The 56626-nt window shown below is 36.8% G+C and overlaps 4 protein-coding genes and 1 pseudogene across 4 annotated transcripts; 3 read left to right on the forward strand and 2 right to left on the reverse strand.

Annotated features, from left to right (window-relative positions):
* Positions 1-20: 20 nt before the first annotated feature.
* On the reverse strand, positions 21-2993 carry LOC114537227. Its single transcript, XM_028558364.1, has one exon. The coding sequence runs from the start codon at positions 2913-2915 to the stop codon at positions 840-842; it is 2076 nt and encodes a 691-aa protein (XP_028414165.1). The 5' UTR covers positions 2916-2993; the 3' UTR covers positions 21-839.
* Positions 2994-18230: 15237 nt separating this feature from the next.
* LOC114537236 lies at positions 18231-30113 on the forward strand. The gene is made up of 4 exons (XM_028558373.1): positions 18231-18360; positions 27363-29402; positions 29685-29873; positions 30097-30113. The coding sequence occupies exons 2-4, from the start codon at positions 27371-27373 to the stop codon at positions 30111-30113; spliced, it is 2238 nt and encodes a 745-aa protein (XP_028414174.1). The 5' UTR covers positions 18231-18360; positions 27363-27370.
* LOC114537233 lies at positions 19351-21658 on the forward strand. Its single transcript, XM_028558372.1, has 3 exons — positions 19351-19763; positions 20119-20248; positions 20324-21658. Exons 1-3 carry the CDS (start codon positions 19351-19353, stop codon positions 21575-21577), a joined length of 1797 nt encoding a protein of 598 aa, XP_028414173.1. The 3' UTR covers positions 21578-21658.
* LOC114537234 lies at positions 21666-23602 on the reverse strand (annotated as a pseudogene).
* A 10303-nt stretch (positions 30114-40416) lies between the features above and the next one.
* LOC114537221 (serine/threonine-protein kinase tricorner-like) lies at positions 40417-53326 on the forward strand. Its single transcript, XM_028558356.1, has 15 exons — positions 40417-40644; positions 40747-40798; positions 42492-42614; positions 45185-45268; positions 46408-46531; positions 47327-47444; positions 48199-48235; positions 48669-48771; positions 49080-49141; positions 49786-49903; positions 50447-50479; positions 50839-50929; positions 51267-51362; positions 51771-51868; positions 52345-53326. Exons 1-15 carry the CDS (start codon positions 40505-40507, stop codon positions 52458-52460), a joined length of 1395 nt encoding a protein of 464 aa, XP_028414157.1. The 5' UTR covers positions 40417-40504; the 3' UTR covers positions 52461-53326.
* The last annotated feature ends 3300 nt before the right edge of the window (positions 53327-56626 follow it).

A 56626-nucleotide genomic window follows, 5' to 3' on the forward strand; every position in this document is an offset into this window, starting at 1 on the left:
CAGTTCAGATTTGAATTTAGAGATTGAGAGTTTGGAGTCGCGGAGATGTTCTGGTAATTCATTGAAAATTCTTGGGGTTCTGCAGTAGAAACTGTTCTGAAAGGTTGTCGTGTTTGCTTTATGTATATTAAACGTGGTGTAACGACCTGTGGTGTCTGATCGTCTTGTGATGCGTTCTGATTGTTTAGTGCAGATGTTGGGGTCACCTTGTGAATGTTGGAATAGGTACATGATGTCCAGATACTCGTGCCAGTAGGTTAGGGGCAGCAGACCGATCTTCAAAAGCCTGTCCTTGTACGTAATATTGGTCCGGAATGGCAGTGATAATATGAATTTGGTAGCTCGACGCTGAACTTTCTCAAGTTGTTGTATTAGGGTGACTGTTTGCGGAGCCCAAACTTCAGACGCGTAGGCGAAATGGCTACGTACAAGACTGGTGTAGAGTGCCTTACGCACGCGTACATCATGCATACCATGGCAAGACCTTTTCACGAATCCTAACATCTTGTTGGCTTTGCTCGACACAACAGACACATGATCATTCCACTTGAGGCTGTGCTGGACGAGAATTCCGAGATCTTTCTGGGTGGTTACGTTCCTAACTGCTGTCCCCATTAGACTGTAGGACGAATCAATCGGGTTTAAGTTCCTTGTGATGCGAAGGTGACTGCATTTCCCCCCGTTTAAATCCATTCTCCAAACATCACACCATTCACAAATGTTGTCGAGATCAGTTTGGAGATCATGCACGTCCTTGTGATGTTCGATGGTGTGGAAACACTTTGTGTCATCCGCAAACATTGCCGAAGATGAAGACGTGGCAACGTTGGGAAGGTCATTCACGTAAATGAGGAACAACAGTGGTCCAAGGATCGATCCTTGTGGACACAGCGTTCGAGAACTTTTGAAACAATTGGCAACAAGGATATGGGGCGATAGTTGGTGACTGATTTTCTGGATCCTCCTTTGGGAATTGGCACGATGTTTGATAGTTTCCAGGCAGTTGGAAATTCTCCCAAAGAGACGGATTTGTTAAACAAGTGGCACAAAGAAGGAGCGATATGTGGCGCACATGCACACAGTAGTAACGCTGGGATTTTATCAGGACCGGTGGCTTTCTCGATGTCAAGAGAAGTTAGTATTCTATGCACTTCTTGCGGAGTGAAACGGATGTTATCTAACGGCTCGCATAATAATGTATCATCAAGAGAATGAGGATGTTGTTCGTATTCTTCGTCAGTCAATGGTGGTTTAAACATAGAGTAGAAGTAGTTATTCAGAAGATCAGCGATGTCCTTGGGGTTTTCAGCAGTAGCTGTAGCATTGTCATTTGTCCACTCAAGTTTATTTGGAGCAGTGGATGTATTGGAAACTGTTTTGAATACTGACCAAAATTGTTTAGGGTTGGATCTCAATAAATTGGGCAAAGTCTGGAAAAATTCATTGCGCTTACGTGAGATTAATTGCTTAACTAGACGACGGAGTGCACGGTATTTCTCTAGATGACAAGTTCTCCCGCTTGATTTTGCTTTTCTTCTGGCCGTTTCTTTCTTTTTCAATAGATGTCTCACCTCGCTGTCAAACCACGGTGGAGTATTGCGCCTTCTGATTGTTTTAGTTGGTATATGGCGGGAAACTGTTTCTAAAAATCGTGCGCTCCAGTGTTGCCAAGTGACGTCAACGTCAATCATATTGGCAGTTGTGCTAGTGTCGACTGCAAACTGTGTATCAACGGTTACGCCACTGTCGTCAGCAAAACCGAGTTGCGCAAGCTCTTGAAACAAACCGTCCCAATTGGCCAAACGATAATTAAAAACAGTTCGATTATCACAAAATAACGATCTTGGATTTAAACAGATGTCGAAGAAAACCAAATCATGATCACTAAAGAGATTCAATTCTCTCGCCGCGACCTTTGATATGTCAGACACAGTTTCAGGACACTTGGTAAAAATTAGATCAATGAGATTGTTCATCCTTGTTGGAAACAAATTCACTTGTTGGAGATAAAGATCCCACATAAGTTCACGAAAATCATTAGAATTAGCCGAGACATTTCCATAACTGTTAGATTTGATATGAGAGTCCCATGTCAGATCTGGAAAGTTAAAATCTCCAGTAATAAATGCTCTGTCATAGTTCTCTGTAACTTGTAAGAACGACGAAAACAAGTCAAGCCATTCGTGAGCGTCACAGTTAGGTGGACGATAGCAGACTGAAACAAGGCTCTTTCTTGAATCATTTTCCACTATTTCAATCGCAATGATTTCCAATCTCTCGCACCATTGTCCTAATGTTATTCTGTTGTAAGTAATATCGCTGCGAAGTGCTAGTAAGACCCCACCGCCACGTTTAAACGACGCACGATCTTTTCGCAGAATATCGTACCCGTGCGGAAGTATTTCTTTATCAGCAATACTGTCTTTAAGCCATGTTTCGGTAACAGCCACAATGTCCAGGTTTTCCGCGTACACCATGTTTTGGAAAGAAGATAAATTGCTTACTAGTGTTCCGTCCACATGCTTGTTAATGCTACACAGACTGCGTGCATTAAATAACAAACATCGTTTCTTTTCGATGTAAGGTTTTGACGCCGTAATTGGACCAGGATTAGTGTGAACATCGCCAGATAATTGCAACAGTAAAGTAGCAAAAAACGCATGTAGCAGTAAACGAGTACCTTTGATAATGATCGTTTGGTTCGTTAACGGTCGCGTTTTGACCGTTGATCTTCGCCGTTTACCATAACACTTGATTGTCACAATATTGGCTTCTATTGTGGTTAATAAAACTGTTGAATTACATGATAAAGACTTACGGAAATATGTGTAAGTTGATAGGTTGCCAAGAATAAGATAAAAATACAGAACATGACAAAGTCTACGAGAGCTGAAAATGCCATGACCAACCGCCATGATATGGCGTGAGTGAGGCCAAATTAAGTTGCTTTAATTTGAAATTTTTTCTCGTACTTCCAGGAAAATTATATAAGATACAGCCATTATAATATAGCAACTCCTTAGCTCCATGGTGTAGCTCCATTAGTCGTCTCAATAGTTTGGTTTATTACCAGCTATTCAATTATAACCGCAACTACGTAATACAGTGCGAACCAAGACATTGGTTCTGTAAGAAATACATTATAAGCGGTCGTGTATACGTCAGCGATGGCTGGGGTATGGCATTGCCCATGTGTATATTATGCTGACGAGTCTCACAAGAATCAAAGTCAACAAGATGTCTGCAGAGAAGCGTGCTAAAATTAATGTGGCTTTATGTCAGTGGTAAAGAGTTGTTCAATCCAATGTCGTGTATCTGAAGACGTTGAGCTGATTTGCATTACGTAAATCGAATTTCTAAAGATATATTTATTTCAAAAACATAATATTTATGCTCGACAACACCCAACCTTTATAGTTGCTTGGCACTCGCCGGCATTTGAAGAAGATTGAGATTAAATCTGTGCGAATAAAAGACGTAAATATTAAACCTATAGTGAATATTGCTTGGAATTTTAGTACCTGGTTTCACAAACACATGTTGATAGATATTCACTTCAGGAGGGTTTAGAGCAATGTCTAAATAAGCAAAAAATTAGGACATCAACAATTAATCAGTGTTTTCAACTGATATAAGGATAAAATATATCATATATTCCTCTATACGTGTTCAATGGGTTTTTAAAATGATTATTGATTATATGTTATTGCGGGAGGACAGACAATTATACTTCAGTTTCAAATGTATATTATGAAACAGAGAGCTATAACAGTATTCAATAAATTTGTGTATAATGGAACGACGTCTTTTTTAATTTTTTCTAGTTGTACCACATTCTCAAAACAATTTTGCTCATCAGTAAAGGCCCTGTTACACGGTGCAATTTTTCTTGCAACTTGCAATGCAATTCTACTTTTGAGAGATGTATATTTGGGAACAGCGAAACTTTTGTGTTTATTACACTTCAAGCACTTTTGTTCTGCAAGACTCTTCACTAATTTCCATCTCTTAGAAGTAAAATTGCATTGCGAAGAAAAATTGCACAGTGTAACAGGGCCCTAAGTGCAATCATATTGCCAGGACATTCTCAATCCTTTTTATCCCAGCAAGGCAGAGCCACAAATGAAATGTGTTAAATTATAACGTTTGTTTCGAAACTCATTATTCCTGGTATGCATGGCTTCAGAGACCATGCAAATTAGCGGTCATAAAAGCGGAATTGTCATAGGATTGTTGAATTGTATCAAAGTAAGGCAACTTCATTCACTTTTGATCAGTTAAACATCTGCCATGACATAGAATTGAACAATTATGAACATCAGTGGAACTAAGTAGAGGGAACTACAAATTCGCTCGGTAAGTTTTTCAAAAGAACCAAAATTTTGCACATAGCAGTGCATTATGTCGACTGCCGATAATCAGCATGATACAAATAACATGTTGCAATTTAACCTTTTTTCTTTAGAACATGATTTAAAAGTGAAGAATATATCTTAAAGTTCCGAAGTAGCAGTAAGTACTTCATAGACTTATGTTATAGTACATTGACGCATGATTTGTCCAAATATAACACTCAGAAGCAACGTATATCCAAATATAAACTACCCACGCAACAGATGGCGTAAGCTGAAATTCACTCTTTCTATACCCGGCAACGAGCTCGTAAAGTTTTACTGTTTATTTAAATTGTGTTCGTACAACGAGAAATAACACACAAGGCACACTATCAATTTACGCTAAAGAGGTAATTTTCCGTAGTCACGGTATCTCGCAGCTCATGCAACGCTTTATATTCGTTAAAGAAGATCGTGCAAATATAAGGAAATTTGACTGGGGAAACCCCCGTGTCTTCTAGGATAATTCACGCACCTATACGCAAATGTCTTACAGCCCTATCAACCTTTCATCTGGATATACAAATATACATTTTAGAAGCCGAGTTGTCAGATGTTTTTTGAATTGTGTAAGTGTTTTTATTGAATTCGAATAAGTTTGATATACCGTTTTTAAAACGACCAAACTTGACATGCAATTTGCAGTCATCTGTGTAATCAAAAATTCCTGCCGATTTTCCCGCTTAGCTTTGAGAAAGACTTTATTAATATGTGAGGGTAAATCAATTATGAATTTTGGAACTTCACTCGATGCAGGTAAACTCTAGAGGTTTAAAGAGTTTTAATTTCGAGTGCAATTATACACACTTCAAATTCAAGCTAGGAACAGTCAATATAAAAAGAAATCGACATACACTTTTTTATTTAAAGAACTGATAGTTTCTTCCAAGTTCCCATTTAGCGCCATGGACGTGGGATATTACTCCCGTTAAATTTTCAAAACGTTCGCAGTTTGTTTATATCATTAAGATTCAATCTTCAAGTTTTGGCAACAAAACTAACAGTGCGAGTCAGGTTATGATGATTTGATTTCTAGTCGTCTGACATCGTCTAAACGATTTTTCTTTCAATAAGTGCGGTCAGATTGAGAAAATATTCTAAATGTTTTTAATCATATCAAACCGACGCGCAAAAAGCTTAAACGACGCCGTATATCGTTTGTTTTGAGTCTCGTTATTCGTGGAATGCATGGCTTCAGTGACCATGCAAATTAAATAAAAGCAGACTTGTTATAGCAATGTTTAATTGTATTAAAGTTAAGCAACTTCATTCACTTTTGATCAGTTAATAGACCTTTGAGGTGCTTACGTCATGTCGGTCTCGAACAATGAATCGCAATGCAATCTGGGAAACAAGTGGGACAAAATTGTATAGATAGAAAACTATGTGACCTAAGCACTTCAGAAGGCTATTCTCTTGTTATGATTCAAAATTGTTCTTGTGTTAATAATAAGTGGTGAGACGTGCAAATTTGCTGCACACGTTTTTCAAAACGAACAAAATTTCGCAAATAGTAGCGGTTAATAAACTGCCGATAGTCAGCATGATACAAATAACAATATCAATTCAACTTTTTCGTTTAGAACATGATTGAAAAGTGAATGATATATCTTCAACTTCCTAAGTAACTGTAAGTACTTCATAAAGCTATAAAAATCTATTATAGTACATCTGACGATGATATATTCAGAGATAACACTCAGAAGCAATGCCAAAGAAATCGAAATATCAACCACCCACGCAATAGATGGCGTAAGCTGAAATTCAGTCTTTCAAACCAAGGCATGATATTATAACCGAAAGGGAAGTTCCTAATGCTATCAGATTGCCAGGACATTCTCAATCCTTTTTATCCCAGCGAGGCAGAACCACAAATGAAATGTGTAAACGTTTGTTTCGAAACTCCGTTATTCCTGGAAAGCATGGCTTCAGTGACCATGCAAATTAGCCGTCATAAAAGCGGAATTGTCATAGGATTGTTGAATTGTATCAAAGTAAGGCAACTTCATTCACTTTTGATCAGTTAAACATCTGCCATGACTTAGAATCGAACAATTATGAACATCAGTTGAACTAAGTAGAGGGAACTACAAATTCGCTCGGTAAGTTTTTCAAACGAACCAAAATTTTGCACATAGCAGTGCATTATGTCGACTACCGATAATCAGCATGATACAAATAACATGTTGCAATTTAACCTTTTTTCTTTAGAACATGATTTAAAAGTGAAGAATATATCTTAAAGTTCCGAAGTAGCAGTAAGTACTTGATAGACTTATGTTATAGTACATTGACGCATGATTTGTTCAAATAGTGAACATGCACAATTCAACGAGAACGAACGAGTAGCCTCATTAACCGAGCAACTCAGTTGTCTGTAATCGTTTAAACTCGCGTGGCTACTGGTTGAGACCTTAAATATGAATTTTCGACAAGCACTTAGACGAATGTGATAATTTTATTCCGTTCCAAGCCGATTAGTATAAACAATTCACCAACAAGGAAGAAATAAAACTTCAAACCCAAACAATTTTAAGCAATGCACTATTGAGAGTTGTGTATATAGCCCTTTGCTTGCTATGTAATAAGATGCTTTTAAAATATTCTGGAAACAGCTTTGACTTTGCTACGGACAATGCCTCCTCGTCAAGTTGTAAGGTTAGGAAACAAAGAAAGGAGTATAATTTTAAGGCCGCAAGGGCTACCAATTTGTTGAAACTCTCAATTAACAAGGCGGATGATTGCAACAAAGGGTTTATCTCATCGATCAATATTATGTAGTTTTCTTCCGATATTTCAATACTTGCTCTAATCGCAGGTAAATTGAATAAAACTGCCAACAAGTCATCAAGTGCAAAGCAATCAAGGTTGCTTCTAAGTAATCCATCTCAGAAAACAATTGTGTTGTTTTAAAAACACTAAAACCGTATGAATGTATATAAGGATAAATCCCCAAAGAAAACAAAGCTATTCAAAAATTAAAATCTTTGTAATTATGAATTTATAAAGTGTACAAGCAGTTTGGTACAAATGTGTTTTGTTTTATATAGTCGTTCGTTCTCGTTGAATTGTGCATGTTCACTACTATAACACTCAGAAGCAACGTAATATCAAAATATAAACCACCCACGCAACAGATGGCGTAAGCTGAAATTCACTCTTTCTATACCCGGCAATGAGCTCGTAAAGTTTTACTGTTTATTTAAATTGTGTTCGCGCAATGAGAAATAACACACAAGGCACACTATCAATTTAGTGTGCGGTATCTCGCAGCTCATGCAACGCTTTATATTCGTTAAAGAAGATCGTGCAAATAAGGAAATTTGACTGGGGAAACCCCCGTGTCTTCTAGGATAATTCAGGCACCTATACGCAAATGTCTTGCAGCCCTATCAACCTTTCATCTGGATATACAAATACACATTTTAGAAGCCGAGTTGTCATATGTTTCTTGAATTGTGTAAGTGTTTTTATTGAATTTGAATAAGTTTGATATACCGCTTTAAGGCGCTTTTAAAACGACCAAACTTGGCATGCAATTTGCAGTCATCTGTGTAATCAAAAATTCCTGCAGATTTCCCCGCTTAGCTTTGAGAAAGACTTTATTAATATGTGAGGGTAAATCAAATATGATTTTTGGAACTTCACTCGATGCAGGTAAATTCCAGAGGTTCAAAGAGTCTTAATTTCGAGTGGAATTATACACACTTCAAATTCAAGCGAGGAACAGTCAATTAAAAAGAAATCGACATACAGTTTTTTTTTTGAAGATAGTTTCTTCCAAATTCCCAGTTAGCCCCATGGACGTTGGATATTATTCCCGTTAAGTTTTCAGAACGTTCGCGGTTTGTTTATATCATTAAGGTTCAATCTTCATCTTTTTTGCAACAAAACTAACAATGCGAGTCAGGTTATGATGATTTGATTTCTATCGTTTGACATCGTCAAAACGATTTTTCTTTCAATAAGTGCGATCAGGTTGAGAAAATAGTTTTCATTCATATCAAAACGACGCGCAAAAAGCTTAAACAACGCCGTATATATCATGGGATGCATGGCTTCAGTGACCATACATGGCTTCATGTTAAATAAAAGCAGACTTCTATTATAGAAGTGTTGAATTGTATCAAAGTAAAGCAACTTCATTCACTTTTGACCAGTTAATTATCTTGTCATGATTCAAAATCGTTCTTGTGTAAATAATAAGTTGTGAGAAGTGCAAATTTGCTTCAAACGTTTTTCAAAACGAACAAAATTTCGCACATAGCAGCGGTTAATCAACTGCCAATAATCAGCACGATACAAAATAAAAAACATCTTTCAATTCGACTTTTTCGTTTAGAACATGATTGAAAAGTGAATAATATATCTTCAAGTTCTTGAGTAACAGTAAGTACTTCATAAAGCTATAAAAATCTATTATAGTGAATCTGACGATGGTATAATAATGAAAGATAACACTGAGAAGCAACGTAAAAAATCCAAATATAAACCACCCACGCAACATATGGCGTAAGCTGATATTCACTCTTTCTATACCTGGCAACAAGCTCGTAAAGTTTTACTGTTTATTAAAATTGTGTTAGTACAATGAGAAATAACACACAATGCAGACCATCAACGCTAAAGAGGTTATTTTCCGTAGTCACGTTATTTCGCACCTCAACACTTTATATTCGCAAAAAAAGATGGTACAAATTGAAAATAAAGAAATTTGACTGCAAAAACCCCTACTTCTTCTACACAAATGCCTTACAGCCCTATCAACCTTTCATTTGGGTATACAAATATACATTTTAGAACTTGGCTTCGATATATATCAATTTGGCTTCGATATTTAGATAGAATCTTCGTTTTTTTAAGAGAAGATTTCCATGAAGACTGTCCCATTTTGCTCTTATAATATTTAGATTAAATTGTTATAAATTTCTAGGAACCAGAATGTCCGGATTGCCATGGGAAAGCGAGGAAAGCCAAAACTACATTCGAGCGGAATACATTGTCACTGGTGCTGTAAGGAAGGAATTGAGGGATTTCTTTATTCAGGAATGGAACAAACGTTACCAGGCTTCTCTCGGAGGGTGGGATGACACAAACGTAAGTGGTAGTCAGTTGTTTAATCTGGAGAAAAAACGAACAAGACCAAATAAGACCATGCTTCAGTCTAAATTTCAAAATGGAAATACAAATGAGTGGGATTGTACCGTACTTTTTGATGCAATTCTTTATTCCAACTCAATCGGTGGTAGTCTTAGTACAAAAGAAAAGACTGAAATCGATATTCTTCGAAAACAGCGAAATGAAATAACTCATAATATACCTGACAAAACGCTATCTAATAAAGACTTTCAAACCATGACAACAAAAGTTGAGAATGCATTGGGTGCATTGGGACTGTCAATCAACGAGGTCGTGCGAATAAAAAACCTGTTCGCATCATTTATAATTCTTCCCCCTGAACCAGCCCATGAAGTCGTTTACCGTTCTGACAAGATACATGAGATAAAAGAGGACCTTAAAAAGTTGCGCAGTGATAACGATGGCAAACTAACATATTTTTACATCTCTGGGAATCCAGGCAGTGGAAAATCTCAGCTCGCGAGACAAGTTTGTGAAGATATTTGCAAAGATGTTCATGTGAAGCACGAAGCAATGTTTGTAATGACATTGAACGGAAAAGATTTAGATTCTCTTTTTTCTTCATATGAAGATTTTTGTCGCCGGCTGAATTGTAACGAGAGCGCTTTGCAAAGTGTTTCAAGTTCATCTAAAGCCAAAGAAGAGAAAATCAAGGATTTAAGATCGCAAATATCTTGCAGAATTAAAAATTGGAAAAAGTGGTGGATCATCGTAGACAATGTGGAAAATCTAGAACTCATATCCCCACTACTGCCTCTGAAAGGAGACGAAGTTTGGAAGAACGGCCAAGTTATATTAACAACACAAAACACAAAGGCAGTTCCACAAGACAGCATCTCAACAAAACATATCTCACTTATGCATGGGATGAATGGCCAAGAGTGTCGCCAGCTGCTTCTCCTCTTATCGTGTACCGAACTCGATGACCCAATACTAAATGAGGTGGCGGAGAAGTTAGATCGTCAACCACTGGCAATGGCCGCGGCAGCCGTGTATATGAGAGAAGTAAGCAATAGTTGCCCAGATTTTTCTTGGCGAAATTATTTACGAAAGCTCGAAAAAGGTAAAAGGGGGTTAACGGAACAACGTCTTCAGCAGATAAATTCAGCAGCATATTCGTCCACCATGAGCACAGCAGTGCTGTTAGCTGTTGAAAAATGTGCAGAAAATAACACAATCCTTGAACACGCTTTCAACCTTTTCTCTTTGATATCGTTTGAACCACTACCACTTGATCTTGTTGTAAAATATGTTCAGCAGCAAGAAGATTTAGAGGCCGAGGATATTATTCTGACATTAAAACACTGCTCTTTGTTTGTTCAAGTTTGTAAGGATGGTGATATCCGCCTTCATCGTGTTGTTCATGAAGCTGTCAAAACACTTTTCGACAAAACTAAAGCAGCTAATATTTCCGAGACTGGTATTCAAAATAAGGACAGAAAAAACACACAAAACATTAGTAAAGTTATTTCCGACGCTGTAAAAACAATGAGTTACTTCAGTGATAGAGAAGATAAAAGCAAATTAATTCCGCATTTGAAAGCATTTAAGAAGGAAATGAATAATAACAGCACTTTACCTGATCAAGCATTATACGTCATGAGTTTCGATTTTGAAAAAACTGAAATTTGCAGAATATACGATTTTTTTGGGAAAACCCTGAACTTCTACAGTTCTGACTATAAATTTTCCACTGACTTCCATCTGCTCGCACTGAAAATACGGGTAGAACATTTTGGACATAACCACACGGACGTAGCTACTTCATACGCCAACTTGGGTTGGGCATGTATAACAGGATGTAATCTGGAATGCGCTGCAGATTATTATCAACGTGCGTTGGAAATTCAATTGCATCAACTAGGACCGAACCATACTAATGTTGCCATCACATACAGCAACCTGGGCAATGTGTGTGAAAGTAAAGGTGATCTTGATGGTGCTAATGATTATTATCAACGAGCGTTGGAAATTCAATTGGATCGACTAGGACCGAACCATACTAATGTTGCTATCTCTTACAGCAACCTGGGTAGTGTGTGTAAAAGTAAAGGTGAACTTGAACTTGCTAACGATTATTATCAACGTGCGTTGGAAATTGAATTGGATCGACGAGGCCCGAACCATACTGATGTTGCTATCTCAAAAAGCAACCTGGGTGATCTGTGTAAAAAAAAAGGTGATCTTGGTCTTGCAAATCATTATTATCAGCGTGCCTTGGAAATTGAATTGGATAGACTAGGACCGAAACACACTCATGTTGCTATCTCATACAGCAACCTGGGTGATGTGTGTAAAAGTAAAGGTGATCTTGATCTTGCTAATGATTACTATCAACGTGCGTTACAAATTCAGTTGGAACGATTAGAACCGAAGCATACTAATGTCGCTATCTCATACAGCAACCTGGGTGATGTGTGTAAAAATAAAGGTGATTTTGATCTTGCTAATGATTATTATCAACGTGCGTTAAAAATTGAATTGGATCGACTAGGACCGAACCATACTGATGTTGCTATCTCATACAGCAACCTGGGTGATGTGTGTAAAAGTAAAGGTGATCTTGATCGTGCTTATGATTATTATCAACGTGCGTTGGAAATTGAATTAAATCGACTAGGACCGAACCATACTAATGTTGCTACCTCATACAGCAACCTGGGTAGTGTGTGTAAAAGTAAAGGTGATCTTGATCGTGCTAATGTTTATTATCAACGTGCGTTGGAAATTGAATTGGATCGACTAGGACAGAAACATACTAATGTTGCTATCTCATACAACAACCTGGGCAGTGTGTGTGAAGGTAAAGGTGAACTTGATCTTGCTAATTATTATTATCAAACTGCGTTGGAAATTGAATTGGATCGACTAGGACCGAAGCATACTAATGTTGCTATTTCATACAGCAACCTGGGTGATGTGTGTCAAACTAAAGGTGACCTTGATCTTGCTAATGATTATTATCAACGTGCGTTGGAAATTGAATTGGATCGACTAGGACCGAAGCATACTAATGTTGCTATCTCATACAGCAACCTGGGTGATGTGTGTCAAAGTAAAGGTGATCTTGATCGTGCTAATGTTTATTATCAACGTGCGTTGGAAATTAAATTGGATCGACTAGGACTGAGACATACTAATGTTGCTATCTCATACAGCAACCTGGGTAGTGTGTGTGAAAGTAAAGGTGATCTTGATCTTGCTAATGATTATTATCAACGTGCGTTGGAAATTAAATTGGATCGACTAGGACCGAACCATACTAATGTTGCTACCTCATACAGCAACCTGGGTGAGTGTGTAAAAGTAAAGGTGATCTTGATCGCTAATGATTATTATCAACGTGCGTTGAAAATTGAATTGGATCGACTAGGACCGAACCATACTAATGTTGCTACCTCATACAGCAACCTGGGTGACGTGTGTAAAAGTAAAGGTGATCTTGATCAAGCTAATGATTATTATCAACGTGCGTTGAAAATTGAATTGGATCGACTAGGACCGAACCATACTAATGTTGCTATCTCATACAGCAACCTGGGTGAGTGTGTAAAAGTAAAGGTGATCTTGATCGCTAATGATTATTATCAACGTGCGTTGAAAATTGAATTGGATCGACTAGGACCGAACCATACTGATGTTGCTATCTCATACAGCAACCTTGGTGATGTGTGTAAAAGTAAAGGTGATCTTGATCTTGCTAATGATTATTATCAACGTGCGTTGGAAATTGAATTGGATCGACTAGAACCGAACTATACTGATGTTGCTATCTCATACAGCAACCTGGGTGATGTGTGTAAAACTAAAGGTGATCTTGATCTTGCTATTGATTATTATCAACGTGCGTTGGAAATTGAATTGGATCGACTAGGATTGAGGCATATTCATGTTGCTATCTCATACTGCAACCTGGGTGATGTGTTTAAAAGTAAAGGTGATCTTGATCGTGCTTACGATTATTATCAACGTGCGTTGGAAATTCAATTGGATCGACTAGGACCGAAACATACTAATGTTGCTACCTCATACAGAAAGCTGGGTGATGTGTGTAAAAGTAAAGGTGATTTTGATCTTGCTAATGATTATTATCAACGGGTTCTGAAAATTCAATTAGAGAAATTCGAACCGAATCATACTGACGTGGCCACTTCCTACAACAACCTGGAACAGGTGCGTAATCTGCTTGATTTAAATTCCACTATAGTAAAAATTGACGTATTTGTGGCGAGCAATAAATAATTATTGGATGTGGCTGAACGCCATAATTTTTATTAAGAATTATTAAGGCAGATGTTGGTCAGCGTTTGCTTTGAAATCGTGAACGTGAAATCCCGTCAACTGACGTTCTTGGATTCTAGCTTAGTCAGGGACTTTTGCCGAGAGAGTTTGGAATTTAATAATGAAGGCGTGACGCCCATGTTAAAAATCTCTCTATCACGCAAATCAAAACTGATTCAATAAAAATTATTGTATTTTAAAATCAAATCGATCTTCGACGTCAAACATTTGCAAAATCTAAGCTGTGTCGTAGGGTTAATTCATTGAAATATGTTGTAAAATATAAGGTTTTATAAACTGTGGCAAAACACGCCATTTTTTTATATTTCAAAACCCGGCTTTTTCTGGATTCAAGAATTCCACACAAACTATAATTTGTAGATAGGATTGATATTATGTATTTAGAAAATAAATGATGAAACAATTATTGAATGAGGTTTAATTTCACGATTCAGTCGCAAAAATTGCAAAATTTTATTTTTTCTGTACTTCATATGCTAACATGTAGAAAAGCTGCAGGAAACTAGGGGGATCATTTCTTCTGCAAACGTACAGTATATATACGAACAAAAAATCCGTCGGGCAAAACGAAAATATTAACATGTACCATTTATTGAGTAATTATTCTCCAAGCTTCTCCCAAAATGTCAACAAAAAATCCGAAAAGAAATATGAAAAATAAATCCGAAATTAAAGCTAATCTATGAACAGCTAGGTCAAATAACTTAAAATACTCGTATAAAAAATTGTCTTCTATATATTTTGCATTTGTGAAACATAGCTAACTGACAGAATTGGTGTCAACTCAGTCAATTTTGCATGGGTATGACATTTTTTGGCACGATAGAATGGTGCTACGACGATAGGGTTAAAATTAATGCACCAATACCTCGTTTATATCATGCTTAAAATCATTAAAAACAACAACTAATCGAGCTATTTTGTGCATGGGTAAAATTAGCATAATGCCGTAAAATTAACATAATGGAAGAAAGTCCCAAACTGTTTGAAAGTTTAGAATAATCAGGGCTGAATCATTCTGATGTTTTTAATTTTTAGAATAACCTGGCTATTGAGCGTAAAAAGAATAGTCAACAAACTGCTTCAGTTAGCACAAGAAGACGTCGCCGTAAAAACATTTGCAACATCGCATGAATACCGGGAAAAATATTATCCAAAGAGTTGAAGCAAACGTGTTGAAGGAAACGACCAAGTTGAAGATTTAGAAATGATATCCTGGCAGGAGATCGAAGGAATCGCGAAAAATTTCAATACTTAGTAAAAACTTTATTTAAGTACATTGGCCTTTGTCAGTAAAGCGCTGGTTTCCACGAGGAGCGTCATACAGCTTTTTACAACTTTGAAGTAAGCCAAATAGAATAGAATCAGGAAATTCAGCATATCAGTGGGCATATCAAGCCGCACCAAATCTACGACGTGCTTCTGCAGCCTCTATATCAGCAATAGGAATAAAATTTAAATTTTTTTGACCTGACGCTTTGGCATTCTTTATCAAATTGAATCTAAAATTTTGCATCTCTTTTCCTCCGCCTCGCAGATTTAGTTTATCCTAAGCTCGTGTTGCTGGCAAAAATATGTGCAATGTGCCCAAAATTATTTCTACAACGCTTTCTTTCGCTGCACTGATAGACGTTTCTATTCATGTTATAAGATTGACAAACTGCAGCATGCTGGCACTCTTTATCTTTAATCTTTACAGCGAATGAGAACCTTTTTGATTATTACAGATAGACTTAAAAATCTAATCAGAGAAACACATGAAACTAACGCGCGGAGGCGGAGTTGTCAGTAATATATATGACGCTATAAATGACCCGGTTGATAGTCATGAAAAATTTAAATCTTTGCCTTGAAACAGAGAAAGCTGGTCATTAATTATTTCTCTTCTTCTCCCATGTTTTTTGTCAAATGAAAAAATGTCACGATATACCGTCATACTATTGTCGGTGATTTCAACAAAATGCCTAATACAACATGTGACTTCCCACAATTGCTTGACTCAGAGAAGATTTGTGATTCGGTTTTTCTTTTTATACCATAATTAGATCGGTAAAAATTGATAGTAGTGAGTTGTAAAATTAACGAATCTCGAAAGAGAATTATAATAATTAAAATGCAATATAAAAATTGTAAACACTTCCGTCGTTATTATTGCAATCACGACTGATTTTCATATTTGTTTTATGAACAGTCTTAATCACTTCCATTTGGGGATAAAAATCAAACGATTTACAGAACGATTAAATATATAGAACTAATCACTCGCCCTGAAGTTTGAACATCCCAGTTTTCCGTACCTACACACGCACTCCGAAATTGTGTGAAAAATAAACCCATAATTTACGTATGTCAATAAAAACGTCTTCTTGACGCATGAGTGCTTCCACAGGCGACTTGTAATTTTTACAGTGTGTCAACAACGTGATAGATCAAAAATGATTGCCAATTAAGACTGAGGTAATTACCTAATGGGAACCGAAACGTTTAAATTTTGATGGCATAAATTTTGCTGTAAATCGATCCCAGTTCAGTATAGTAATTAATCTAGGTTTGGTTCTAGCACGATTGTTTCTTAAAATAAAGTTACATACCTCTAAAATTAGAATTTTAACTTCAATTCCGTTAGCACGTTTCGTGGCTTTTTAGCAAATAACAATCTAAATTTGAACTTGTGACTAACAAAAAAACGCCGCCGGAAATAGTGTGCGACGGTTCCTAATTGTTTTGATTGACTTGCCAATCAAAATTGCAACATTGCGTCACAATATTGCAGTGTTGTTCGTAAGAGAACATCCGGTTTGACTATAAAGTTCTGCATAATTTTACGGTCCATATAACATGATTATTTACTTTTGCGTTACTGGGGAAAGACATGCATGTGAATTTACTGAAATGCATTACGAAAACAAGGAGCTTAACTCAATAAAAGACAATTTTTTTCATATTTTTGTCTTACCATTAGCAGGTTCCCGAATAATGCAATATAATGCAATATAATGGTTAGCAAGTAGCTAACGCGTTGCTGAAATGACATTAGAGAATTCCTCACGAAAAACTTGCCGCACACAAGAGTAACTTGCTGAGCTAACATGCAGCATAGCTAATAGCCACATGAGGTCTTTAGCTCAGCTAATAGACACGCGTGATTTTTAGCTCAGCTATATTAGAGAGTTTACGAGTCACGACGCGGCTAGAGAAGACGCCTTAGAAAGGCTTGGTAACAAACGCAGTCCAAGCCGCCTCGTCCTATTTTGTTCCTTACATTACGAAACACAACGCGCCGGGTAAAGGCTAGTTTCCACTCAGGAAAATTTTCCTTTGGAGTCGGACAGGACAAAAAAGTTTCCTTTGTGTAAACGCCGCCTAAAAACACACCGACAAAAAAATTATTTTCCTGTCCGTTCCGATCCAAAGAAGATCTTTCCTGAGTGGAAACTAGCCTTAAAACATCAATAATACAAGTATCCCGCCCCCGAAAAGAAGCGGTATATATGCGGCCTCAGCAGGTTTTAACTGACAATCAGTGATGTGTCTGCCATACTGCGGTCAGCTCATCGAAATGCTGGTAAATGCTGGTAGTGGTAAAAAGATAAAAGGGATAATGCCAGCACGAAGGGCGGTCCGTAGAAAATTCGTAGCGACGCGCTTTTGATTAGCCTGCTCGCAGATTGAATTAAAGTGGATGTTTATGATTGTTATTGCAATTTGTGTGCATGCTCAAACAATCCACCCTAACTTTCCCAATCATCAAGATAGCTGTACATTGGCAATCCCATGAAATTTGGAGAAGATCAAACCCACAGTTTACAGTTTTTGAAGTTTGTTCGAAAAAGTTTCACAATTCTAGTGCAACGGTTCTAATCTATTAGTGGCAAATGTGACAAAACTCTCTTATAAAGAGTTCTAGTGAATAGTGGATTAAATAAGTCCTATTTTTATCTCTCCTGACGAAGGCCCTTACGTCGAAACGTCGAGAAGTGTTTTGTCTATTTTAGGCAGTTGTTATACCACATTTGATGCACAAGTCCTATTTAGTTGAAACTTGAAAATTTTCACTTATCATCACTTTTTACCTGACGATGCCTATATTTAGTTGAAACGTACAAAATTAAAAATCAAAATTTTTACTTTTTACGGAATTTTTACGGTTCTATAGTTATATATTTAATATGAAGTTAATAGTTGAATCAGTTTGATTTCAGTGTACGAAATCAAAGATCAAAAATGGTAATGGCGACAAAACGATATGAAAACCTCGGTGTAAAATTTTTCATCACTTGCGGGACATTAAGCCGTCTTCATTGCTACAGACGTGACGTATTCAAGATGGAATATCAAATAACAAGGGGAATTCCCTTTGCGATATTCGTCTTCATTTCGAAATTATATGAAAAAACTGTGAAGACCGGGTCTTTCGATTTCTAACTTCTCCGTAATCATTCAAAATTTTATCTTGAGACCATTGTAAGGAACACTTTGGTTAACAGAACAATTCCAACCTGGTTGAACATGAAATAAAATCGAGGTTAGTATTTGATATATATTGTTTTGATTGTTTTGGTCACGAGTCACATTCCAATCAGTGCTTGCTCACAAAACATCTGGCCGCTCTGTACCCGTTCAGGCCGTGCTTTGCTAACAAATTAAGTGTAGTGGAAACGGGAACTAAGATTTAAAATTGTGTTTAGCAACAGAGTATGAATGAATCGATTAACATCCATGAAAGTGTTTCATTACCATGAATGATATTGGCCTCTTATTTAAGACAGGATATCAAATAGCTTGGAATTCCCTGAAGGCTGTACAATATTCGTAGTAATCCGTTTTGAAATTATAAGGCTGTAACGCTTCAAGGCTCCAAACTGTGTCTTTCGAGGAACACTTTGGTAATAGAACAATAATATCCAGGTTGTACAAAACGAGGTTTGTATTTGAATTTGATATTTTGTGTTTATTGTTTTGATTAAGAGTCTCAATTGACTCATTGCTTGATCGTATATACACTGATATGTGTGTGGCTGGCTGCGATCAGCGAAGAAGATTTTGTAATTTATCTTTCCCCTGTGCCCGTGTATATATATTATTTCATAAGATTGTTGATTCGTCAAAATTTACCTTAACGAATCATTCGCTGAGCGATGATTTTCTAACCTGCGGTGAAGACGCTTCGAATTACAAAGGAGCACAAGCATAAGCATCTGCGCATTGGAGCGCCGATCCTTGTTCAGTCACGTTGGTATTCCCAAAAAAATGGGATTCATATGTGATCAGTTGTGATTCGCTGTTAATTTATGAACAAATTGTAATTATTACTCGTGCTCTAGGGAAACGCGAGTCTAGGTTTCGTCGTGTGTAGGTCGCGTTTAGTACCTCGATGACCCAGTAATGCATTGCGCACTTGTATCGAAATCTCGCAATATGGGCACTGCTGCGAGGAGTGACAATACCTGACAATTCTCCACTTTCACAAATACCATAATGCTTTGCGCTTTGGGGGGACTGCGATGTAAACAAAATGGGGGACAGACAGGAAGTATCAATTGTAAACTCGTTAAAGACGTTCAAGGACGTTGCACAACTGTCCAAAACAAAATTAAAACATATCGCTAAAAGTTTAAACATTGACGTTGAAAAGTCGTTTGGAAAGAAAGCCATACTTAATCTTGTCTGTAATGGTTTAAACATATCAACTTCGTCTACGAGTTCGTCTGTGCCGTTGCCCCAACCTGCTGAAGACCAAAGCTTACCGTCGATAAGGCAGCTACAGAAACTAAAAAACTGGAGCAAGAGTCTCACTGGTTTACCGCAAGTTGTGGACGAGTCCATGGTAAAGACCTTTTTAGTTGGAGCGGGTTATACCAAAGCGGACGTCAAGAAATACAAAACCCTTTGTGCTTGGGAGCACAAACAAGGAGTTCACTCTTTAAAGTAAGTATTTACAACAACATATCTAGTGCACAATTCTTTGTCTGTAGCAGAAACATTTTTTCCTAAAAATTTATACCTATATAAATATTAATATATTTCCGTTTGGCTGTTTTGCTGTAAATTAGGGTTCATTCATTACCAGAGTATGAAAATATGTGGGTTTTAAGAGGTTGTTGCAACCCATCATTCTCCACCGATCCAGAAGAAATGAAGACGATGTATGTTGTCATGCACATGGAGACCAGCAAGCCATTATTTGCATATTGTACCTGCACAGTTGGGTAAGCTATTTTTGCAAATTTGGTGTGATGGTAGTAAGTGTGATGGTAGTAAATGTGTTTTTTCCATCATAAAGTTTGCGAGGTAATTGCAGCCATGTTGGTGCTTTGTTGTTTGTCTTGGCTGACATTATTGCAGAAGGAAAAGTGCAAATCCCTTCAGACCCTACTTGTACGGACTTACTTGCTCATGGACAGAACCTAAAGGTAAAATAATCCTACATAATCTAACATGTCAGCACTGAAATAGAATACAATATTTCTGCACATTTTTCTTTGTAGAATCATCTTAAGAATTTTTGCTATCAGCTGCCTGTGAATTATTATGGAATGATCTTTGCTCTTTTTCCAGGTGCCAAAGTAAAACCAGCAATGGTTGAAAATATAAATATTTACAAAGCTAAAGTGGGAGAGCAACCACCTGAAAAGAAATTCCGACCATCTCCTGCAATAACAGAGGATTTGTACAAAAACAGTGATGAAAATCCCCTAACAAAGGAAGAACGAAAATCAAACTTGAGGCAGGCAATTCTAGAAGCAAATATGGGTAAACCAATGCCTCCCATAGTTTACCTGTTATCCAAGGTGGAAAATGATTCTGCCCAACCTGCATCTGAGTATAATCTACCAGACGTTTATATTTGTGAGAATTATGATGCAAGTTTAGCTATTTGTTGTGATATTGAGGTACAGACTAGCTCATATGCAAATGCTGACAATAATGAAATTGAAGAAATCTTAGAGCATAATCTTGGTAATACAATTTGCTTGCAAGAAATTCGAGAAAAAGCAGAAAATGTTTTGAGAGAAATATGTGTAAGCCAAGAGGAAGTTGAGTCAATAGAACGGGAAACCAGAGGCCAGCACAACAATCCACTGTGGTTTACACACCGCATGCCAAGGATAACTGCATCAAAGTGTAAGCGGGCAATTCAAAAAGTGACTACAAGTCCCACTAAAGCATTGCGTGACATATTGGGCTACAACAAGCGCATCCAAACATCATACATGCAAGATGGAAAGGATTCAGAACACAAAATTATAGAAATGTATGAACAAAGAAACAATGTCAATGTCCAACCATGTGGATTTTTCATATCTGTCACCCATCCGTTTCTTGGTGCAACACCAGATGGTTTGGTTGGGGATGAGGGTATAATTGAAGTAAAAAAGATCCACCCACACACTGCAGAATCCTTACTGGATGCCCTCAAAAGGCAATGTATATTAAAGGAAACAGGTGATCAAGTCTCATTAAATAACAATCACCCCTACTATTACCAAATTCAACAACAGCTGTTTTGTTCAAGAAGGTTATGGGCTGATTTTGTTGCTTCAGATGGAAAGGCTATATTTGTTCTGAACACTGCTTACTGCCAGAAATTTTGGGAACAGCAACTACCCAGGCTTAGGAAATTTTATTATGACATTATTTTATTGGAGCTTGCATATCCTCGGGTTAAGTTTGGACACAGTAGAATTGGTAAACTTGGAATTACATATGAATCTCTCAGCACTGTTGTAAGAGAGGAATAATTATTATACAAATACCATTGAATTATTAGGGCTGCCCCAAGGGTTTCTAAATGTAATGGAGTAATGTGATAGTACCACATATATATGTGCAGCACAATTTACAATAAGTTATTTACCCACTGGTAATATTAATGAAATGCATTAATAATTTATTTATCCATTGTTGAAAACTTTAAATAGTTGAATTGTACATATAGTTTACTTATACTGTAATTTATTGTACAGACAAATAATATGTTAGGGAAATATATATCAAAGTATGATTCTGAAATATTTGATATTGAAAAGTTTTGTTTCCAATGCTCTATTCAATATTTAACTGTCAACCTATTGTAGTATTGGGGACTGGAAATTAACTAAATAGGCACAAACAGTAAATATTTGCTCAGCTAAGTGTGTCATAGTCAAAGGTATTTCAGTTCGAAGAATACGATAAATCTTGATTCTCTGTATTGCCCTCTCCACATGTATTCGTGCCACTGCTATATTTTCTGACCTTCTACTTTCAACTGCCCTCATTTGTGAGCGGTCTTTCCCCTTAAAATCTGGGATGATAACTTTAACACCTGGAACACTTAAGACATCATCTATGTCAAATCCTCTATCAGCCATTATCTCATCCCCCTCTTTCATTGCATCTAGTAAGTCATTACAGTTTGATGTAATATGTTTGTCCGAAGTGCGCCCACCCCAAGCTCGAGAAACATAAACAACTGCTGCATGTGTGTCAATTCCAACTAAAAACTTGAATGTTGTGTGCCCTTTATAATTGGAATATATTTCTTTGCATGCTTGCAATGATGATGGTTTCTCTGTAAAAATTTCTGTACAATCAATGATAATCTTCACATTTGGAAAATTGGAAAAGTGCTTGGCCTTTCCTTCATCCAGGGATTCTGGCATTTGGCAGAGGTCTTTAATTCAAAGTACATTAAATTGATCCAAGTAGTGAATATTTTGCTAATATTGCCTTCACTGAGCATAAAACGATGCCAAGTCAGTCAAGGTGAGTCCAAGTCTGAGGCGAATCAGAACCATAAAAAATTCCTCCTCAAGTGATAACTTGCTTGGGGCCCCTCTCTTTCTTTCTGTTACATTTACCTTGCGTAACAAATCAGATCCCCTCCAGTTTCTCTTGTTTACTAAAGCACACTCCAGGTACTGAAACAAAGCACTGAAAGAACCATAATTAGGAAATCCAGTCCAAAACTGAAAGCTAGAATCATCATGCTTCAATTGGGCTAAAATGAGGCATCGTGAGCGAAGATTTTTGTTTTCTTCTTCAAGTTTCTGTACTCTACTTTCTAAGTCATTGATATGCTTTAAGGTTTCTGAATCAAAGTTTAGGTTGTCTGGATAAGCCTGTGTTCTACAATAATCATGTGCTTTCAGAGGATGGCTCGAAGGAAGGCATACTCCCCAAACATTGTGCCTTCCAAAGTTATCATCTTGTGGATTACCTTTAGGCCTCCCTTTTCGAGTGGGTACCTAAGTTAAAATATAAAGGATTTTAACAATTGCTGCACAGTGCGCAAACGTTGAATGTTACAGAACAGTTTATGAATTATTAGAATTCACAACTGGTTTTTAAAAAGCGTATCTGATTCGTCTATGAATAAAAAGATGCCAATCAAACCTTTGAGGAAAAGATAAATCAGAAGGAAGTTTAGACAGGCTTACCGGCATTCTTCGTTGCCTCTTCAGCTTCGGTTCTGTAATAACTTCCAATGCTGTATCTTTGGTGACACTGTTGTTCGTGGTCCTTGGAGTTGTTTGTGCCAAGTGAGAGTATTCAAAAATCGAAGGAATAAAATTTCGACTGGTTCTTTCATCTGACTTGACGCCGTCAGCGAAATGAGAAGAACACAGTCGTGTGTTTTCAGAAGGGACAAAATCACGCCTAATTCTAGCCAGCCAGCTCTTTCTCCTAGTTTTCTCTTTCGGAATTCTGTAGAATTGTAGTTCAGGGTTTTTCGTTCGGTTATTTGAACATCCAGGAGCACAACAATAGTCTTTTTTACCCATTATTAACAATGTAAAATTGTAAACAAATGGTACAAAGGAAATATTTTTTAAATAACCCCCCAAAGCGCAAAGCATTATGGTATTTGTGAAAGAGGAGAATACAAGCCACATTTTACAAACAATATACGAAGGATGCAAAATATATATGCACAGAACACATTACTACGGTGTAACATTTACATATTGTTAGGTGCAATTTTTACTTTTAAATTCCGGCTATATGAAAGCATTAGATTTAGCTATCATCGATGTTTTAGCAGGCCAGGCTTAGACGTTCAAATCTTTATAAATGATACTTAGGGCCTGTTTATATGATCCCGTCTAGCCGGGACGGGATGTTTTCATCCCGCTTAGCCGGGAAACTCGCCTAGGCGGGATGGCGTGTTTATATGGAGTTCATTTTGTAGTGCAGGTTCCTTCGACGGCATGTTTTATTGTAGAAAACGAATATGCCAATATACAGGGTGTATAAAAAAATGTCCCGAATGTAAAATTTCCGTTTTTCAGGATATTTTGCAGAATTTGGCAAATTTTTGTGTTCCTAGAGATAGTTAAAACTTATCTGGTATACCTAGGCCAAGTTTGGTTTTTCATTAACAAAATTATGTTACCGGGGGGGTGGTTCCTTTCCACTGATATTGAGAGGGCTTGCGCGCGAAAATGTGAAGCTGAAATTGAGATATTATTTAGCTGTCTAAAAGTAGGAAAGCTTTTTAATAAACTGTCAAAGTTTCAGGAAAAAAAATGCAAACTGGGAGCAACGTGCGACCCCTAAAAGTGACAAATATTTCATTGCGCGCAGTGGATTAAATGCATGGTTGATTTTAGCGTGACCGATCTCATGCAAGGCTGGGCAAATGAATAAATTAAAGCGAGAAACTGAACAAGAAGACGAAGCGATTTAATTAATAACAAGATCTTTATTCTTGATGTTAATCCTCAACATTTCCACCATTTCTTTCTAAGCAAACTGCGGCTCGTCTGAGCACGGTAAACACTGTTCAGTGTTTACTATGCTCAGACAAGCCGCAGTTTGCTTAGAATGAAATGGTGGACATGCTGAGGATTAACATCACGAATAAATCGCTTTGTTTTTGTGTTCAGCTTCTCACTTTAATTTATTCATTTGCCCAGCCTTACATGAGATCGGTCACGCTAAAATCAACGATGCATTTAATCCACTGCGGGCAATGAAATATTTGTCACCTTTAGGGGTCGCGCGTTGCTCCCAGTTTGCATTATTTTTTCTGAAACTTTGACAGTTTATTAAAAAGCTTTCCTACTTTTAGACAGCTAAATCATATCTCAATTTCAGCTTCACATTTTCGCGCGCAAGCCCTCTCAATATCAGTGGAAAGGAACCACCCCCCCGGTAACGTAATTTTATTAATGAAAAACCAAACTTGGCCTAGGTATACCAGATAAGTTTTAACTATCTCTAGGAACACAAAAATTTGCCAAATTCTGCAAAATATCCTGAAAAACGGAAATTTTACATTCGGGACATTTTTTTGATACACCCTGTCTGTATACACATGCTCCTAATGTATGTTAATCGCGAATCATCCCGGCCAAGCGGGATGGAGTGTTTATATGGCAATTTCTCGTCCCGTCTAAGCGGGATTCCGCCAAGAAGTGCCGGGATCCAGCCTAGGCAGGATGGAAAAGTGGTCATATAAACACTAATTAGTGTTTGTATTACAAGCGGGATCTCGGAAACTGTCCCGTCCCGGCTAGGCGGGATCATATAAACAGGCCCTTAAATACTTGAGGCCGGTTGTGTAAAACTCTTAACTACATTTAAGTAGATAAATGAACTCCATCCTCAATGTCCATACAATTGACCTCACTTCAATATTAATTATTTTAGTGAAACTTAAATCAGCCACTTTTTCACAGCTTTTTTATGGAATCTCTTAATTACATTCAAATTGTAACGGAACCTAGCTATACAGGGCTGTCCTACAATTTAATATTGCCGTTGTCAGAATAGTAAATGAGGGTGGATAAACTAAAATATTAAAATATCTTTAATACACTACAGGCAGTAGTAGATAATAGCATACCATCAATCCTGCATGCTGGATAAAAATTGTGTTGAGTAACTGTACGACTGTCATATATGGTGGGCTATTTTTCATGCAGATTGATTGACAAGGCAATGCACACAGCTGGCATTCAATATAACTGGGTTCTTTCCAAGCTACTTTTGCGGACGCAAGCTGCAATTAAAACACTTCTCAGCAAAGGTGTTCGCTTTTTAAGTTCTCCATCAAGTTTTGTTAAGGAGAAATTAACAATATCCTCTTTACCAGTGTTGCGCAAAATACTTTGATTCTTCCTTGAAAACATGTCCGCACACTCTCGATCTATCCCCTTCAAAAATAAAATGATGATCTTTTCTCTGATCTTTTCACAGAACCAGGCTGCCCGGGCAACTTCTGTGTATGTTCCTCTGCACAACATTTTACGCAACGATTTTAGATCTCCCCGCAAAATTCGAGACGAAGTTTTGCTTTTCCATCGCCCTTTAACGGATACAGTGGTACTTGACGCGTCAACATGTTCATGTTGCTGTCTTCGAGGCGTCGAAGTTGACTTAGGTTGAAAATATTCAACAGGAGACGAAGAACAGTGTGTGCTTTCGCCTTGACGAACAATAGGTAGAGTTACTGGGTCTTCATTTCCATCAAATAACAATGTTCGTTTGGCAGTCGCCTTTGTTTTATCCATTTGTCCTTTGTCCTTCTTTTTCACGGTATTGACGCAAAAGATTGCTGCAAAAGTTTTGTCTTTGCGGCAGAGTTTTCAGGCACGCACTACATATATGCTGAGAGGTTGAATGAACGACAAAAAAAAGGTCTTCAATCTCTTTATTTTGTCAAGTGCCCACTTAATTTCGATCATAAGGTTTTGTTAAAACTGAAAACACAGAATGCACGAAGGGGAAGCAGACGCCATGAATAATTGCTAATTATTATATTTGCACGAATATTAATTTCTGAAAGTGTCCATGTGACTGAACAAGGATCGGCGCTCCAATGCGCAGTCGCTTATATGCGTGTGTTCCTTTGTAATTCGAAGCATCTGCACCGCAGACTATGATTTTCATGCAGAGTTTTATTTTCGCTTTGTACTTTAAATAATCTCTAAAAAATTACTGTGTCGAAATTTTTGTAAGATCTATCATCACCTTTTGCGATAAGAATGATTAAACATATCGAAATACCCGGTGCCTTTTTGGTCAGGTACCAATATACCAAAATTACCATGAAAACTATACATAATGAATTGTCCACCCCACGTACATATATGATGCTCATCAAATATACTGGTAGAAAACGTCTAGATACCGTATACTTAATAAAAACAGATAATCAGAAACGAAAACCCAGGAGGCCTATAGCCTTTTCAAGATACGGTCTCATTTCTGTCGTTATCTCTGATCTGATAATACGTTAAATTTGACAAATATACAGATCAGGCTTTCTTGAGTTAGTTTTAAGGCAGTTTTCATCAGTTTTTGAAGTTTGTTTCAAAAAGGTTTCCGCTAATTTACAATAATCAAATTGTATTTAATTCTAGTTTCTAGTTTTTCTACTCTATTATTTGCAAATGTGGAAAAACGCTCCTACAAAGAGTTCTCGTGAAGAGTGGTTTAACTAAGTCCTATTTAGATAAAAATGGAATACTTTCCTATTCCTGCGCGCGTTATTTTTAAGAGAACATTTCCATGAAGACTGTTCCATTTTGCTCCTAGGAACCAGAATGTCCGGATTGCCATGGGAAAGCGAGGAAAGTCAAAACTACATTCGAGCGCATTACATTGTCACTGATGCTGTAGAAAAGGAGTTGAGGGATTTCTTTATTCAGGAATGGAACAAACGTTACCAGGCTTCTCTCGGAGCATGGGATGACACAAACGTCAGCGGTAGTCAGTTGTTTAATCTGGAGAAAAAACGAAGAAGGCCAAATAAGACCATGCTTCTGTCCAAATTTCAAAATGGAAATACAAATGAGTGGGATTGTACCGTACTTTTTGATGCAATTCTTTATTCCAAATCAATCGGTGGTAGTCTTAGTACAAAAGAAAAGACTGAAATCGATATTCTTCGAAAACTGCGAAATGAAATAACTCATAATATACCTGACAAAACGCTAACTAATAAAGACTTTCAAACCATGACAACAACAGTTGAGAATGCATTGGGTGCATTGGGACTGTCAATCAACGAGGTCGTTCGAATAAAAAGCCTGTTTGCGTCATTTATAATTCTTCCCCCTGAACCAGCCCATGAAGTCGTTTACCGTTCTGACAAGATACACGAGATAAGAGATGACCTTGAAAAGTTGCGCAGCGATAACGATAGCAAACTTACATATTTTTACATCTCTGGGAATCCAGGCAGTGGAAAATCTCAACTCGCCAGACAGGTTTGTGAAGATATTTGGAAAGCTGTTCATGCGAAGGAGGAAGCAATGTTTGTAATCACATTGAATGGAAAAGATTTAGATTCTCTTCTTCATTCATATGAACGTTTTTGTCGTCGGCTGAATTGTAACGAGAGCGCATTGCAAAGTGTTTCAAGTTCATCTAAAACTAAAGAAGAGAAAATCAAAGATTTAATATCGCGAATATCTTGCAGAATTAAAAATTGGAAAAAGTGGTGGATCATCGTAGACAATGTGGAAAATCTAGAACTCATATCCCCACTACTGCCCCTGAAAGGAGACGAAGTTTGGAAGGACGGCCAAGTTATATTAACAACACAAAACACAAATGCGGTTCCACAAGACAGCATTTCAACTAAGCATATCTCACTTATTCATGGAATGAATGACCAAGAGTGTCGCCAGCTGCTTGTCCTATTATCGCGTACCGAAGTCGATAACCCAATACTAGATGAGGTGGCGGAGAAGCTAGATCGTCAACCACTGGCAATGGCTGCGGCAGCCGTGTATATGAGAGAGGTAACCAACAGTTGCCCAGATTTTTCTTGGCGAGATTATTTGCGAAAGCTTGAGAAAGGTAAAAGAGGTTTAACGGAGCAACGTCTTCAGCAGATAAATTCAGCAGCATATTCGTCCACCATGAGCACAGCAGTGCTGCTAGCTGTTGAAAAATGTGCAGAAAATAACACAATCCTTGAACATGCTTTCAACCTTTTCTCTTTGATATCATTTGAACCACTACCGCTTGATCTTGTTGTAAAATATGTTCAGCAGCAAGAAGATTTAGAGGCCGAGGATATTATTCCGACATTAAAACACTGCTCTTTGTTGGTTCAAGTTTGTAATGATGGTGATATCCGCCTTCACCGTGTTGTTCATGAAGCTGTCAAAACACTTTTCAACAAAACTCAAGGAGCTAATATTTCCGAGACTGGTATTGAAAATAAGGACAGAAAAAACACACAAAACATTAGCAAAATTATTTTCGACGCTGTAAAAACAATGAGTTACTTCAGTGATAGAGAAGATAAAAGCAAATTAATTCCGCATTTGAAAGCATTTAAGAAGGAAATGAATAATAACAGCATTTTACCTGATCAAGCGTTATACGTCATCAGTTTCGATTTTGAAAAAACTGAAATTTGCAGAATATACGATTTCTTTGGGGACACCCTTGACTACCACAAATCTGACTATAAACTCTCCACTGAATTCTATCAGCTCGCACTGAAAATACGGGTAGAACATTTTGGACAAAATCACACGCACGTTGCTACTTCATACGCCAACCTGGGCTGGGCATGTATAACAGCATGTGATCTTGATCTTGCTAATGATTATTATCAACGTGCGTTGAAAATTCAATTGCATCGACTAGGACCGAAACATACTAATGTTGCTATCTCATACAGCAACCTGGGTTATGTGTGTCACAGTAAAGGTGATCTTGTTCGTGCTAATGATTATTATCAACGTGCGTTGGAAATTGAATTGGATCGACTAGGACCGAACCATACCAATGTTGCTATCTCATACAGCAACCTGGGTGATGTGTGTACAGGTAAAGGTGATCTTGATCGTGCTAAAGATTATTATCAACGTGCGTTGGAAATTGAATTGGATCGACTAGGACGGAAACATAGCAATGTTGCTCTCTCATACAACAACCTGGGTATTGTGTGTGAAAGTAAAGGTGATCTTGATCGTGCTAATGATTATTATCAACGCGCATTGGATATTCAATTGGATCGAATAGGACCGAAACATCCTTATGTTGCTCTCTCTTACAACAACCTCGGTAGTGTGTGTCAAAGTAAAGGTGATATTGATCTTGCTAATGATTATTATCAACGCGCATTGGAAATTCAATTGGATCGACTAGCACCGAACCATGCTAATGTTACCGTCACATACAGCAACCTCGGCAGTGTGTGTGAAAGTAAAGGTGATCTTGATCGTGCTAATGATTATTATCAACGTGCGTTGGAAATTCAATTGGATCGACTAGGACCGAAACATACTCATGTTGCTATCTCATACAGCAACCTTGGTGATGTGAGTAAAAGTAAAGGTGATCTTGATCTTGCTAATGATTATTATCAACGTTCGTTGGAAATTCAATTGGATCGACTAGGACCGAAACATACCGATGTTGCTATCTCATACAGCAAACTGGGTGATGTGTGTAAAAGTAAAGGTGATCTTGATCTTGCTGATGATTATTATCAACGTGCCTTGGAAATTGAATTGGATCGATTAGGACCGAAACATACTTATGTTGCTACCTCATACAGAAAGCTGGGTGATGTGTGTAAAAGTAAAGGTGATTTTGATCGTGCTAATGATTATTATCAACGTGCGTTGGAAATTCAATTACAGAAATTCGAATCGAACCATACTGACGTGGCCACTTCATACAACAACCTGGAACAGGTGCGTAATCTGCTTGATTTAAATTTCACGATATTAGAAATTGACGTATTTGCGGAGAGCAATAAATAATTATTTGATGTGGTTGAACGCCATTATTTTTATTAAGAATTATTAAGGCAGATGTTGGCCAGCGTTTGCTTTGAAATCGTGAACGTGAAATCGCGTGAACTGACGTTCTTGGAACCTAGCTTAGTCAGGGACTTCTGCCGAGAGAGTTTAGAATTCAATTATGAAAACGTGACGCCCGTGTCAAAAATCACTCTATCACGCAAATCAAAACGGATTGAATAAAAATTATTATTGTATTTTAAAATCAAGTCGAACTTCGACGTCAAACATTTACAAAATCTAAGCTGTGTCGTAGGGTTAATTCATTTAAATATGTTGCAAATAAGATTTTATAAACTGTGGCAAACCACGCCATTTTTTTATCTTCCATAACCCGGCTTTTTCTGGATTCAAGAATTCCACACAAACTATAATTTATAGATATGATTGATATTTTGTATTAATTTTACCGAAAAATGATGAAACAATTATTGAATGAAGTTGAATTTCGCGATTCAGGTGCGAAAATTGCACAAAATTTTATTTTTCTGTACTTCATATGCTAACATGTACAAAAGCTGCAGGAAACTAGGGGGATCATTTCTTCTACAAAATACGGTATATACGTAGAAAAAATCCGTCGGGCAGAACCAAAATATTAACATGTACCATTTATTGACTAAATTGTTCGGAAAGCTTCACCCAAAATGTCAACGAAAAATGCGAAAAGAAATGTGAACAATAAATAGAGGCATCTAAAATTAAAGGGTTTCAAAGCTAATCTATATAAACAGGTCAAATAACTTAAAATACTCTTCAAAAAAATTACCTTTCCATATATTTTGCATTTATGAAACATAGCTAACTGACAGAATTGGTGTCAACTGAGTCAATTTTGCATGGATATAATATATTTTTGTTCGATAGAATGGTGATACGACGATAGGGTTAAAATTAACGCAAGAATACCTCGTTTATATCATAATAAAAATAATTAAAAACAACGACTAATGGAGCTACTTTTGTGCAATGGTAAAATTGGCATAATGCCGTAATAATAGCATAATGGGAGAAAGTCGCAAACTGTTTGAAAGTATATTAATATGATCAAGGTCAAGCTAACCGTTATGAAAAACCTGCAGTAGAAATTTTAAGAACAATTAGGGCTGAAATAACTCTGATGTTGGTAATTTTTAGAATAACCTGGCTATTGAGCGCAAAAAGAATGGTGTACAAACTGCTTCAGTTGGCACAAGAAGACCTCGCGATAAAAACATATGCAACATCACATGAATACAGGGGAAATATTATACAAAGAGTTGAAGCAAACGTGTTGAAGCAAACGACCAAGTTGAAGATTTAGAAATGATAGTCTGGCAGCAGATCGAAGGAATCGCGAAAAGTTGGAATAATTAGTAAAACTTTATTTAAGTACGTTGGCCTTATTCAGCAAAGCGCTGGTTTCCACGAGGAGCGTCATACAGCTTTATACAACTTTGAAGTAAACCATATAGAATAGAATCAGGGAATTCAGCGTATCAGCGAGCATATCAAGCCGCACCAAATCTACGACGTGCATGTGCAGCCGCTATATCAGCAATAGGAATCAAATTTCAATTTGTTTTACATTATGCTTTGGCATTCTTTATCAAATCAAATCTAAAAGTTTGGTTCGTGTTATGTAACTGTAGAAACAAACACAGCATCTCTTTTCGTCCGCCTCGCAGATTTAGTTTATCCTAAGCTCGTGCTGCTGGCAAAAATATGTGCAATGTGTCCAAAATTATTTCTACAACGCTTTACGAGTAAATGATGGACGTTTCTATTCATGTTTTAAGATTTTAAGATTGAGAAACTGCAGCATGCTGGCACTCTATATCTTTAATCTTTACAGCGAATGAACCTTTCACATTATTACAGATAGACCTAAAAAATCTATAATCAGAGAAACACATGCAACCAACGTGCGGAGCTGTCAGTAATATATTTGATGCCATAAATGACCCAGTTATCTTTGATAGTCATAAAAAATTTAAATCTCCGCCTTGAAACAGAGAAAAGTGGCCCATTAATTGCTTCTCTTCTTCTCCCATGTTTTTTTGTCAAATGTAAAATGTCCCGATATAGCTACCGTCATACTATTGTCGGTGATTTCAACAAAATGCCTAATACAGAACATGTGACTTCCCACAAGTGTTTGACCCAGAGAAAATTTGTGGTTCAGTTTTTCTTTTTATACTATAATTAGATCGGTGAAAATTGATAGTAGAGAGTTGTAAAATTAACGAATCTCAAAAGAGAATTATAATAATTAAAATGCAATATAAAAAATATAAAAACACTTCTGCCGTTATCATTGCAATCAGGACTGATGTCTTTTCCCCCTTCTCTGCAATGCAAGCATGGCGGATTATCCAAAAATATTCATTTTCATGGCTTAATCACTTCCATGTAGGGATAAAAATCAAACGGGTATGTACAGAACGATTAAATATATATAACTAATCACTCGCCCTGAAGACTGTTTGAACATCCCAGGTTTTTGTACCTATACACGCACTCCGAAATTGAAAAATAAACCCATAATTTACATGCATATGTCAATAAAAGCGTCTTCTTGACGCATGAGTGATTCCACCGGCGACTTGTAATTTTTTTAGTGTGTCAACATGATAGATCCAAAATGTATTTTTTGCTTACATTATCTTTATAACTTTTACTTCTTCAACGTATATTTAAATAACCAATTAAAAAAATGATATTTGTCGTAATAAATCTGCCATGTTTACAAATGGATTGAAATTAGTTATGTTCAGTACATATATGTTTGGCCAAAATAAAAAAAAGAGAGACAAAAAGGACACGCATTTGACCATTAAAACAGCGTGGTTATCTATGTCAAAATATTCGACGTCATAACCAAAGCATGGTTATGTTGTTTAATGTTTGTATATGAGCGCCAAAAATGCTGGAAACTTTACATAGGACAAGCTTTTGACCTTTAAAACAGCGTGGTTATCCATGTAAAAATATTTGACATCATAACTAAAGCATGGTTATATTGTTTAATGTTCGTATATGAGCGCCAAATATGCTGGAAACTTTACATAGGACAAGTTTTTGACCATTAAAACAGCGTGGTTATCCATGTCAAATTATTTGACATCATAACCAAAGCATGGTTATATTGTTTAATGTTTGTATATGAGCGCGAAACATGCTGGAAACTTTACATAGGACAAGCATTTGACCATTAAAACAGCGTGGTTATCCATGCATGTCAAAATATTTGACATCATAACCAAAGCATGCATGCATGGTTATATTTTTTAATGTTTATATATGAGCGCCGAACATGCTTGCTACTTTCCACAGCTGGAACCTGCATTTGACCATTAAAACAGCGTAGTTCCTCGCATAATTCAATCCTTCCGCTTAGGACATGCGTGAAGCCAACAACTACGGCGCCATAGTCAAACTTGCAAGAGGAGCCTCTTTGGTTGCATGTTTATATTGCTTAATGTTTTTACATGAGCGCCAAACATGCTAGAAACTTTACATATAGAACAAGCATTTGACCATTAAAACAGCGTGGTTATCCAAATCAAATATTTGACATCATAACTAAAGCATGGTTTCATTGTTTAATGTTTGTATATGAGCACCAAACATGGCTTGCAACTTTACATAGGACAAGCATTTCACCATTAAAACAGCGTGGTTATCCATGTCAAATATTTGACATCATAACCAAAGCTTGGTTATATTGTTTAATGTTTGTATATGAGCACGAAACATGCTGGAAACTTTACATAGGACAAGCATTTGACCATTAAAACAGCGTGGTTATCCATATCAAAATATTTAACATCATAACCAAAGCATGGTTATATTGTTCAATGTTTGTATATGAGCACCAAACATGGCTTGCCACTTTACATAGGACAAGCATTTCACCATTAAAACAGCGTGGTTATCCATGTCAAAGTATTTAACATCATAACCAAAGCATGGTTATATTGTTTAATGTTTTTATATGAGCGCCAAGCATGCTGGAAACTTTACAAAGTATCTACTATTTCCAGGACTCTCCTAGCAGGCGCGCGGTTCCGAGCCCCAGAAATACGAAAAACGCTCCGCGGTCCCTGTTCTTATTGGACCAGGAACTGGTCCCTAACCGCTGCTAATCTTTTTCTTGTTGTTGTTGTTGTTGTTGTTGTTGTTGTTGTTGTTGTTGTTGTTGTTGTTAGGGGGCGACGCTCTTTAAAAAAACCCTAAGGCTCTAGCATTACTTGTTTGATCGGAATGAAACTTGGCACAATTATTTTAAGCAATATTCCGCATCGATTGACGGAGTTCGAATTTTTACTTTTGACCTTTGAAGCAAGTTACAAGCAATTCTTGATATATTTGCAGAAAATAATATATACATATCATTAATATTCAGCCTATATATAAGTAAACGCAAACGATTAGAAATACATTGTCCTCTCCATTGTTATAAATACAATGCAGTTCAGAAATTAAACTCGGTTACGCAGTTCCTGGTCCCTAAAGTACGATCGTACTTGTTATAATATCTTTTGGTTTTCCAAATATTTTAATTTTCGGTCCTTCTGATGATTCCATTGTGAGAAAAGACATTTCAATTGATAATTCTATTTCGTCCTTGGACTACGTCACTAAGGAGTCATGTGAGATATGTGCACGCAGATCGAGCAGTCAGTTGCCCGCGTAGTTTTTCGAGCGAGCGGTTGTTTTATGCAAACGAAGCGGAGAAATTTAAATAAGTTCACGAAAATTTACTGATATTATGTCTTCTGGCGACGAATTGGAAATGGCATTACTGGAAGAGAAAGAAACAACGGTGTCGGAAGAAGAATCGATGCCAAAAGTGTTATCTGGATTGGGAAAAACATTGGAGACCATATCCACAGCCATGCTCAACATGGAAAAATCCATCAAGCGACTACAACCGAGCGAAACCTCTGATACAAATGGTGGACCAAAAAAAAAGCGACGTTCAGCTTCCCAAAATATAACAGAAACGGACGGTAACATTAGTGATGCAGAGGGATTGCTTCGAAACAATGAACCCGATGCCGACTCGGCAAATGAGGGTGTAATGAGTGATACACATGTTCGACTCGAACATGACGCTCTCCTGACAGAAATCTCTCAGGATTTGGAACAAGAAGAGGAGGTTGGAGGCAATATAAATCAGCAACTTGCTGATATTGTCAACAAAAGATGGTCCACGAAGCTTATTGACGCAAAACAGAGGGAAAAAATGGATAAATAGCCTCGACCAGGGAATTGTGAAAAAATTGTTGTCCCTCGCGTCAATGCAGAAATATGGGACAAGCTTGATAATAAAACTAAGCATAATGACCTTCGTGCTTCTACCACACAAAAAATGCTAGCCAAAGTCGGCTCGATACTTTCAATGACGACTGACAAATTATTGCAAATGCGTCATGATGATTCGCCTGATATTGCCCAGATTATTACGATGAATACCGACGCTTTGGCGTTATTAGGGCACACCATGTGCGACCTCTCGATGCGTCGACGCGACGCTATCAAACCAAATCTCCATAAAGATTATAATAGCCTCTGTGCTTCACATGTGCCAATCACAACGTATTTGTTTGGAGATAACCTCCAAACATAGCTCAATGACATCTGAGCTTCCAACAAAATTAGTAAAGTAACAGTGCCACATCGGTTTGATAAATCCAAACCATATGGCTGCCACTGGGGTGCTACTAACTCCAGCTCTGGAAGTAAGGCAACAAGGGGGCATTTTTTATCCCACAGCCGGCAGTGGAAACAGCACCCACCAAGATCCAGTTTTCAAACCAAGAAGAACCCAGCACCCAAGCATCAACAGAACCAATGACTATGGAGAAAGAAAGCAAGGTGACAGTTTTAAAAAATTTACAGGTTAGTAATTTTCAGACAGACCTTCCATCATTGGTGGAATATTTTACTAGCCGAGTAGATAACTTTCAGGCTGGCCAATTAAGTCACAAACTTTGTGAGTGGCGCAAACTCACTTCTGATTCAGAAGTTTTACAGACAGTCATCGGGGAAGAAATAGAATTTTCTTCTTTACCTTATCAACTTAAGGCACCAAAAGTGAACATATTTTCCAGAGCTGAGCAACTTGTGATTGAACTGGAAATTAAAAAGCTTTTAAACAAAGGTGTTATTGTTCATTCTGTACATGAAGAGCATGAATTCATCTCCCCAATCTTTGTAAGACCCAAACCTGATGGGTCATACAGGATGATTTTAAATCTAAAAAGTTTGAATAAACATGTAGTTTACCAGCATTTCAAAATGGATTCCATTTGGAATGCCATTAGGCTTATGAAGCCTCAGTGCTATATGGCATCTGTAGATCTAAAAGACGCCTACTATTCAGTGCGTGTAAGTGCCAAGCACCAAAAATATTTAAAATTCTGCTGGAATGGGGTATTATATAAATTTACTTGCTTCCCCAATGGGCTAGCTCTTGCCCCTAGAAAGTTTACAAAGTTATTAAAACCAGTATACTCATTCTTAAGAAACAAGGGACATATTTCATCACCATATATTGATAATGATTCCATCTTGATTGGTAGTCAATGTCATTGACACAGTAACAGTGTTAGACAAATTGAATTTTGTGCCTCATCCTGATAAATCAGTGTTTTTGCCAAAGCAAATAATTGTGTATCTTGGGTTCATTCTCAATTCTATAACAATGACTGTCTCACTAACACCAGAAAAGGCAAAGAAGTTGAAGTCGGCAGTCATTTGCCTTCTTTCTCAGGATATGCCTCTTATAAGAGAGGTTGCTCAAGTTATTAGTCTGTTAATCTCTACCTTTCCAGGGGTTATGCACGGACCCCTTCATTTTAGAATTACAGAGGGCGAAAAAGCTCAGGCCCTAAAACTAAATCACAATAATTTTGACACACAAATGCAGTTATCCAACAATGCAAAATCTGAACTGCATTGGTGGGCAGATAATATAGAAACAGCAAACAATCTGATCTATAAACCAGAACCAAATGTGACTATGTGCACTGATGCCGTATACCTGGTAAAGATAATGTTGACGCAGACTACGAGTCTCGACAAACTAGGCGTACCACGGAGTGGTGCCTAGACAAAGACATGTTTCACAATGCTTGCGCAAAGCTTAATTTTAAGCCAAACATTGACCTTTTCGCATCGCGTATAAATTACCAAGTTAAGCCCTACATGTCATACACTGCTGATCCTGAAGCAATAGCAGTTGACGCTTTTCACCACTCATGGGTTGAATATGATTTTTATGCTTTTCCACCATTCTTTTAATTAGCCAGGTCCTACAAAAGATCCAAAAGGAAGAATCCCAGGGCCTAGTTGTTATACCCAAATGGCCAACCCAATCTTGGTGGCCAGTGGCAATCCGAATGCTGATACAGTCACCCATCATACTTCCCAGCACAACATCAACATTGCACCTCCCAAGCAACCCATTGGAGAAACACCCTCTCCACGAGAAACTAATCCTATTTGTGTGTCACTTATCAGGGAACAGTTTGAAAACAGAGGCCTTTCGAAAACAGCTAAAGAAGTCCTTGAAGCAGCATGGAGAACAGGTACGCCAAAACAATATGAAGGATACTTGGGAAAATGGAAACAATATTGTAGTGAACAGAATATCAATCTCTTTGCACCCACTGTTGAAGAAGGGATAAATTTTCTCGCAGACTTGTTTAAAAAGGGCCTTGGTTACAGTGCATTGAATACAGCACGTAGTGCTCTGTCCTCTATCATACTTTTATCAAATAACACCAACTTTGGAACACACCCGATAGTTTGTCGTTTCATGAAAGGGGTATTTGAAAGTCGACCATCCTTACCAAGGCACAATGATATTTGGGATGTTCGAATAGTATTAGACTACCTACGAACTCTTCAGCCAACCAGAAATTTAACCCTCAAAACGTTGACGCTAAAACTGGTCATGATTCTTGCTCTTACTTCGGCACAGAGGTGTCAAACTCTTAAAGCCTTGTCCCTTGACAGTATGTCGTGCGCAGACGGGAAATATGTGTGCCATTTTGAAAGACTGTTAAAAACATCTAGGCCCGGAAAACACCTGGCGCCCCTAATGGTTAAACCATATCAGCCAGATCCCACGCTTTGCCCATTCAAGCTTCTAACAGAGTATATCGAAAGAACCCGGAGTTTAAGAGGAAACTCCCGACAGTTGTTGATTAGCTTCCAAAAACCACATAAAGAAGTGAGCACGGACACCATCTCGAGATGGCTGAAAACAGTTCTAAAACTGGCCGGAATAAATGATTTTTGTGGTCACAGTACAAGAGCGGCATCGTCGTCAGCCGCAACTAACACATCTATTTCTATTGATACAATATTGGAAGCAGCTGGGTGGTCTAACGCTCAAACTTTTCAAAAATATTATAACAAACCATTACGGTTGGAAGAGGACTTTGGTTCATCGTTATTGCAAGCTTTCACAAGTTAATTATGCATTCTAGTAAAATTGGAATAAAGTTACTTCGTCGTTTGAGTTCTGTGGTAAATTGTTATCACTCGTGATTACAACACTTTGAACATCTCACATGACTCCTTAGTGACGTAGTCCAAGGACGAAATAGAATTTAAAATTAAACAAGACTTACCGTAAGTTGAAGTTTGATTGTAATTCTATGAGTTCTTGGACACGGAAACTAAGGAGTCACCCGCCCATATTACACAATTCGTGTTTGGGTATATTGAGCTTGTTCCCTCCCTTTGAAGGTACTGTTGTAATCTCTCGTTGCGTTAAAAACTGACTGCTCGATCTGCGTGCGCATATCTCACATGACTCCTTAGTTTCCGTGTCCAAGAACTCATAGAATTACAATCAAACTTCAACTTACGGTAAGTCTCGTTTAATTCTAAATTTTAAAAAATAAATAACTTTAATTTTTCAGAATTTCCTCACTAAATATCCTCACGATGTACAATCACTGCAGTCATTTATCCTGGTTCTCCCTACTAATAGCATAAAGAGCAAAAAAATCAGTCCTAATTTACAATTGAATTAGAACTATGGTGAGAAACAAACGTGCTTTCATATAAAAGTAAAAAAAAACACTTTGGAAAAACAACCCCCCGGCGAAGTCATACGTAATGAAGGAAATAATTCGGTTTTGTCGAGGATCTTATTTCCGATGAGTTGATTTTTATTCAGAGATCAGATGGGGCCAGTTGTATCAAGCCCGTTTAGCTTAAACGGTGGATAAGTTCAAACCTACAACCGGCCCCTGGTCGTTATCATTTTTGCGTCACGACACTATCAAGCGAAAATATATAGATCAGCGGCTGAGCTAAAGCGAATAAGCGCTCCAGTCAGTGACACCAGTAGAAAACTACCCATTTTCATACTCTCTATATAGAAGCCTGATTCCAATAAAGCGCCTGCGCACTCAGCTAACGCACAAGGCGTAAAGGGATAATATAATAATACTGATCTGATACAATTGGATAATTTTACATTCGTATTAAATTCGCCGTCAAACCGAAACAGGACAATCACAACAATCGCACTAGCGTTTCACATTTGAAACGACGTTGTTTTCAGATTTCGCCTAAATAAATTTTGTTTTGAATTTGTGTTGTTTCCAAGACATTTTTGCCGGTTTAGGCCGAAACATAAAAAACTTAACCAGTGTAGTATAAACATGGTTTTATGGAATTTATGCGGCCAAAAACCTTCGCAAATTTCCAAGTCGATGCTCAAATCAAGTCATCGCCTCATCGGATTGGTCGATATGATCACGTGACAGCTCCAACTTCCGCTGAATATATTTAATACCAAAACAACATGAAATGTTTCAAATGTATTCTATAACTTAAATAAGTTTCGTCTTTTAATAAATATGGCTTAGTTTACACAGAGCATAGGAAACGTCCAGCAATATGTCGGCTACCACGTCAAATCCTAGTGGCTCGCATGAACGCTTCTCACCTCACACGCTCGAGAAAGCGGCGAAGACGAAGGTCTCTCTTCAGTCGTTCTACTCTAATCTTCTAGCACAGCATAAGGACAGAAAGTCAAGGTATTTTAATGAATTTCGTCAGAGAACATCGTTTCTACCGTTCCCACGGTCTAGCGGGAGATTATGTGCATCGCTTTATTCCCGTATATTTAATTTTTATAGACTATGTTGTCTCGAAGCGGCAATGGAAGAGCAAGGTTTAACCGCTCAAGAGGTATATATGTATTAATATACGCAAACAAATTGTCTCGCTGAGGTAATTTATCCACATGATTGCCAATTTCACGATGACATTAACATATAATGGTTTAAATAAGGCGTATATCTCTGTAAAAAACTTAATACTCAAGTGTCGTACACTTTAATGCTGTAAAAACATTCGGTTCCTGACGTAAGATTCAACATGGCTTTTTAGTGAATTATTATTTTCCATGGTTGCTACGTGCTTGCAAATATTATGCAACAAATATGACCTGCTAATCGAAAGTATTATCGTTTGTGGTCAGGAAGGCAGTTCTGAAGTGCAGCTTACACAGTACTTATTCATTAAGAACCTATTACTTTATTGGATTTCAATTACAAATAGATAATAAAATATGCAAAGAATAATTTGTTCAAATTTATTTAAGACTTGTTCGATTCCCTTAAGTGGCTGTTTACATTAAGTTTTCATGTTCTGTTGAATTCCCCCTGTGTTTAGATGGAAATCTCATCTCTCTTATTCAATTGAGAGACACTAAAATTTAGCTTAATTCTGGCATGCCATATATTATATATCTTATGATAAAGACCAAGGTCATATTATGTTAAGAAAGTATAAAATGAGCTCAACAGACAGCTAATATAGTTTAAGAGCTATCTGCATTAACAAATTAATTGCTTGAAAACTTGAGTTTATGCTGCAGATCTGGATCAAGCTTTTACTCAACCCCACCATGAGAGCTGGCATATATTTTGTTCTGTTCACTTTTCCAACAAGTTCTTTTGGTGTAATTACACATTTTTTACACTACAAATCATTAGCATAGCAAGTGTGAAAATTGCATTCTATGTCTATACATGATAATGTAACTATAGACTCCAGACTTTAAAAAGAAAGTCCCGGCCATACATGTTAACATTCCTCTATACATACTCATCATTAAAAGCTGCACGTGATATAATCAAAAGATTACACAAAGATTACACATGTGTTAACATATACCTAAATTATGTCAAAGACAGGATATATAAGGCTGTATGTGATAAAATTATCAGGCAGATTTTGTATGCATCCCTTTGTGTAATTACATTACTTGAAATTTGTAGAAAATGTATTTTAAAATATATATATTTATATTGAGTACGAAAAGCTGCAATATTATCACAGCTAGATAGCCAAACAACCAGGTTTTTAATATTAAAATAAAATTAATTAAAAACTCATGCCAGTTTACATCTATCTTGACCTTGCACTGCAGTTCCAAGCACCTCCCATACCATATATAGTATTAAAAATTAGATAGATTACTGCAAACATTAGCTATGTTCCACTCATACTGTTAGCCTGGAAAAAAATGATCTGATCTTGACAGCATGGTAGGTACATTATAACTAAAGCTTACAGTACTTATTGTTTTATTCTTAATCAAAATGTTGTGTTCTCTATTTTCTAATATAAAACATTATTCAATCTGCTCAAACCATTGATATAATACTCTAATCCTGTGCATACTAGGCATGTTATTGGCATGTAATATCTTATATTATATTATAATTGGCAGTATCAATGCACTTCAACATTTTGTCTCATATAATTTATACAACTTGTTAGGTATTTTGACTGGAATGCCCAGGCCATGTTTTGTAATATAAATACACTGTAGTGAGCTTTGAATATATCATTTCAACATATTTTTGGCAACCAGAGAGAGGAAAGGAGGATGCTACATGCACAAAAAGAAACAGAATTTCTCCGACTTAAGAGGTCAAGACTTGGCGTTGATGATTTTGATTCACTTAAGGTGATTGGAAGAGGGGCATTTGGTGAGGTGAGTGTCAATGAAACATGGAGAAGTACCATGCACAAGAGTACCATGTACATTTAATTTTAGTAGGAATGTACATAATTTAGTAGAGCATCATTTATGAGATCTCAGCCCAGATTTTAGCTTTAGAATTTAATTGGCTTTTATTTCACTGGTAATATGGTATCTCTGGAAATCAAATCATGCCTGCAGCAGTCAGCTTCAATATAGGATGCTATAGCAAAAGGTTTCAATCTCAGATTCCAGAGAATTTTATTACCACTACCCGGCATAATATTATCCTGCAATACAGCAATAGCCAGCTTAATGTGAAAAACCCAAATCAATTTGTTAGCCGGATATAGGCCATGTTGAAACTGTAAACTTCAATGTTGTTAGTTTCATTATTTGTTGGCAGCATACAGCATAATATTACAGCAACAGTATACAGCAATATAGCTGTGTAGCGCAATATCATAATATATGTATGATATATTATGTTGACTATTTTACAGTCAGTATGGGGTCAATAACCCAGTTACAACCCACTGGCATTGATATAGAAGACATGAATATAATAACTGTCCAGGTTTACAATGCAATACACTTTGTATTGCAGTGGGTGGGCAACATTTATGAAATGGAGAAACACCCTTACCTGTATTTATCAAAGCTGAAGCAACTTTTTTCCCATGAGGCTCAACATGAAATTGTCATACCACAGATGAGTCAAACGCCACATCCCAATACCTCGTGGTTTTAAATCTAATTTCCCCATGCAGTCCAGCGTTGTCTTTCTATATTTGTTATTTATTGGCCTTGACCTTTATAAAGAAGGAATATTCGCAAAATAAAAACCCTGAGGGGATGAAATATCGCGAGTGTCTATGACAATATAACTAGTATATTATACAGAATTTCGTTTGAAAGACACCCACTTTGTTAATAGTACCAATGAACAAATTAGTTCCCGAGGAATATGGAATAGGTTCTAATTGTTTTCCACAGCAATTATCGCAAGTCGAATTGCTAGTGCTAGCTAGCCATTTTTCACTAAGACTAAGTAAATGTATAGTATACTAGCTATAATCCCAACTGAATTTCCCTTTAAATTAATATTCATGAAATGCATTAACTCGAGTGTGCAGTAATTTGGCCGTTGAAGTTATACATTGCATGCTTCTGAAATCCAACTAAAAGCCACCTAAAGAATCTTTAGGAAACGTTGTGATGACTTCGAACCAAAAAGCACTCACAATTCTTTATGAGTAATGTAAATTTACCTTGTTCATGCCAGCTTATTGTTCAATAATCCTTTTATTTTGTGCTGGACTTGCTGTTTACGGTTTGCATTATTGCATATCCCGCCGTTTTTCCCGCCAAAATGACAGCCTAGTCCCTAGGCCTCATTGCGCGTGTTTTAAGAACCCGTGACGTCACGTACTGAATGAAACACGCGCGAGAGGCCTAGCACAAAATGTTTTCTAATGTTAACGGAAACCAGTGTGCCCCTGGATAACTACAGTACTCTGCATGTTTACAAGTTGCCTGGAGTATGTTCTTCGTTTAATTAAAAGTTTCTATTTTGATATAGCTACCTAAATACCATTTCACAAGCGAAATATGAAATTAACCAAACTGATTTACTATTTATAATGATATAAAATAGGAGTTATTTGTCGTAGCGAATAATAAGTGTATTGCTTGCGTGTATTAATATAAGTTTATTTGTACAGAGTGTCTCAAAAAAAAACGCAACCACTTAAATATGCAGGAACATTAATACAGCTCTAAAGCGCAATTATAGATAAGCACATCTGGGAATTGAAAATGGCTCTTAATCCTTCATTTAAAATGCGAAAAGTCATTTTAGCTGAACTATGGCGCAAACCCGAACAATATTAAGTGGTTGCGTTTTTTTGAGACACCCTGTAGATAACGTTATAGCTATATAGGGTAGCGCACGCGTAGAGCAATGGAGGGAAACTGGTTGTAAACTTGCTTATCTAGATTTGAGTACAGGAAAACGTTGTTACGTTTTGGAGAACGTGCTCTTCTGATTTATTCCTAGCGGAATTAGAAAATTAGAAAGGCTATTCGCACATAGCTACAGTTAAGTAATATTCCTTTCACGTGCATTAGGATGTTTCACGTGCACAGTCAGCATACCTATATAAAGAGATCCAAAGCTGGCTGTCGTCGAAGCAATTCCGAGAGTTTTCACTAATCCTTCCCTCCCATTCTCTAGGTTGTGAGCTGCGATAATTTCTATGTAGTTATACGATAATTTCTATAATTTCTAAAATACGAACGTTGTAACAATAATTTGTTGTAGCTATAATTTGTTACTTTTGCTTTATATAAATCGGCATGTGCTCTGGCACATTGCCATTATTTTATCCAAAAAGTCTCGTTGTTCATTTCAGTTGCATGCCTTTAATTTGCCCAGAAAACAGAGCTCACCAGTCTCGGAAACCGCCGGCACCTCCTATAGGGCCTTTAGTTGAAACGGAAGCGATAAATTTATATATTAATAATTATATAAAATTAATATTTCCCTTCTCCATAACCTGATTGTAAATCTTACTTCTTAGGTTCGTCTGGTTCAAAAGAAAGACACTGGCCATGTCTACGCAATGAAGATTCTAAGAAAAGCTGACATGTTAGAAAAGGAACAGGTGCAGTAATTACATACCAGGTTATATGTGGCAATAACCAGCTTAAGCAAGCGACGGCGAGAATAACCAGACACAGTACTAAAATGCGGTGCCCGCAATGCTTGCCTAGAAATAAAACGTCCGCTCATTTCTAACGACATCACCAACTTACATTCTCCTGTCGGCCGCAGCCTGGAAGGTTGGTACATTAAGGTCAAAATTGCGCCGTTTTAAAATCTTCAGAAATAAAATATTTAGGCTAAAAATACTATCTAAAAATACTATCAAAATGAAGAGAAACGTGAGACGAATAAACTGGTGTAGAGCCGGGAACTAGAAAAGCAACAATACAGAAGTCAAGGATTAAGCGTACTGCATTTTTAATTTGTTTAATAATTTTGAGCGATTTGTCATAAAGTTCGCTTATTGAAACTATACTTTAAAACCTTCGAAATAGAATATATTTGGCTCAAAATACTATAAAGTAAATCGTAATGTAAGACCGATCCACTTATTTAAGGACGAAAATTAAAAGAGAAAACCAACGATATGAAAGATATCAAAAACCAAACTTACTATTACTAGTAAAGTATAGCATAGTAATTTTGAGCGATTTGTCAACAATTCAATTTCGTTTGTCTTTCAAACGTCATAAATCGCTGCGAATACTCTTGTTTAGTAATATATTTAAGACCCTCAGTATAATTTCTTACGCTGAATCGAATGGTGGTATTTTTGTCCTTCTTGGGTGCATAAAAGCAGAGATACACGCAATTATCAGAGTTTGAGATTGAAATTGAAAAAAGAAGGTTCCTTTAAAAAAGGAATTTGGCAAACGTACAACAAGATTAATAGTAATAATTAGGAAAAAATTCCAAGTATTCCAAGCATGTGCAAGGAATTTTTACTAGGCGATTAAGGAAACGTATTGATGCGAACAAACAAACTCACAGGCAGAATATAATGCGGTGCCAAACTTGGCGCGGGCACCGCAATTACGAGAAATATACTCATATTCCCTCCCGTACCCCCGATAAATATTGGCAAATATTGCGCGTGTGCTGGGGCCGTTTAAGCTAAACGGGCTGGATACAACCGGCCCCTGTATTTTAAGCCTGTCACAAAGGTTCTTTTACGCTAAAGGTTCATCTTCACCGCAGGTCGCTCATGTGAGGGCGGAAAGAGATGTGCTGGCAGAAGCAGAAAATCCCTGGGTCGTTAAAATGTATTTCTCCTTCCAAGATGCTCAATTTTTGTATTTAGTTATGGAGTTTCTTCCCGGCGGTAAGTGCTTTGATCTGTGCATTTAATACTCGTCACTCCTTTCAACATTGAAAGATTGAAATTCTTTAGAGAGATGGCAAGTAGTATTATTTGGGTCTCTAAGAGAAAGTTGACCTTTCTTACGAAGTCTTGTTGCAAAATCGTTCAATATCGTTTTAACATATCTGCAATCAATATAACAGCTATCCGTCATCTTGCCTTAAAACGACTTCTACCTCAAACACTGAAAAATCGCAACTATACAAGCTAGCCCTCGCATAAGTTTCGATTCCGAATAAGTTCAGGTTTCAAAAAAACATGGAGTTTGCATGATAATCTCTCGGGAGTTTGAAGTTTAAATTTGCCCAGGTTATGAAGTTATGCAGGTCATTTTGATGTTGGCTGTTAATTTTTTTTTTATGAATTTATCTTCTAAAAATGCGTAAACTTATTTGTGAATACATCACGTTCTTTCAAATAAGACACCTTTTGATAAAAAAAATTAGTTTCAAGGTAAGTTCACAAGGGCAAATTTATAGCTGGGAAACGATTTGGAAATAATGGTGTCTGGCAGCAGGTAGAAGTAATATCGTATAGAAGTGATATCGTATAGAAGTAATATCGTATAGAAGTAATATCGTATAGAAGTAATATCGTATAGAAGTGATATCGTATAGAAGTAATATCGTATAGAAGTAATATCGTATAGAAGTAATATCGCATAGAAGTAAATCGTATCCAAATTTTCGGGAAGGGTGGTTCGTGTTTAGGGGCGTGTCAATCACATCCGAACATGTTGATTTTTTTCCGTTGCAGGAGATTTAATGACGATGTTAATGAAGAGAGATACTTTCACTGAGGAAGAAGCACGGATGTATATTGCTGAATCAGTGTTAGCCATCGACTCAATCCATACGCTTGGATTCATACACAGGTAAATTACATAGGAAGTCGATATTTACACCAGCCCTTTAAAATTGTATTTCGTATATTTGTCTTGGTTTTTATCTCTCATGCCCAATGTAGCTACATTACCAGGCAGTACGTACAGAAAGAGAGATCTGACCGACACCGCAGAAATTGGTGTTTAAGACGTTTTAACCCGAAAATCTAATCGCTGGTTCACAATTGTGCATTTCTGTACCGCCCTATCAAAGAGAAACCTTTTGAATATCTTAAAAAAGTTCAATTTTTCTTCTGAATACGCATTCTGCAATCTTTTGACAGCTCATCATACACATCTGACCGCTGTGAAATGGCCATTTTGAGGCTTAAAGTATACACAAGGTTATTAATTCAGACGATTCGTTTTTACCGTGAGCAAGCTTCAAATCTTTTGTGCAAGACATATTTTCTTGAATATTTATAAATCTTTTTCCTCACCAAGTTTGAAGTCTAAGTATCGAGAATTGCGGCTAAGCCTATACCAATTTCCGCGGTGTCGATCTGACCGATGACCAACCAGTACTATTGACCGATTTTGCCATCTTTATTCAATGTTGCATTTCGACTTCCGCTTTCCTGCAACTTTGGTCTGTGCTTTAATTAAGTAAATTATAGCGTGACTTCATAAGTCCAGTGCCCTCTGCCAATTTTATCATCAAGTTCTCGGTGGTAGTTTTATATACATGTTTGATATTTTAAATTTCGTGGTGCTGTATATCTGACCAAGTGTTTGTTTCTTTTAGGGATATAAAACCCGATAATTTGTTGTTGGACAGCAGGGTCAGTATCTTTTTTACCCGTATCCTTTGCCCAATAATTCGAATTTTAACTTAATTTGTCGATTGTGACAAGTTGTCGTGATTCTTAAAAAATATATATTAAGCCATTATCACAGCTGAATTCAATTCTCTTGGTAACTGTTTGTGGTCACTTGTACATCAAAATTATTATATAACTGCATGTACATCCTATACGAAAGCTTTAGTTCATTAATATTTGGTTGGACTCATGAAAAGTTCAAGGTCTGAAATAGGGTGAGGTGGTTAATCGACAAAATCGATTCAGCCAATGTTCTTTTAGGGAAGGTATATTGATTACCTGCGTTAACAGTGCGACGTCGTCCGATAGACTACACACTCCCAGACTCCATCATATATACCTTTCTTTGAACACAACTTCATCGTTTCTAATATATAGTTTATTGTATTTCTAGGGTCATATTAAACTTGCTGATTTTGGTTTGTGCACAGGCTTGAAAAAAGCGCATCGAACCGATTATTATAGAGAACTTCAACCGCAAGACATGCACGATTTTGGTAGGGATTTCCAAATTTCTTTCCTAAAATAAGGATTGATTTCCATAATATTGATTATCAAAATATAAAAGTGAGATCATGTAGAGTTAAACGCGGCTGCAATGTTCGTCCAATTTTGCAATTGTCAACTTTCTAATGCTTTCGCATTCCCATGTGTAAAAAGAACAAGTAGTTTAGATTGCCAAAATCCCAATTGTATTCAGCAACCATTCATGTTTTGAAAATTCTATCAAGATGGAGGCTAATGTAAAATAAGATTTAGCTGCACCAATTTCATATATAATTCTGCTGCCTTCCCTTCCTCTTAGTTAATGATCCATTGGACTCGAAAAGAAAAGCCGCCACGTGGAAACGGATGAGAAGGGCATTGGTAAGTCCAAACGCAAAAAAATCAAAGCACATCACTATAGGCTTGCATGTTTTTGTGTTTAGTGCATCGTAGTTCAATGGCGACGGAAGATCGTTAGTTATAGGCAGGGGGGGTAATATTCATATATTCACGTTAAGCACTATTAGTTCCTTTTGAAATTTAACTAAGAGTTATCGACAACTAAATAAGTCCGCTAAAGGATTCCACCCACACACTGGCGCTCAAATACTGATTTAGCAACCGAAATAGCCCGGAGATTAAAAGTAGTCGACAACTAAAACAAATGCTTACACACACTGGAAAAACGCCAAAAAATGAGGCCGTCGACAACTACGAAGTTTCCCTTTTCGAAAAGGGAAACTGCTTAGTTGTCGACAACTAATAATTTAGAGTTTAGTTGCCAAAAACTTGCGCAACAGACTACGTTTTTTAGTTGTCGATAACTTTTAGTTGTCGACAACTAAATCCCTAGGAGGCCTAATCTGTGGAGGCCCTTAATATGAGGCTAAATTTGTAGTATATTACTACTCTACCCGTGTGTGGGAGGACTGAATTATGTAGCACTCGTGCTAACGGCGGCTATACAAAAGTGCTGTGTAAGAAATAATAAACCGTGTTTACAAACATGAATGTTTTGTCTGCAGGCATATTCTACGGTGGGAACACCCGACTACATTGCTCCTGAAGTATTTCAACAAACTGGCTATACTAAGACCTCTGATTGGTGGAGTTTAGGAGTTATACTTTATGAAATGTTGATTGGTATGTTTTCTATAATAAGCTAGTGTTGACCATCTGACAAGAGAGCAGAAACTTCTGCATTTTGTAACCCCGCGTTTTTGGATACTTCACTGGTCACGTCATTTTTTTATTAAGTAGAATCTTTCATAAATTTTCACGTTTTTTTCGCAAATATTATTGGCAGCATGCTACTTAATACGTGCGTAACATGTTTCTGGATATTGGTCTTGATTTGATAGAGAAGCATACTGCTTCAAGCCTCTAGCTTTTCAGACTCAATAAGAGTCAGACTTGAAAGAACTTCACATAGCTGTCATACTATTACTTTTGCACAAACAAAAATTCACGCTGGAAAGAGTCTTTACTGAGCACCCTGTCATTATTGGGGGGGGGGCGCAATATCATAGGGGGGGGAGAAAACCGACGAATTCAAGTAGGAATTCAGTCTGCAGCGAAAATCCATTAGTGCCTAGATCATCATGAAAGTCTGTTGTCCTAATGACCCCACTACCTCGTCCCAAGTATCGTAACATTCTAGTATTTTTTTTATTATTATCGTTACAGGTTATCCTCCGTTTTGTTCAGAAACTCCTCAAGGTTTGTTCAACTCAAATATTATAGTGTTGAAATATATGTAGATGGTTGGTTAAGAACACAAAGGATCAGGGACCGATTGTGAAAAGCTTTAACTACAATTCTCTACTTAATTTAATCGTAGTAAACTTAGAAATACACGAATCTGATTGTCCAATTATGTCACAAACTATACTTAAAGCTTATAGCTTTTTTTTATACAACCGGCCCAGAGCTACAAGAACCGCCTTATCTGTACTGAACTATTCTAGAGGATCTGTTCTCAATTTTTTTCAACCTTTCTGGCTTAAGCTTTAGAGGATAATATCAAAATCCGTCAATCTTCAATAGCTAAATACAAAAATATTTTTATAAATGCACAGAAACGTACAAAAAAGTAATGAATTGGAAAGAGACGCTCGTCTTCCCGCCTGAAATACCAATTTCCCAAGAATCCAGACATTTAATTCAAAGGTAATTTGAGAGTATTATTTACTCTAAACACTCTTCCTTAGTGTGATGTCTAAATTACTTTGAAAACTCTGTACATTACGTAGTCCTTTTAGTGATGTGTGTGTGATTCTATTATTGTCTGCGTTAAGCAGACAAGCTACATCTTAGTTGGGTAAATTTGACTATCAAATCGGAAAGCATTTATTGGAATGTTTGGGGTCGATCATAGCTCTTTATTATCTCTCTATCATCTTCACTGGCGTGGTTCACTGAACACTTGAAGGCGTCACCTTGGACAGTATACTGTACATTTTCTTACTTACGTATATTTCAAAGAGATAACGTGCGCTTTGTTTAGACTATGTTGCGAATGCGATCACAGGATTGGTACAAACGGAGTGGAGGAAATCAAAGGGCAAGCGTTTTTACGAGGAGTTGATTGGGAACACATAAGGTACCCAGGAATTATACTGTTTGGCAGTGCCATGTCAGCCTAACGATTTGTTCCAATATGCTAATATTTTGGTGTTCATTGACCATGTGAAAAAAGTTCTAGTTAAATAATGATCGGCTGATTTCTAAGCCTTCGTAATTGCCCATACAAATCAGCCGCGAATATTTTAGTGTTCTTGTAAAATGAATAGGGTTTTTTTAGACTTAATAGACTTCTATCATCTATCAGACTTCTTCTTATAATAATTAAATAATTAATTAATTGAATAATTAATTAATTAATTAATTAATTAATTACTAATTGGTAACATGCATAACATTGCATTGCACATTATATACAGTCGTGGGATATTTTTTGGTTCGGTTGGGCTTTCTGTAATTTTTTCAAAATATTTTGTTTATACTCTAGAGATCGACCAGCCCCGGTACCCATCGAAGTAAAAAGTATTGATGACACATCAAATTTCGACGAGTTTCCTGATTTAGATATGAATTTTGAAACTTCCGGTAACAGAAATATTTTCATGTTTATTACTTTCACGACCCAAGGTTTCGGCACTCGATCTTGTCTTAAAACGTTGATCCTTATATACGCTCAACATGACTAAAGTGTTGAAACGTTGGGTCGTGAATGTATACTTTGTGTTCTAATATTTGTACTTTTATTATTAAAACCAGTGTGGCGATATATGTTTGTTTGCCATAGTTTTTCTGCTTACGTTTTCTACAGAGTGATTATTCCCGAGCAACAACTTGCCCGCGCCTGCCCATTTATGCTGCATTTTATGTTGCCTACATGTTTTCGTTTCAAATATCATCTTGTAGAAAGGAAACTTAATGAACGCGAAAGGAACTTTGGCAAAGACGTCTATAAATAAAGCTTTTTCAATACAGCAACATTCAAAATAAATGAAGTATATGTATTTGTTTAGAATAGCGCGAAATTTCATGCACTGACATGTGTAACTATCGTTTCTTTGTAGATGATCCGGCCAAAGTTGGAGCAACGAATAGAAAAGACTGGGTTTTTCTAAATTATACGTTTAAACGATTTGAAGGTCTCACGCAACGAGGTCGACCTCTTGGTCTTCCAATGTAGAACAAGAGGATTGAAAATTCATGTTTTGTATATCGGCGTTTTTCGACCGACCTGGATGTAACTCAAAAGAAAACCTTTTTCCATGTCGGATATTTATAATTGTAAATTTGTAATGCTACAGAATAGATAGCTGAAAACATAGATTAATAATAAACCATCTGTGCTTTAATAGTTCAAACGCTCCATGTCAACAGTACTCCTTACGCACAAATTAAGGGTCAATTTTCTCCTGGGTTATCGCATACTATTAAATACAAGCGAGCACGTGTTAAATATGAAAAATCCGTCAGATTCATCTGACTCATTTTTCCAAATCTGGTACAAGACAATAAATTTGGATATGATATATATTAATATTAAAACTTTGTAGTTGCGAAGTGGCTGCTGATTGGTCGGATAATTATGGAAATCGCGAAAGCTATTTTCCCCACCGAATTTTTTTTCCATTCAAAATTCTTCGAAAAGGATTAGGTAAAATAAAAAAGCGTGGCTATTCGCCACCAACTCTGGTGGTCTAGTGGTTAAGGTTACGACCTACGATGCGGGTTACTGGTTTGAATTCCTGCCAAGATTTTGATTTTTCCCACACCATTATTGACGGAACTGATTTCGGATACGAAGTTTTATTGACTACACATCCAGACGATGAGAACTTAGTAATTAAACATTGATTCTCAAACTTGGCATGGCAGGAACTGTATAAATAGCTTGGCAAATAGCTTAGAGAAGATTTAAAATTGTCGGAAATTTGCGACCGCCAGAACTTTTATGTTAAAATTAAATCCGCAATTGTTTTAAATAATAATAATTTAGGCTGGAGTATTAATAATATTTATAAGACTGAATCACAACTCAAATCACTAATAAAAATTCTCATTAAATAACCTACCATTTATGGCACTGTTTCACAAGAAAATATCAAAATTTATTTCATATTATTTCATAGATATCTAGATCAAAATTTTTGTCTACTTTGCAGACTATAGTATAACAAGAATCAATACCTAACTATTACAATATAATGATTTAAAAGGCATGCACCAGTGGTTATCTGACATGTTGAAATATTCAACTGATATTTTTCATCATTTTGTGAATAATTAACAAAACATTTACTTTTTTTATTTCCAAACTTTTTATTTCCACACTCTTCGTGCACAAAATGCCAGGCAACAAGAAATATCATAAGAAAAAAAGCCCAACAAAAAGTGGTTCACGCATTGCTTGGCGGCCGTTGGGACTTAATTCTAGTCAATAAAAAATACCACAACATTCTACAAGAAGCAATTTACTTGTGCTCAATTTCAAGGGGGGAATAATTCATTTCGTTGCTGTATTTTCACAGCCGCCATTTGCGAAATTAGAGATGGCCGTAGCATATGTCTTTGTTTGTGTATTATATCAGTTAATGGTCCGTTGTTTCCCTCATATTTCACCGTATACACTATATATAGAGTCCATATTTTCTTTTCAAACTTTTAGACGTCGAAGTATGCACAAGATTAGACCACAAAGTTCATAACGTCGACGACAGTATTTCAGGTTTAGGCAACTTGACTTTTCCTTTATTTCGATATAACATGCCAGAGAGCCATTATTGAATTGCACAATGAACTTTACAAAGATTCTTTATTTTGAAGTGTCCCTTTTTATTGACGCGGTACGTCTTCTGATTATTATTGTGCAGAGTTCCTTCCATCTCAGACACTTCCTCATGATGTACTCTAATAAATACATTGTTGACATCCTGGAAAGCTGCCACGATCCACATGTAAACGCACGAAACGCCAAATGAATAATCTTTCCTGCTTCTCTCAGATTGCCACTTTGTTCATAAACATTGCTCTTGAATCGAATTTTTTTTGTGTGATTCTTTCGCTGCTCTTTGAGTAGATATGAATTTTTTCATTTCAGAAAGCCTCGTACGATACGTCCACGAAACTACGAGTCTACATGTCTTGAACAATATGTAAATAACTATGTGTCGAAACAAAACGACAATGGCTTTCCAGATGATGCATGTCAACATGAAAATTTTGCTGTTCACCAACACATTGGAACTTCTCAATCAACCCTGCACGCATATACTGTTACATCCCAGAAAATTATTGAGCACAAGAAACATAAATTGCAGGATGTTGTGAAGCGACAATAAGTATAACAAAATTTTTAAAACATGCTTTACGTGAGTGACATATCTCATAGCCTGGCCGGGTTTTTTTTTCAAAATAGAGCAATTTTAACACACGAAGTCCGTATATTTCTTGAACTCGGAATGCATGCGACGCGTGTTTCCGAATATCTCAAAATATCGATGAACCACTGTTTTTTAGTCAACATTCCTAACGATATCAAAAAATCACTAAAATCTAGTATTAAAAATGTTAACAAAATAGTCATCAAATTAAATTCATGCATATGGAGATTATTTAACTTTACAGACTATAGCTATAAAAAATGAAAGGATATAGCCAATTTATGTCTATTACAATTGCTTGTAACTATATAGTCACAAACTTCTACATGGTCCCTCCAGGTTAAAAGGAATTCCTTGACGAGCAAAAAGGTTACTAACGCTTCCAATTGGGTCAGCAAACTCGTTAGTTGATCGATGAGCCAGAACTGACTTACATGGGAACAGCAATTTGTTGGTGTATTTGCATTGCATACATTATAATGTCAGAGGTTATTGCTGTGTACATAATGCATGTATGGATTGATAATGTTTTTTCATTATGCACGGATGGTATGTGCACTGATCGAGATCAGAGGCCTCTCGTGGCAAATAATATATTTGATTTAGTTAAAATCATTATTTGTTTATAATTATTTAATGTATATAGCAATTATATGCATTATACTTTTATACAGGATGAATAAAAACAACCTTAGTAATCCCAGTGCGCTACGGTCTTTTTTTTTAAAAGAAGCGTTTCGATAAATATTCAGTGGTTGCGTTTTTTTATACACCCAAAAAAGATAACTCACAATGGAAAATTGGCTTTTTTCCAGCTTTATGACGTGATATATAATAATCTATTATGATAAATTAAAATATATAGCTGAGTTATCGAAATAAATTTTAGTGAATTACAATAATAATAATAGCTTTCAGTAATAATTGAGAGCTTACAGTACAGTGATTTCGTTACTTTTGAGAGCTTACAGTACAGTATTTTCGCTCAACTGAAAGGATGAGCTATGCTTAAACTGCTAAATAAAGATCTAAATATTTGATGAAATAGTGCAGCTGCGTCTATTGCGGCCTGAAATGAAAGTTTTATCGTTTTGAAATCAACTGATATTTAATATTTAAATCATGTATATATTGTTGGTATAACAGTGCATGCATGTATTAATGGGAACAGTATTTCAAGCTACAATTTATATCTTCGCGTATAACAAGAGACACTTCGATCACCAATATCTTTGTATGTAGCATTATGATGGCTTCCTCCCAGCATTAACGTACAGAAATACACGTATTTGGGCTTCTAAATCACGTTCACTAAAATTAACACGAAGTTCATGCAATTGAAATGCATATAGATTAACGGGAAAAAATCCTTGTCGATATTTATATTAATTATGTATTACGCGAAGCGGCCGATAGTTCAAAATTCTACTTACTACTTGTATTGAGTTTCAGCTGTTCTTCGCCATTTCAAACGAAATGAACTTCCAAAAGAATAGGTGTCTCAGGTGTTGCCCCATGTTGCTCCGCAGCTCCTTCCAGAAGGTTGCCATAAACCACTTCCAATACATTGATTGTTTTTCTTGAAGTATCTCCAGTGATTTTCCAGGATTTGTAATAACTATCGACCTCACGGTAATCCTTAAAACGGTACAGTTTTCCGGGTGACTCGATGATATTAAAGCTGTCATCTCCAACGACTTCCTCTGTGCAAATACCTGTGAATAAGCTTTTCGTCTTTGAATCCTTCATACCAAAAATTCCCATCGGACGATGACAAAGCGTGGAGTGCGTTTCATTTGTGGTGTTTGGATGACTTTCATCACACAAAGCATTGCAAAATGGGCAAGAACGTTCACAAGCAAACATGTTTTTGAACACCACTTCATGCAGTGACGGATTCCATTTTCGAAAGATGGCATAATTAACTCCATGAATGATCATAGATTCTATATGCGCGGTTAAACAATCG

Source organism: Dendronephthya gigantea, unplaced genomic scaffold (genome assembly GCF_004324835.1).
Source record: "Dendronephthya gigantea isolate DGI-Jeju-01 unplaced genomic scaffold, DenGig_1.0 000154F, whole genome shotgun sequence".
Classification (NCBI taxonomy): domain Eukaryota; kingdom Metazoa; phylum Cnidaria; class Anthozoa; order Malacalcyonacea; family Nephtheidae; genus Dendronephthya; species Dendronephthya gigantea.

Excerpts from the sequence above, each read along its gene's own strand:
- LOC114537227 (XM_028558364.1), bottom strand. The coding sequence starts at position 2,915 with ATGGCGGTTGGTCATGGCATTTTCAGCTCTCGTAGACTTTGTCATGTT.
- LOC114537233 (XM_028558372.1), top strand. The coding sequence starts at position 19,351 with ATGGGGGACAGACAGGAAGTATCAATTGTAAACTCGTTAAAGACGTTC. Across the intron at positions 19,764-20,118 it reads CAAGGAGTTCACTCTTTAAA|TTTGCGAGGTAATTGCAGCC; the intron begins GTAAGTATTTAC and ends TCCATCATAAAG. Across the intron at positions 20,249-20,323 it reads CTCATGGACAGAACCTAAAG|AATCATCTTAAGAATTTTTG; the intron begins GTAAAATAATCC and ends TTTTCTTTGTAG.
- LOC114537236 (XM_028558373.1), top strand. The coding sequence starts at position 27,371 with ATGTCCGGATTGCCATGGGAAAGCGAGGAAAGTCAAAACTACATTCGA. Across the intron at positions 29,403-29,684 it reads TGCTAATGATTATTATCAAC|GACGGAAACATAGCAATGTT; the intron begins GTGCGTTGAAAA and ends TGGATCGACTAG.
- LOC114537221 (XM_028558356.1), top strand. The coding sequence starts at position 40,505 with ATGTCGGCTACCACGTCAAATCCTAGTGGCTCGCATGAACGCTTCTCA. Across the intron at positions 42,615-45,184 it reads GAAGAGGGGCATTTGGTGAG|GTTCGTCTGGTTCAAAAGAA; the intron begins GTGAGTGTCAAT and ends CTTACTTCTTAG. Across the intron at positions 49,142-49,785 it reads AACGGATGAGAAGGGCATTG|GCATATTCTACGGTGGGAAC; the intron begins GTAAGTCCAAAC and ends TTTTGTCTGCAG.